This window comes from Phaethon aethereus, assembly GCF_964289735.1.
Source record: "Phaethon aethereus genome assembly, chromosome: 12".
In the NCBI taxonomy this organism is placed as follows: Eukaryota; Metazoa; Chordata; class Aves; order Phaethontiformes; family Phaethontidae; genus Phaethon; species Phaethon aethereus.
The window spans coordinates 3,794,882-3,866,226 of record NC_138588.1 but is presented as its reverse complement, the minus strand read 5'-3'; the positions used below and the strand labels follow the sequence as shown (position 1 = coordinate 3,866,226).

The window sequence follows — 71,345 nt, the reverse complement described above, 5'->3', positions numbered from 1 at the left end:
TTTGGCCTTCATGTTTGTCCCACAGCGTTTAAAAAAAAAAAAAGAAAAAAGGAATCTGGAAAAGCACACAAGGACAAAGAGGACAAAATCCGGAGATATTTGGCTTATTTAGATTTACTGAAGCGCTGCTGGGCTTGTCCCTGCTGCCAGTGCCAGGGTTTCTGTAACCCTCCCCTGGCTTTGCACATGCACCTACACACGTGTGCGACCAGTCACATCCATGACCTGTTCAGTGAAACTTCACGGCATCCAGTACTCCCGCAGCACAAGCTGGGCGCTTGCGGATTTCCATCATTCGCTCTGACCGCCGGCAGCCCCGCGCGCTCAGCATAGCTGACCAAGCCACTTCCCCCACCGGCCTCGGTAACCCGAGGCTGCGCTGGATCACATCTCTCCAGAGGAGAAATTCACTCTTTGCTTTGAAGACAGCAAGGGCTGAGGCATCCGCCGCATTCCTTCCTGGCGTGTTCCAGCGGTTGGCGGCCCTCGTTCAAAACCAGATGTCTCCTCTCCGATTTGAATGCTGCTGACTTCGAATTCCTGCCATTAGACTTTCTCCTGCCTGTTCCTGAGGAAGGTGAAGAGCCCCAGGTCACCAGATATCCAGGCTGCCACTGCCACCCAACAAAGCACACACCTCAGGTGTCCCAAACCAGCTTGCTTCCCCTCGGTGTTACTAAAGCAGAGCTATCGGGGTCAGAAAGATCAACGACATCGTAAAACACTTCAAGTGTATTCCTTTGTGTTGTGTCTTGGCTGTGATGGCCATTTAGTGGAGGCAAGGCTTTAATGTGCACAGCCCTGGTCTGGTTTTCCCATTGCTTCCTCTTCTTTGACCTACCTGCTTGGTAAAATTATGTGGTTTTGTCCTTGGTTCAATTTTCCTCCTCTTAGAAAGCGATAAATCCGTTAGAACACAAATTCTCTTCCCACCCACCCCCCGCTTTTTTTGTTTATTGCTTTATGGCTTGCCATAAATATTCCATAGCATCATCTTACAATGATGCTGGCTGAGGCTAACGGGTTGATCCCATTTCTGGTTGAGCACTGGACGTTACTTCCACAAGAAGTTCCCAACAAGGTGTGGGGAAGGCAATGGGCAGCCTGACCACCGGCGCAGGCCAAGTGAGCGTGCAAGTCCTCATCAACAAGAAACTAGGGATTGTCTTCTTATCGGTGGTTTAAAGGTCAAGCTTGTTTTTGTTTCTCAGCTGTACGTACCGAACAATTTAGCTTTTCTCTGTAGTGCTGTCCTTTCACCCTGTAGATTTTGCTCTTAATTTAATTTGTTTGCAGCCGTACCTTTGGTAGCCAAGGCAGAAACACTGGCAGAGACAGGGTATGAGACCAGAAAATTTCCCAGAAGGGATCTGATCCTGCAAAACACCGGGGCTTTTGCTTTTGGGATTGAATGTTGGGCTCTTCTAAATGGAGAGGGACCTCGTCTCAGCTCATTTTAAGCAAGATTGGCAGCTTCTGAAGAAATTTAGGAATATTAAAAGAAAATGAAGTTGTGTTCATGGAGCCAATGGAAGTATTTGTGCTCTCTCCCACCTCATAAGTACATCACGGTAATTAGAGGAGTAGCACGTGCTCTTTTACAGAATATGTGCTGCAGAAGAATTACCACTTGTCAGAGGAGATATGGGCTTAATGCAAAAAAAAAAAAGCCCAAGATTGCAAAGCCGCTCAGCGCAGCCCAAGGCTGAAGCATGTTGTGATACCCCTGCGTAAAGATCAAACTGGAAAGGACTTACCGACATCTGATTCTCCTCAATTTTAGTTGGATCCAAATCTAGCAAAAGGGCATTTTAATGTCTGGTCACAGTCCAAAAAGATATAGCAAAATCACCTGGAGTTACAAATGTGTTGCAGAACCTGTCCCTAATCACATTAAGAGCTCTAAACTGTAAGGCTCAATTGTTTGCCAAATGAAATATTCTCCTCCGGTATTTGCAGAAAGGAATTACAGTCTGTGAGTAATGTTTTTCATTTGGTATTGAAGTACAGTTTCTGTTTTATGGACCCAATCCTGAGCTTGGGGAAGGAGTTGTTAAAAAGGCTTTGTTTTTTGGGGAATATGGGCAAGGTTTACTCTGTCTTCACATCCACCTTGGGACTGGGATCCACGGACCCGGGGGATGACCCACCAGTTGTCACCGAAGCCGGTGCTACCAGCCTGGTGTGGAGCTGCAGTGTCGGTGACACCCAACGGCAGCGGGTCTCAGACAACGTCTTTTGGGCTCGTGGTTTCCAGCCAGGTTTTTGAGCCCTGGAGGTTCATGATGTCAAACCTTCTTCTGCAGTTCTGAGAGAAATGGTGGTTGTTGTGGGGTTTGAGGTTGTGCTTAAAAGGACGGGAAGGCTGTGTAATCCCAGGACTCCGGTCTCCAGGGCTTAACTGACAGCCCCTAAGGTGATGAGGCTCGCTGCAGAAACGTCTGGTGGCCGCCCAAGCTGTGCCGGTGTCCCTCCGGCTGCTTCGATGTGGCACGGTGACCAGTGGGCTTTTGCTCCAAGCTTCAAGTGCCGCTAGCCCTTTTCTTTTTTTTTTGGCCCACTCTGATATTAGCAGCCATTGGCCACCAGCTGCCAACTCTGGTGCGCTTGTTGCCCGTGATTTGCGCATGAGCTCCTGGACTCCATATCCCACAATAAACCAGTGAATCGGGCGACGCGGAGCTCTTGCGGCGGATAGGAGGAGGGGACAGTGAAATCCAAGAAAGCAAAATACGCAAAGCACCAAGTCAACTGCCGCGAAGAGAAGCGGGGCGAGATGTTTTAGAGAGCTCCGGTCTCCCAGGCATCGTGGATGCACCTCGCGCAGGCTTTGTAAGTACAAGCCTAGAGCTGAGTCAGCGCCGGGGAGACGCTGTTTGCTCCCACCCGCGCTGCCACTGAACAAACTGCCCATCACGCTGCACTTAATTACGTTTACACGGAAGGAAACGCTTGCCGAGAGCCACCCCGTGTCGCAGGGGAAGGAGAACCCAAACCGGCATTACACCACCCCAGGTTTTAAGCTTTCGGAAGCACCGTAATCCCTCGGGAAAAGCGGAGCACGCCCTCCCGGGCTGCGCGGCACGCCGCAGCCTGCCCCCGGCATGCCCCCTCCTCACCCGGGGGAGGAAGCACGGGGCCGGTTTAGCAGCCGTGCCCTGGGGGTTTTGGCCTGACTTCTCGCAGTGTCTTAATATTCCCCAGCTGGCAGCAATAATGGGCGAGTTATTAAATAACTGTCTGCAGTGACATACAGTCTGCAGAGCACTGTACCAATTATTTTTCATTTGCTTCCCTCTATCTCAATGTGTCTCTATCTACCCATCCTGCCCTGCCGCGATTCCCATGAGCAATTTACTGCAGTGATTGTAGGGTAGCGAGATCTTCTGCAACAAAGAAACTATTTTATTTTCTACCGTGGTTAATGCCCCAATTTAATGAGTCCCTCATATCATTCTCACCACCCTAAATTAAAGGGTAGCCCATGCAATTAAACTGTTTAGGTTTCAGAATGCCCCTCTCGCAGTTATCTGCAAAACGGGTTGAAATGCAGCTGCTACTAATATTGCTCGTATTAAAACTGGCAAAGGAAAAACCGCTTTCATCTCTTTATTTTTAGTGGTGTGACTTTATTTTCAATTAAACTAATTATTTGCACCATCTTGTTCCTGATCATTGTCCCATGAGATTTTCCTAGCCAGGAAATATTTTATGTAATACATAAGTGTAGATGCTTAGACCTTAATGTTTGTGTCTTTCAGGAGTGAGGAGAGAGCTGGGGTTTGCAGCCACATCTTAGCCTAATTTACACCAGTGTTAATCCAGAGTAAAGCTGTAGTTAGCAATGGATTTACTCTGGATTTAAGCTTTGTTTGACCAGAATTTGCTCTCTTCTTTGGGTTTTTTTTCCTTCCTTTTTTTTTTTCCCCACAAATATAAGTTTAATGAGGAAAAGAAGTTCCCCAAAACCCTTCTCCCCAAATCTCTTCTTTGCATCTGGAGCTTATTGCTGTATTACCAAGGGTCAGATAATAACCTGCATTAGTAGAGCATCCTCGAGGACCCCCGGATTCTTTCCAGCAGGAGTCACTTCACCCGCCCCTGACATCCAGCGCGTTCTGGGCGAACAGCAGCCGCTCTCCGAGGAGCGGACGGAGGTTTGGCACCGCTTGGGTCGGGAGCGGAGCCGGGGACACCAGCACGCAGCAGCGCTGAGCCAGCCGGGGGCTCACACCCACAAGTCCCTCCCGGACCCCACCCCGTGCTCTGGGATTTTATCAGGGTAGGGGAGGACCGGGCCCGTGGAGGGACAAAAGAAAAACACTGAAATAACAGCTGAGGGGCCGGAGGGAGTGACTCGGTGTTTATTTTTAGGCGAAATGTAATTGCTCTCTGGATTTCGCCGAGTCGGCAGAGCTGCAGATCCCAACCTGCAACCCTTGCAGGAGTCGGGGTTCTCTGCGCCCGAGGCGCAGCACCGAAAGCAGCGGGTCGGGCGCATCGCCTGGCAGGGTCCCTCTCACTTGCACCGGTGTCAGCCGAAGAATCCGGCCCGGCAGCCTCATCCGGTAAACGCTGCCGTGTTAGCAGGGTTGCCTCTTGCAGAAAGCGCCGGAGACTCCAGGTGTCAGAATTTTTTTCCTGCTGTCCCCAAAATGTCAAAACAGAAGCATGAAGACATGGCATAAGAGCGAGCTCTTTTCTGCCGTTCAGCTGAGGAAGGCTCTGCAGCAATCCAAGGTATTATATTTGGGATGCATCTGAGGTGAAGTTTCTTCCTGCCCCAAACCTGTCAAGTTCCAATATTCATTTTAATGATCTCATTTCATAAATAATGGGAAAAAAAACAATACATTCAATAGAAATGAGATTAGAAATGGGAGGGGAATGAATTACACATGCAGGAGTCTGTAGTTATTCCAAGGAAGATAAATCTGATTTTAAGTGGCCTCCAGTGAAACAGTGTCTCATTAAGGACAAAACAAAATAAACTTGCTTTTGTTGATAAATAAGAGTGTGAGGCGGAGGCAGGGAGGGTTTTTAACGCCAGTGGGTTGTCATAGTGTCTTGGGACTAACACCACCTGGATTTTATTCCTGGCCTTGCCGCCGTCGCTCTGCAGTAAATCATTTAACACCCTGTGCTGAAGTTGCAGCACAATCTGGAAAATCAAACTCCAGTGAACAAATGTACAAATGACATCAGTGTGTAACTCCTGGTAAAGTTGTCACTGCTGGGCTTCTACCTCAATAGGATCATGAAGTTTGGAGTGCATAATGAACTGGAAGGTGCAAATTAGTGTCATTTCGGCAGCCCACACACAATTTGCTTCAGACTATTGTAGGAAAGGCTGTCGCTGGGAGAGAGATTTTAATTTGGGACTGGATCTTGCATGGCAATGAACCTCTTGTATGTCTCCCAGCGTAGGCACGGTGCCAGTGATGGCTTGAAAAGTATCTTGGGTTTTCTTTCACGTGTGTCTGGTCAGATTTTCTGTCTGCATGAGTAGCGGGCGGCAGGAAAGGTGTTTGCTCTGCAGAACTCTCCCTCAGTCCCTCCTCCACCTGGTCCTTGAGCTGCGGCAAGGAAGGGACCGTATCAGGCCTTGAGAAGAGGGACAGAACTGCAAAGACCCGCCGGCTCAGCAGCGCGGCAAGGCCACCGCGTTTGTCCTCCCCTAAGGGAGAACAGGCCGGCCTTTTCCCCCCTGCACCTGGACGACTCGGAGGGGAGCGCCGGTACGAGCCGTAACGGGGTGGGTGAGGTACGCCTAGAAAGAATGTACGCCCAAGGGCTGGCACGCGCCGAGCCGCCTACGGAAAGCTGCTCAAAGCAACGCCACAGTCAGCGGCCACATGGGCTGGAGCTGGACGGTGGCCGACCCTCCGAGCTGGGGAGCTAATGATTCCCTTCAGGATTGCGTCATTAGATTCAAACTGAGTCATTATGAGGAGATTTGGGAAAACAAGTCAGAATTCATTACTGAGGAAACGTGCTGGAGCTGTTGCAAGAGCCTCCTGTCGGGTAGGTGCTCAGAGGCACGGCCAGCGCCTCGCTCCCACGGCCATGAGCGGCTCTTCTAGCGGCGGCAGGAGCCGAGATCCAGAGCCCGCGTGGGCTGGCAGGATTCCCCTCTTGCAGCACCCACAGCCTGCCTCTCACCGTCTGCTTTCCCCAAGACACCCGTTACGAGAATAAACAAACCCTAGGGCAGGCAGAGACACTGAAATCCCAAAATTTGCACCCGTGCAACCCTGGGACAAGGCCTTGACCTCCGCCAGCAGTTACGGCATCCTGTCTGCCGGTGGTCCAGCTGCTCACAGCCCCTTGGTGCTGGCTCGACGGTTAGATGTCCGCCTGCCCTGCTCGCTGCCTGCTGCTGCCCGTGCCTCTGGCGGGTGGGCTCATCTTTGCACGGCTCGTTGCGGGGCGGGTGTCTTCCGCCGTCAGGAAAAGCATTTTCACAGCAGGGGCTGGAAAGGGGTTACCTGCCAGCCGCCAGCCATTTTGTAGCAGGTTCAGCATTTATCTTGGGAACCCAACAAAACCACACAGCTGGTATCACCGGCACTTGGGCTACGCTTCGTTCTGTGAAGCCGCCGCTGAGCCACAGGAGGATTTCTACCCCAAGGCTGCAAAGCATTGGCTTCAGGATGCTGGATGGGGACAGCAACATCGTCGGTGAGGGCAGAGAACGTGGTGCAAAGGACGGCTGAAAGTTTGAGAGAGCAACAAGAGAAAAGGAGCTTGGGGAGAAATCCAAGGCTGGATTGTACGTTGGCATGAAGATCGACGCTGACATGCCTCTCTGATCATCAGTAGGTAGAGAGCAAGTCTATTCGGGAAGTCTAAGCACCTACCAAGAGCACATATTAACATCAGCTTGATCCCCAAGAAAACAAGGGCATGGATACAGACCAGGCCCGTTACTTGCCTCTGCAGAAAGGTTTCATGACAAAATAACTGCTGTGAGAGACCAAGCTGTCGCCACTGAACGTGAACCGGGGTCTTTGTTAATGCGTTTATAAAGATGTGAGGCCGAGGTGTTTACTGAAAAAGAAGATACTGATGTCTTTGCAAATCAAATAAGCAAATGTTTGCCTCGTGAGGGAGAAAAATTAATTCAGAAATATATTGAATCATGGGGAACCTCCTCAAGAACCAAATATGAAGACATGAAACCCCAGTGAGGCAAGCCAGCTGGTGGGTGGTGAAGACAATAGAGGACAGACCCGCTGAGCTTCTCCCGTGAGTCATTTTCTAGGGCACTCTACTCCATGGCTGCTTGAAGAGATGACGGATGGCTGGTCCCAGGTAAAACCTCCGTCATCTCAGCGTGACACACCAGGAATGAGGAGATTTAAAGGAATAGAGCAAGGTACATGGTGAAGAAGAGGATTTCAAGCACAGGGCTCGGGGCATGGCAGCCCTCTCATTACTCCTGCCCCCCCTGGTGCTTACCGTAGGACTGGTAACAGAAAAAAAAGGCTTTGCGTGTCCTCTCAGCTGCATCTGTCCATGATGCCAAAGCCACGCCGCACAGGTGACAGCCTGGGACATTGGGGAGGTGGTCCACTCCTCTGCCCAGTGGCTGCAGGCTCAGGACTGGCTGTACTGGGTCAACCCTTCGAAGCTAGTGCCACAGAATCAGGTCAACTTTGTGAGTTAGAGGTTGTACCTCAAAGAGTGGGGTTTTTTTCACAAAATCCTAGCAAAAAGCAGCAGCTCCCAGTAGGGTCAGTTGTTTGTGTGAGGGAAAAACTCAGTAAAAACTTGGTGAGTTCAGGTATAAAGGGTTTCCTTTGCTTCCTCAGCAAAACAATGTCTTACTACAAATAGCTGCGTACCCCTAGCCTTGTCCTGTCCTGGGTGATGCTTAAACTGTCAATAATCATAAGGCTGCTGTCACAGCGCTGCTCAATGGGGTTGACAGATTGTATCTCTAAAGTCCCTTTATTGGACCTTGTTCCCAGAAAAGCTTGCAAATTGCTCTGATCTTACCAGACAAAGGCATTGCTCACTCTCGGGGTCCTTGGATATCCTACACAATAAGGTAGGAATTGGTGAGAATTACCTGAGATAAAATATCCCTTACAACATCAAAGTTCCTGATCTCTCAGCTGTCAGCCGCAGGCATGTGAAAGTCCTGACAGGCTGAAGATAGAAGGAAGAGATAAAGCAAAAGAGAAGGGGGAGGAAAAATGGAGAAATTCTCTGAATGAAACGTTATATCATTGGATTTGGCACAAAGATTTCAGTGCAACGGGTCTATACGGCTAGCTGGGGTGTGAGCAAGGCACGAGGCTTTCGCCTGCTGAAACCAAGCAGCAGCAGCTGATACCAGGCGGCCAAGGACGGATCCTGATCTTTGTTACACCAATGGATAAAGGAAGCAGGAGTAACAGAGATCAGGATACGGCTAAATCGTGATCATACGACCCCCCCATCTTCCCCATCTCCGTACTCCCAGCTCTTGGTTGCTTTTTCCCAGAAAGATAGCTGAAGTGGGTCAGCTACCGAGGGGGAAATGCTGGTGTAACACAAGACACTGACTTTTTGTCGCCTTTGCTCTGTACATTTAATAATAAGGCTCCCTGGGGAGGGCTGACCTCCCCGGGTTGTTCGCAGTAGCTATGGCAGTAGAGCTGGGGTCGGATTTTTACCCAATGCAGCCCAACCTGGATTAGTAATCTGATTGCCAAAGCCCAGGTTTTTGGCAGTAAAGCCACACGTAAGTCTGAAACCGATTTTCACTGCAACAGAGTCAAAGAGGTTGAGATGAAACGAGATCTGGCTTATTCATTTAAAATCCTGCCTTTTCACGCTGCAAAGACTGGACAGAACTTCCCTCTGCCCACTACTCCCACACACCTAATCCTCTTCCCAGGACTATCTTTTTGAGCAGATCAAATACCTTTAGGTTCTTAGAAAAGACTGTTTTTTGGCAAATGCACAAAATACTTTTCTCAAATGACATAAATATTGTATGTTACTTGCTGCCTTGCCAAAATGCAAACACACACATGCACTCCTAACTAAGCAACATTCTTTAAAAGTTAAGATCATTGCTTAGAAAGAAATATGTAGCATTTTATAAATCCAAATTGATCACGCACTGCGTGTGTTGAAAATATGTACAAAAATGGGACCCCAAAACTCCATTAAACCACTTCTGAGACAATACATCACTGCACCTTTATATTGCACAGAGGGGTTTAACAACCCTTCTCCAGGAAAATATTTTACTAGGTAACAAAAAAAAAGTTATTGAAAACACATATATTTGATGCTTTTGGCAATTCATTTTACTACTTGCATTTCCAATTCATTGGTATAGTTCATGAAAAAAAATATTTTTGCAGTTGGGTCATGTTATTATTTCTCTAATTTTTTTTCTACTTGAAAGTCACGATACAATTTCTTTCTGCAAAACACCAAAGACAGACAAAAGCTGCTTGCCCGCTTTGGTGATCCTGTAGATATTTTAGGGAAACAGGGTCTGCTGTAAGTGTCGACTACACACAAACATGCCCTCAGGAAATTATGGCATCTTTGTGCATTTCTGCATTATAACCAACATTACCTCTGAACCAGATAAAAGAAGAACCACGGGAAGAACTATTATGTTGAATCTTCTAAGGAGCAAAAAGAAGGTATCATTTCCTAGGCAATAATAAAATATTTTTTTAAAAATAGATAATTTTGTATCAGATCACCCAAACTGCCCCTGTCACTCACTCACCTGTTGCGTGACTTGGATAAATTGCTTCATCTCCCCCTCTAGCACTCCTCTTCTCTTGCCTGGTGTGAACGCACCTCTCCAGGTGGAAGCCTGGCTTGAATTTGGCCTGCCCACAAACGATCCTAGAAAAGGACAAAGGAAGGGAGAGGAGGAGATAAGCTCTTCCTAAATCAGATTTGACAGCACATCCACAATACAAACCTAACTTAGGCTCAGATTGAAATCTTCTACGTCCTTTTCCTATCTAGAGAATGACTTTTCACTCAAAGCTGCTTGTGCTCTAAGCCCATTTTAGCTGGCCATCATGGAAGTGTGGACATGTGCTGGGCTTTTTCTTTTCCTTGGGCAGATAACACACCCATCTTGAAACAAACCTAAACCATAGGCATGACCCACCAGTGCTTGCCTGCAATCCGTCCTCCAATCTCCCTTCCTGCCTGCCTCCTTCCTTCACGCAGCTGCAAGAAGACTTTGATGGAGAGGCTCCATTTACTAATGTGCAAAGAACCAAGTAACACATGCCCTTGGAGGTACTGGTGCCGTGCAGACCTGGTGACAGCAGAAGCGTAGAGACACTTCACGGGCTGTGGCTCCCCAGGGTGGTCTCTGATTCCTGAACCCAAATACTGGTCATCTGTGAAGACCAACACAAGGATTTCTGCTTATTTAACCAAACTTGTCCTGGACCATGTGTGTGCTTACTTCTTACAACACTACAGGTAAGTCTAACCTCCGCTTGAGAGAGAAACTGTAGGTACCCAGGAGCATGATGTGTGCTTGTTTGTCTGGAGAACAGTGATTTTCCATTTTAATTGCTTCCTGTGTGACACATTTCGTTAGGTCTCAGCTTCCTGCCAGTTGATCTTCTCACTGCATTTGTTTCCTGCTGTGCATGTAATTATGACCATGAAAGTCCATCAGCAAAAGTGCAATCAATTTGAAAGATTAATGAATCTCACGCTTTCCCTTCCTCCTCCCGCCAAAATTATAAAGCCCACTCTGTGGTTTCCAGCACACATCTGTCATTACACACTCCTGGGTCTCAGGTAAATTAGCAACCTGATTCTTTTCCCTGCTGTCACTTAGAAGAAAAGGGCTTCTTATTTGCCATCCAAGGAAAAGTACAGTAAGCCTAGAGCTAGATAAAAGGGAAGTAATCAAATATATTTAACTGTACTCAGCCAAATCCCATTATTTGTATAGATGTTAGCTGGTGCATTTGAAGAATTAGGATAGCCTTGTCTCTAATAGGAAATAGTACTGCTTGATTGAAAAGCACAACTTCTGTGCAACACTTTCTGTGTTCTTCTACTTACTTAAAATGAGAAGTTACATATATGTGTATGAATTGCCATCATGAGCTTGGCAGATATAAAAAAAAACAAGTTACATGTCCTTGCTCTTCCACTAAGCACGTGCATTTGAGGTGAACACGGCATCCCTCTGTTTTTCTTTCATAGACGGGAAAGGCCTCGTCAGTGTGGGAAGTTGCCTTGGATTGTCCTTCTCACTTCTACCTGAAGGAAGTGGGGAAAATACTATTAAATACGTCACCTCCTATTATCAAAGGGCAGCACCTCCCCGCTGTTTTGGAGGAGTACAACTTATGGTGTACAGAGAAAATGTAGGGGTAGACTGAGCAGCCACGGTAAAGGAACATGCTGGGAGTATCTCATGGAGATAATAACCACGGTGAGGGTTGTAGGAGAACACAGAAAGCCTTCAGCTGGTGCTAGGACCACAGGTTTTGAATGTGTATGGACAACATCACAGCAGTGTTTATCCAAGGGGTGCTCCTTCCCTTGGCAGCTGGCGGTGTGGGAAAGGAAGAATACGCCACCTCTAGACGGCTGCGATCGTCCGTCGCATGCACAAGTACCTTCCTCTTCAGAAATCCCTCCTGTGCCAAAACACAGAGTACACGGATCAAGACTAATCTGATTGGGAAATAGAGCAAAACCACCTCCTTACCCTCATCCACAGGACCAAGTTATCTTTCAGCTTTCCCTGTGCAAGCAGTGCAGGTTTTGCTGTGAAACCATTTGATAAAGATGTTCCAACCCAAGCATTGAAATTCAGGTCCACAGATTGAAGGAAAGTCTCCTGGGCTCATGCCAGCACACAGCTTTTCTCATCTCAGTTTTGTGCTCAGAAGCCACTGGTTTGTGTGCGAACCAGCCAGGTAAGTGAGTGTGGCTCTGCAGGCAACCCTGTGTCTTCAGGGTGATGAACTAGCTCACCCTGATGTAAATGGGCATAACAAGATGAGACACATTCTGGTCCCAGACTCCAGTTTTACTTTTCTCAGATGAAACATTACAACTCAATGTTGTTTCAGTACTTTGGGGAGAAGAAGGAGGGAGACAAGAGTCCCCACAATGTTTTTTCACATGCCTGAGTCAAATTACCCTCCCTTCTGCAGGGCTTCTTCTGAAATAACAGATCTTACTGTAACCAAATCTTGCCATCCAGGAAAGCCATTTTGCAACCAGCAAGGAGGCTTCTTCCTTCTCAGCAGCCACTGAAAAGGCCCTTTGTTCTCGGGCTGAACACCTGGAGAGTGTTATCAGCAGCGGCCTCTCCGGGCCGGCACGCTGAGCAGCTGCGACAAGACCCAGTGGCATTGGCATCGGCAGCAGCACCTGGGAGCTGCTGGCACCCAAAAATCATCCCGTCTGGGCCACTGCCTGGGCAACTTTGGGTTGTGCCCCTCTTCCATGGGGACCAGGAAAGCTAGCCCAGCCTGTGTTTTCTTTCTTTTCCCATCCTAAAATGAACAGCCTCACTCGAAACGGTCTTTAGACAACCTCGAGGAGATGACATCTCTGCAGAGAACGGAGAACAAACCTTGGGCATTACTGTGCCTTTCTGGAGAAACTGGTAATGTGTGTGGCGAAGGGCTGACACACAGCACTGGCATCCTGGGCATGTGGTTTGAAACTGCACCTCCAAGAGGTGGAACTGTTGACTGGCATGAGGGGTAGGGCATCCCAGACAGGGAAATGCCTGGTGTGACCCTGCACAAGACTGCACGCCAGGCTGGCCCCAGGCACAGCTTTCTGCTCTGGCTGTACAGTCAGCACCACTTCTGTTTGTGTCTGTGAAAAGTCAGTCAGACCCACTTCTGCTCGGAAACTCAAGGAAACCTGTCTCATTCAACCCAGCAGGTAATTCCCTGAGGGCAGAGGGTCCTTTTCCATATACTTGATGGTAGAACTGCACTCTATAAACCATCACTGCCAGGCACATCAGCTTCAAAAACCAAAAGGTTTTCATTCTTTTACTGCATTTTACATGATTAAAAGAAAAATCTGCACAGGTGGAGGAAAGCTGGAGAGCTGGAAAGCAGGGGCTGTCAGGCGTAGATCTGCCATGGGGTAACCTGGAGACTTGCCTACACCAGCTGAGTCTGTGCTGGGTCTGTGAGGATTTTACTAGTGGCCTCAGTGGAAATTGTATCTGCAATCTATGTGTTATCTAGCAGTTCCTTTCTCTGCTTATTGATTTTCCACTAAAGTCACAGGCCAGACAGCCCATGTCACAAAAAAAAAACCCCACCAACCAAAAAAAAACCCAACCAAAAAACCCCAACTCATGTCATTCTTCCTTTCCTGATAATCCAGATAAAATACTGACTCCTACAAGGGACTCATACGTTGGGGGATTTCAGCAATGCCTCACCGCAGGATGCGCAGCTCTGCAAAGTATTTGTTTTGGAGTAGTTCTGCCAAATACCGAGAGCAAACAGCATAATGTGAGAGGGGACAGAGCGCAGCTGAAGCTTCATCATCTGCAGTGGCAGGTCAGCGTTAACGTCACGAGCTCTTCCATACACGACAGCATCGCTTCCATTTTCTTCGGACTGTAGCAGTGAAAGAACAAACATTTCAAAAGGTTCAAATGAGACCTTTAAGTGCCAGTGCTGAGTCCCCGTGAGGTTCAGATAAACTGACAAAATAACATCCTGCAAGAGCTTTTATCTGGGACAAACTGAAATTTCTGTGTTCATGTTCAGGCAGTTTGTAGCATGTGAGCCACCCTAAACCTTGGTCTCTCTCCAGACACCAGTACCAGCTCTCCCATGACTTTATGTTTGCATGCCTTTCTAATATTCCTCCCTTTCTTCCTCACGAAGGGAAAATTTCCAGGTTTGTTCCTTTTAACTTTGTTCATGGTAGCACTCTTGACAGAAGTACTTAGTGTCTATTTAGTGTCTTTACAAGGAAAAGGGAGAAACTTCTCGGTTACATGAACGTTTGTATCAAAATTCAAGAATCCGGATTAATTATAGAAGACTTGCCTTGTATCATTCAATTTGTTTGAATAGCTTTAAAGATTAAGCAGATCCAAGGTCTAACAGAACCAGAGCCAGTAAGACAATAGCTGAGATTTTCCTTTGAAACAAAATATACAGGTGGTTTCTGTGAGTTTCTGTGTCTATCTGACCGGCTTTTTTATTTTTATGTCGTATCCAATATCACAGAACCTGGCAGTAGAAATCATATAGCAATTTGTGAAAGCTTGTTGCTGTTCTAGATATCATATAGTCTGTTCCACACCAGCAAAGACAAAACCAATGCCTTTACTCCTCGAGTTTTCATTCAAAGGATAATGATCGCTGGTAACAAAATATTTGGCAGTAGCATTATTTAAAATGCACAGAGGAAATGTTTGTCCCTAATTCAAGGGACTGTGGCCACACAGTCTCTATTCACTTGGTATTTGCCAAAGAAAGCCAAAGGCTAATCTGCAAAAAGACCAGAAACAGAGTTAAGTTTATCACACTCCATCCTTAACCCATCCCATTGTAATGGAGGAAAAAAAAAGAAGAATTTCGTTGTGGCCAGAGAATTTATAAACTCTCTGTTATACCCAGCAGGCTGTAATGGTTCCTTCGGTAAATATCTAATTAAGCAGTTGGAGTGGTTGCTTTTTTTTTCTTTCACCGCATACTTTTGTGTTTTAAAATCCCTTTGCATTAAACGACTTCTCGAGTTTTCCAAATTTCTCACATGCACAGAGGAGCGAAGTAAGGAAAAGGAAAAAAAAAAAAAGCAGAGGGGAAATTTCGGTCGTGAGAGAACAGGAGTCAGAGACGGGGATTTGCAAAGACTAAAGGCAAATCCTCCCCGAAATCTCCATCTAAAACACTGAAAACCGCAGCCACGACCTGCCCGACGGAGAACTCAAACCAGCCCCAGGGGGTGTCCGCGGGGGGGTTTGAGGGGTCGCTCCCCGAAAACCAAAAGCCGTTACACCAGCGCGAAAGACTCGGCCTGGCAGCGGCCCGCTGGGAAAGCGTCGGGTTTGGGTTTTAATCCTGCAAATCCAGACTTCGGCCAGTTTCACTGGCCCCGGCTCGGCATCCCCCCGCCCGCGGGTCCCCGCCGGCCGGCACCGCCAATCCCCGTTTTTACCCGGAGCACCCAAAAGCGCTGAGCCGTGTCAGCCCGACCACACGATCGCGGCTGGCCCTGCTCGGTCGCATGTCGCGACTATGCCCAGCGCCCCCGGGGTGGCGGGGGGGAGCGTGGGAGAGGAGCCGAGCATCCACCCCAGGTCGCTTCGCGCCTTTGGGAGAGATGCTCGGCTCCAGCGAGGGCCGCGGGGAGGTGAGAAAGCTGCGGCTCTCCGGTCCCAGCGCCGCGGAGCCGCGCCGCGGGGACCCCCACCCTCCCGGCGGGGTTTTTTGCTTTTTTAATCGAGGTGCCGGGGCTGGAAGGGGCTGAGCCCCCGGGGTGGCTTCTCCCCTGCGCCCCCGGTCTCTCCTGCCCCTTCTGCCTCGTTAGAAAAGTGTTAGAAAATTGCTGAAGTGCGAAATGAGCCTGCGAAATCTCGTTGTCCTCATTAAACTCTGACAAGGAGGGTGACAAGAAGCAGCGGAGGGGAAACAATGCGGGCAGTGTTGGGGAGAGCCCCGCGCCGGGGGCAGCCTTTGTGCCCGCCAACAAAAGCTCTTGTTTGCATGTGTTAAAGTCCATTAAACCGCGGCAGCCCCAGGTGCAAACGCCAGCCCGCAGCGGCCGCGCCACCTTCCGCGCCCGCGGAGCGCGGCGGAGGCAGAGCCGCGGATCTGCCCTCCAGCGCCAGTACCGACGGGCGGGGCGGGCACCTCTCCAGGCTCTTCGTTAACGGCGTGCAGCCCAAGCGTGCAAACCTGGGTGGGTTTCGCCCCCTGGTTTTATTATTTTTTTCTTTTTTTTTTGGCGTGTCCCCACATTTATTTGTCCCCTGAGGACGGGAGAAAATGTCGCCTGCTGTGCTGCCCACCCCCTCCGCGGAAGGGATGTGGACGGGACCTCCGCAGCCCCGGGGTTGTGGGTGCGGACCCGGAGCGCAAGAGACCGGTGGCGATGTGCCGTGGTTTGTTTTGTTCCACTGCGGCTCGTTGGGACGTTGTGAAGTCAACAAATCCTTATAGAAAGTACTCCCAAGGTTAGGAGGGCAGCAGTTTTCCAACTCCTCGTTCAAACAGCAGAATTCAACCCAAAAGGTGCAAAAGAGAGGAAGTGCACAAAGACTAACCAAAAAAAAAAAAGCCTTGCGCAGGTCAAAGCCTATAAAAACAACCTCACCGCAGTGTTGGCATTTCATATGACTGGCACAGCGCTTTGTCCAAGAAAAAGTATTTCCAGGTTCTGTTGCAACAAGTCCACATCACTTTATCCCCAGTGGGTCTGCCTGGGATCTGCCCCACAGCTATTTTAAAATGTGCTGTTAATAACAATTCATTACAGTTGATAGAACTGGGAGACTTGCCTTTTATTTTGCAATTAGACGTAAAGGCTCTGATCTGGCAAATATGCCGTAAGCATGTGAGTAGCTCTGCTGAAGTCGTCTGGGACTGCTCATGTGCTTAACATTAAGCCCGGGCAAGTTTGCAGGATCAAGGCTTGGGACAGTATCTTCTTTAAGGTCATTTACCTGCTCTGTTCTGTATTTCCCAGATTCGTGACTGTGCCCTGCAAAACCGTTCCTCTGGGAAGACCTGAAGTGGCCTCTGGGCACAGCTCACAAGCAGCATTACGAAGCCAAATGATTCCTCCCGCAAACAAAAACTGTTTGCAGGAGCTTGGTGCAGAAAGACATTATGGCACTGGGTACGTTGCATTGCAAACTGTTCAGCTGCGCAAGCCTGTATGTACTGAGGCGTTAATGGAGAATTGTTGGGCATTGGGCCCAGAACAGATGTGTCGATGAGTGAGCGCAAAGATACAGAGAGGAAGGAGTGGAAGAAGAAAGCACATTTTAGACTCCTCAATTCCTGACTAGGCAACCACCCCTTCCAAAACCTGGGCACTGGCCCCAAATGCCTCTTATCAAGAGAAGCAACAGGATCTTGTGGAGAAAATAAGCACATTTGTTTTTTCATTTGCCGATTCTGCCAACAATAGCTGTTTGTAGGCAAATACTCCTCAGGTCTGCATGGCTAGATCAATGCAGGGAGTGGTTCCCATCGGCTCTGCGGTGCCAGACACGTTGAATGGTTTGTAATGAAACAGGTCCTTGAACTTCTTCACAGCACAGACACTATCTTAGTAGGTTATCGTGCACTTGCTTCTGTTCCTGCTCCCACTCTTCTCGTCTTCTAGTGCTAGGCCTGCCAGGGGGAAGTGGAGGCAAGAGGAAATAGAAGTTGTTTGAACATAAAAGGCTTCAAAATGCTCAGCTGCTTGTTATTTCCTTGCCACTAACTTTTTCAATTTACTTTTGGAGCCAGACAAACTGAAGGGAAGGACAGTCCTTGTGCACACTCACAGTTTACTACCTATGATATGCATGAAGAAAATTAATTTGATTGAGGATTTTGCTTCATGAAGTAATTACAGTGCGAAGTATAAAATGGCTGTGTTTTGTCTTGAGACACCGAAGTCCTGGTTTGCCTCATGAGGTCACATTTAGGATTACAAATGCTTACGCAAATAACATCTCACATTATCTCGCATCGCTTCTCTTCACCTTTACTCACAGATTTTGTGGAGGTGGAGAGGAATGGGAAAAGAAGCTCTTCTTCAGCTCCAGACGTGTTAAAATGGAAGCTTTAACCTGTGGGGCATGAGAAGGGCAATACAAAAACTGGGAGAGTGCTGAGTTCATGGGGTAAGGCTGCGTCAAACTCCAAGATATATCCAATGCCTACAACCCTTCGCCACTAACACCATTCAGTGCAGCCCAAGTAAGATTGGATTAACTTAAAAAAAGCCCACGTAATACAGATGATTTCCAAAGGATCTTCAGGACAGCCTGATTTTTTTTTTTTTTAAAGGCATGTCTCTGGATTCCAATCCTTTTGAAGTTGCCTGTGAATACTTTGATAAACTAAGTAAAACTTGTCTTGGTATAAAGTGGCAGACTTTTTCATTAATTTAGTGTCATTTGCAATGTCTTTCACTTGTCCTACTTGCTTTATATGGCAGCTGATCAGGTTTGGATTCAATGAACTCAGCAAAAACCTGTGTAAAAGCCAAACTTTTAAGAAGCAGTGATTACCATTAGATAGCTACGTAATTGTTTAGACAGGTAAATAAGCAAATAGGTGCCTTTGTTACTAAATAACTTCTTCCAGTGGGTAATGTAAGGGACTGTTTCTCCATCTTTGTGTTGTCTGTGTGTGGAATAAAGAAGCCAGCGTGGTAAGAGGGGACCAGGTCGAGGGAGCTCACTACTATTTGTTTCTGGGGCCTGGAATGGATCTTGGGATTTTGCAGGCAGAAAACATTTGGAAAAACAAAGAAACCAAAACCCGCTGGCAAAGCGTATGTCTCGCCCCCTTCAGATTGCCAGCCCATATCAATTAGAGAGTCCACTACTGCTACCAGGGAGCCTGTAAAACACCAATCATACCATAGTTCAAAACAGTCCGTCCTGCTGCTAACCCATATCGTGGTGAATTTGATCAAGAGTGATGAAATTTATGATTTTTAAGTTTGCTTAGAAAAATGGACTCAAGCCCTAGAAAAGTACCCACAGAAAACAAAGTTACAGGAATAGCAAGTTTCCAAAATATGGCACAGAAAAAAAAGAAAATTCCCAGATTAAAGTCACGGGGGAGCAATGGCCCGTCGGCTGCATGTTCTGCCTGATCTGGCTGTTTAGGTGGGAGGTCTTCAGGTCCAGCTTGTGGCATGACTGCTGCTGTAGCTGAGCTCCGAATGCCTGTCATCTAAAGTACTCAGACTGTAGGTGACTCACATCGGGAACCCCAAATTACGAAGACCCTTTTTTTAATTCATCACCACCTGCCTTTTCCTCACTGATAATACAGGGTCAGCACCCTCCTAAAATTAGTGGAAAAGGAAATGTTGCATGTGAAACACTCAGACACTGCTGTCATGAGCACCATGGAAAAACCATGTGGAAATGAATAATTTTGTGCCCAAAGCACAGTTTGAATAACAGGCAGTAAAAAGCCCCGTTGCTGCACGTTAAACAAGAGGAGAATAAATCACGAGGGAAGCTTCTCTCTCAGGAGCCGCAACCATTACCAATGCGGAGTGAGGGGGATGCCTGTAGGAAAAAGGCATGGATAACTCAATTACAGGTCATCAGGATGCGCACAAACAGGCAAATCCTGATGACTCCTAGCTGTTGAATGCTGGAGCGTACAGTCTCGGTAGCCTTTTAGAGTACGCTGTTTCACACACACGTTTATGTTTGTGTGTGCATCTGCTTCCAGGTATGTGTAAAATAAGCAGAACAAGCTTTGGCTCTGTGCCGTGTTAACTACACATCTGCGGGACTTCTGGTCGGCTTGAAGCATAGGCTGAGGTCAAAATATCATTGAAATATCAACTGATCAACTTCTATAGCAGATCTCAATGGCTACAACACTGCTGACCGAGCTAGGTGCAAACCATGGTCTTGTAGGTGAATATCTGCCCCACTGCCAAATCTGTCTTCATTCATGGGGCAGGATGCCAAAGTTGTCTAGAACCATCATGCTATCAGACGATCTGGAGATGTCTTCACTGATCCTCTGGGTAGTGGGCAGTGCACCCCCATGCACTCCTGGCACAGAGCCAAGGCATAAGACATGTATACAGGAGCAGTATCTGGAGGAGGAGTTACCACCAGCAATATCCCCTTCGTTATGGTTAAATAATGTGGAGAAGTCTGAGAGATTAATTCCCACAGAGATCCTGGGCATCCATAGCAGATAGGGAGACAGCTACGTCGTAGCATGAACACATCCTGTGACTGCTCTTGGCACAGACAGACAGACTGGCACAGAAAAGTGTGGTCAGGTCTAATTCATGGTGGCAGAGTAAGAGTGCACGTCTGACCTGACAGAGGAAAGGCAATCTTTGTGCTGGCTGGCAGAGAAGAGCTGGTGTACTCACACTCTAGAAACCTTCTGCGAGATAGGGCTCTGCAGAGAAGCACAGCACCAGGGAATTCACAGCTATCGCAGTCAGTGCAGCAGGTTAAGGTTATATATTGCAGACATCTCTGCAAACACTGCTGCAACAGTAGAACATAACAGGGTGACTCAATAGTAATGTGACTTTTCATTAACAGACACTTTTCCTCTTGCGTCTGTTTCTGACACATTTATAAACTGTTACAAACTTAGGTAAACCCCATTTTTTCAGTGCTTCTCTCTGAATGGTGGCATGGCCCTCCTGGAGCATGGGAATGAATATAAAACGTTTCTCACTTGTTCTCATTGGGGCTCTGCTGTTGCTTTTAGGGCATCTCCCACTGAGCTCACTCCTCAGCAGTCTGGAGGAGAGAGTGTTTCCACCTCTGAGGATCTGATATAAGCATCGTCGAGAGAGGACACATCTCCTGAGGCCGGAGGAGTTCTTCGGGTTTGTGGTAGGGCTGAGTTTGCCCAACAAGGGACCAGTCAGTGTCCGCAAAACACTTTGACGGCAGAACATTTTGTTACTCTTCTTGTGATGTTACTAAGGGAAATATTGCATACAGCTATGCATATTGGTTAAAGTTTATTATTTCAGCTCGTTCATATGTCACTGACTCACAATTCATTCACTTCGTACAGCCTTTTAAAAGTCTTACACATCCCCAAACCCGGCATGTGGAACTTTTGCCTTAGATACGTCTCACACTGCACCAACATTAACTCAAAGAAGCAATAATGTCTAAAATAATTTTCCCAGCAATCTTTTGTAAAAAATCCTTCTCATGAGAGATAAGAGACAAGATCATTCCACATGAGACAACCCACTGGAATGACTCTTTAGACACTGCTTGTCCTGGAACTTCTTATTCATCTTTCTCCTCATCCAGATATTTTGTCCTCTAATTACAAGAGTACTTTCCACTTCAGATGAGCGTTCTGTGGGCAAAATACAGACAGAAATGGATACAATCTCTTGGTATTGTGCCACCTCCATGACGATTTCTTCCTTGCTCCCTGATATTTGAACTACCAAATTACTCCTATAGCATTGGGATACATTATGGTAAAACCAGAAATGGCAAATTATCAGGAGCCATTGGAGTTCTGTTGCCAGACCATGCCACGAGTCCTCAAATGGGTCAGTGGCCAAGTCTTTTCCAGAGAGAATAGACAGAAATATCTTCCATCTCCGGCTTTGACTTGCTGAATCCTATCATTCACTTCGTAGTTTCATTGATGACATCTGAGGATAGCTTGGATCCAAATTCCTCTTTATTGGGACTAGGAATATGTTGGGATTTGGTTAAGATTTCTTCTAGCTTTGCTGGTTTTGTGGGAAATAGCAACTGGACAGTTAAAAATGGACAGCTAAGAAATAAACGTTTCTGCTTTTGGAATGTATCCCTTCACTTCCTGAGAATGCTCACTGGATTCTGCCACCGCATACAAAGTTTTTCACACAAATTGTTTATAACTGAAGCACCTTCCCATATGAAGAGAAAATTTCATATTGCTACTGCTAGGCAGGATGAGTCCTTCAGTATTGACAGCTCAACAGAAATTGGTTCAGTCATTTGTCTGGCAGGAGGAAAAAATCTTCCTTTGTGTTATTGGCAGCTCTCGGTACCCAAGCACCATCAGGTAGGTTTTCACCTGGGCAGAGGACCTCCAGGAATATCCTGTAAGCTGCAGGAAGTGGGGCTTGATTCATCAGTGGTACTTTCCCTTCTGAATCAGCACTAACTCTTATGCTGCTATGATATCACAGGCTATCTGCCTTTGGAAGCGCTGAGTATTTTTAAGCATTCTAACAGCAAAGTGCTGACTATTGCTGGGGATTACAGATTCCGTGAAACATTTTGTAAGATAACTTCTGGCATCTTGCCACTTGTTATATGGAAAATATGTTGTATTATCTTCCATGTGTGTGTGGGTGTAAGGGTGCTCCCAGTGTCCTGGCCCCCAGCCTGCAAAGACTTACACATATTTTATTCAGAATGAAGTTAAGCAATACATAATGAACTTGTTCAGGCACAGAGCCTAGATCTGTCACTTTAGACATGTTCCATATCCTTTAGGACTTCTTGAAAGACAGCATCTTTCTCGACGCTGGGAGTACGCTACTATGAACGCCATGCTGCAGGTGACTGTGTGGGACACAAGTACCTTGGCTGCTCATCACTGCAGGAAGTTTCAGCTGAAGGGCCTGGTCCTGCCCCCGTAGGTTGAAGTCCTTTGACTGCGATAGTCAAACTGGGGTGTTCAAACTGGTCCCGGACCCAAGCCCGCACACAGGATGATGTGGAGGAGCTGCTGTCGGCCACACAACAGGTGTTTGATGTAACCCTTCTTCCCTCTCTTCCTGAACAGCCCTGGGAGGCTCTGCAGAGGCACTGAGTGAAGGATAGGGTGTAATGGGGTGGGTAAGGATGTCGGGGCACCAAGAACAGCACAGAAAGGCACGTGTAGCCATAGGCAGATGGTGTAACATGACAAGTGAGGGGAGAGCCTTCCAGACAATCCACTCCCCCGCATCATGCCTGGGGAGAGTGGGGGTATTCCTGTGAGGGCCTGTGCAGGCGTCCTCTTGGGACTGACTCCTGGGTGGGTTTCGGTGGGATGCAGAGGCAGGAGACAGTGGAGAGCACATCCTCCCACATCCATCCTGGAAGAAGCCAGGGTGACTGCTCTGCTCCCTGAGGCCCGGCTGGTGGGGACGGGGACCCCTCCTTCACTGCGCTCACCGGGGGTGAGGCCCTGGCTGATGGCCACCTCTGAGCAGTGAGGCCCATGGCCCCGCGGGCCTCCACCCACCATGGCCCTGAGAGGACCCCCGAGGGGAACCATGAGAAGACCCAGAAGGGGGAGCCATAAGAGGACCCCCGAGGGGAGCCATGAGAAGACCCAGAAGCGGACCCCGAGGGGACCCCGAGGGGACCCCGAGGCGCCGGCGCGGCCCGCTGGCGCCCCCCGACCAGCTGGCGGCCGCGGTGCCTCGGCGGGGCGGCGCCGCCCGTTACTTGAGGGCCGCGGCCGCGCGACGGGGCGGGACGCGGGCGAGGGCGGGGCGCGAGGCGAGGCGGGGCGGTGGCCAATGGGGGTGGGCGGTGGCGCCCGGCGCGCGCCGCTCTTAAGGCGGCGCCGCGGGCTGTCAGCGGCAGAGGGCGGCGCGGGTTCGACGGCGCGGCCATGGCCGCCCTCAACGGCGCCGTGGAGAACGGGCAGCCTGACAGGAAGGTGCCGCCGCTGCCGCGGCCCCTGCGGAGCCTGGAGGTGAAGTACACCAAGGTGAGCTGGCGACGGGAGGTGGGCAGCAGGCTTCGCCGTGGTGTCACTGATGCTTGGTGGAGTCAGGCTGGTGGTGAAGTAATAGTTTTTTTAATATAAGATTTTCTCCCTCACTGTCATTTATTTTATTTTTTTTAATTCCTCCTGCTGCTCTAGACAGTAAGCTTATGGGGTAAATAAGGGTGGTTGAGTGAGTGGAGCAAGCAGATGACCATGGCATTTCCAGGGGAGCTGCAGTTGTCCCAAACCCTAAAGCCCAAGAAACCAACTTTTTTCTAGAGAAAAAAAATGCAGAAAAATTAAAATACTTGTGGTGCTGCCACCCCAGGTGCCCACAGGCACCTCTCCCTGGCTGTGTGGCAGGCCCCGGTGCTGATCGGCAGCAGGCCTGCTGTGTGAGGGCTGTGGTGCCACACTGGCCTGTCCCCTCCCGGTCACCCTGGCAGCCATCTTCCCAAGCACCCAGTGCAGCACTCAAACCTGCATGGTAAATGCTTTTAGCATCATGTTAGTGCTCAGCAAAATCGGATTTGGAGGGTGTGAGCCCAGGCAGAGGCTAGAAAGGCTTTATCTGTGAGGAAGCTGCTTGCCTGTGTTTTGTTCAGCTGTCCTCGACCTGGTATGAAGCTTCCCTGCGGTGGGATGGGGCCCTGCTGGGAAGGGGTTCAGTGCCAGGAAGTGTTTTTGGGCCCTGGTGAATGCAGGGAGCATGGAGAAGGGCCAGCGTCCTGCAGGACTGGGCCTTGTGAAAGGGCTCTGTGATGGGACTGGGGCCACCTCACAGTTCCCAAAGAGGAGTGGCGTTCACGCACATCTTGTTGGTGGCTCGCTGTCCTGACAGAGCTCCTCCATGCCTCCCCGCAGGACGAGTCGTCAAGCAGCAAGCGCACACAAAGATGCATCTCTCCACTCTCCATCGATCTTCCTTTTAAAAGACCTTTAAACAGTCACTCCTGACCTTTTGGATTTAACCAAAGGCTTCTGAGCTTGATAACCCTGTCCCTCAGAGGTGAGGCTGGTGTTGGTGTGGAGCTGAGCACCGCTGTGGAAACCCCTGCTCCCTAACACAGCCGTAGCTCTGCAATAGCCGAGTCTCTTTTCGTTCCACAACAGCCTGACCCGCGGTCTTGCGCAGTGGGGAAAATATCCTGGCTGGTTACGCTGCTAGGCAGCCTTGACTGCCATAATTTGAACTATGTGGCTGGACTAAAAGAGCTGGAGGGGCTGCATGAGCGTATGAACTACTGTTATGTTTCTGTATCAAGTATTTAAAAAAAAAAAAAGCAGAACTTGAAGTTCATTCCCTTGCAGTGAGAAGGAGTAAACAGCGATAGCTTATCCACTGAGGTGTTGATTTGAATTATGCATCTGAAGTACTGAAATGGATTAACAATTAGTGATAATCACTGAACTAGATTAATTTTTAACATCCCAAATTTATCAACTTTTTTCTTTGTAAGATAAACTTGTCATTTGGCAGCAAATTGGATCTGCAGCTGCTGATTGCAGAATGGCGTAATGCTGCACAAACAGCTCTTTCCTGTGTCCAAAATGGACCTAGCCATTAAGGTTCTTCTTAAACATTCAAATGTTCTGTTTTTTGTTATTTTTATTGTTGTGAACACTTTTAAATACTCCTCTGGGATCTGATCCTGTAGCCGTGTATGTTTTAAAACACGGGTTTTTTTATTCTCCAGAGTTTTACCAGAGACTCTGTTCACTGAAGGTATCAAGGTAGTCTCTTAAAAGTGGAAACCAATGTCAATTAAAAGTGTGAATCTGACATTTGATCTGATGCTCCTGATGCATCTGAGAAAATAATGAGCCACAGTCAGTTTTATGAAAACTGCAAGGGGTTTTCTACAAGCTCTGAGTTTCACCAGATGTTTACAGCTGACGGCGCACTTTGCTTAGCGGAGATTTTTATTTTCAGTTCTACTAGTTATGGGGCTGGGGGAGAGGAAAAATTTTCAACAAAGATCTTACTTATGGAGCAGCTTAATGCTTGTCATGGATGTGTGATGGAAGTGATCTGTCCACAATCCCGTGTCCCAGATCCTGGGCATGAAGCATGAATGGCTGTTATGCTGTTCTGTTTGATTTCAAGTCCTGGCACCAAAGAATCGGGCTATGTGGTGTGATTCCCAGAATGATGCCACTGTACTTCTTACATTTAAAACAGCCTGATCCTGTCACTCTTGTGTTGTACTAGTTCTTATAGGAACATTGCTTTCCCATCCCAACCCTTTCACATAGAATTAATGGTGAATGCGGAGAAGAAATGGGATCCTTCCCCAATCCTTAGCTTGTAAGCGTATACCCGATGCTGTAATTTTACAGTTCCTGTCATATCTCCCACACTTATAATATGACTTTTTTCATTAGTGAAACAAAGGAAAACTGAAGTTAAAATGTGTAAATGTTAAAATGCAGCACTTGGATAATAGAGGTAATTTAGGAGCATTTGTGTCAAGTTAGTTAATATTTCTAATATTGTATCTTTTCTGTGACTTTACTTGACAATTTTTTTTCCCGAAATTTTCTTTTCCTCTGCCTGTCTGAAACAAGTGGGTCCGAAAGTGCAGCTTCTATGCCAGTTACATCTCTGATGCTTTTTGCAGAAATAGTCAGGAGAAACTCCTTTCAGGAAAAAAGATGCCCAAGGAAAGAAATCTATGACCCAAAGCAGAGGGAATTCCAAATGTAAGGGATGCAACATTAATCTCCTGGTGGTGTGTAGAGACTCATAAACAAGATTGCAAATGTGGATGACTTCCAAGTAAAAGTACTAGCTTACAGCCGCTAACAGGCTACTAATAAAGATTACTTCATCTAATCTTACTTAAAGTATATTTATAAAATATAACACTGCCAAGTTAGATCACAGTGTGGATAAGATGCATGTTGAATCAATTAATTGTATATAGGTATTCATGTTCTGTTTACAGTGAGTAACAACACTCTAGTATTTAATGCATTTTTAGTTACGCAACACTGGGACTGTTTGTTCTTGCTCTGGAAATGCAATATTTTGAAACACTTAAATCTTGAATCTTGTCACAAACAACTCCAAGTGACGTGGGAGGCTTGATCTAGCCTGTAACAAGGGTTGGTGGGGTAGAACTAAGCCAGTACTTACCCTCCTCTGGACAGTGCTGGGGGGGGGGGGCAAGTTATGGAAGTAGCCCAGGGCAGGATACAAACAACCAAATAATATTGTATGCTGACATTTCATTTGTAGTGTGTAACAAGGGGCTCCTTTTGCCTGAACCACACAAGTTTCTCTTGGTGTCTGCTTGCTGTTCCCATGGAGATGTATTTCAAAAACTGTCTGTTTCTCATTGCCAAATTATGGTGTTATGTGTGGGCCCCATCCTCTGTCGTCCTCTTGCTCAAAACTAACTGGGTGCATGAGGGCTTTTTCATCTGTTCTCTGGCTCAGGTTCTAGTTTGGATAAATGCTGTCTGTATCGCAAATAGTCTCCCTGGGAGAGAGACTGAATACGCTTGACTCTGCCATCAATGGAAACTGAAGAGCCTCGGGACCTTTGAGGAGTACTTGTGGTTTTTTGCATTGTCTACATCAGTGGGGTTTTTTTCTCCTCTCCATCCCACTCCCCTTGCTCTCTCTTCAGATATTTATTAACAATGAATGGCATGAGTCTACAAGTGGAAAGAAGTTCCCCACCTACAACCCTTCAACGCTGGAGAAAATTTGTGACATTGAGGAAGGAGACAAGGTAAGTGTTGTTGGAAAGGCAGTGCAAAAGACAGTTTCCAAGGGACTCCCTTTTGCAGGGAAGCATACAGAGGAAAAGCTGGCTTTTAAGACAACGTACATCTGGCCAGACTATGAGCTGGAGGTCTGGGACACTAGATGTGCTGCTCAAGAATTGCACTGGGTGGCTGGGATAAATCCTGTCCAACTCAGCAGAGTCACTTTCCCTGGTAGGAGCTGCCTGCCGAACACTGTCAGAGGAATGAGATTCAGCATTGTTCTTGTGTTATAGACTGGAAGGAAGCACCCAGTCTGAGGAAATAGCAATGATGGCATATGCACATCCCTGACAGAACTTGGGCCTCATGTTGGGAGTGCTTTATAAGCAAGCCGCATGGCAGCCTGTTGGAGACACTGAACTGGAACTTGCCCTTTTTTAAACACAATCAAAGAATAACCTGAGTGCTTTGGGGAATTTAAGCTCAGTCATGCAAACACTGCCCACTTTCTGCTAGAGATGTGGTGCTGGTTTTCCAATTGGTGTCATGGGTTCTGGCCTCCTGCACAAATGTGGCAACTCCCAGTTAAAACCAAACCAGTATCTCTCAAGAACTTTAGTAGTCCCTGGCCCTGGTGCACTGTAGAGTAGCCTGGGGCATAACTGCTTGGGTTTGGTAACAGTCTGAGGTCAGGAACATTCAGATGTGATACTTTCTGTCCAAAACAGCTCATCTCATATGGGATAACTGGCCTGATCTATTTGAGAGAGCTGGCCCAAGAGCTGGCTTTTTGCAGTTGTCATGGGAAGGTGATTCACAGCTTCTCCACTCTACCAGTGCTTTGGCTGCTCATTGCTGGTGGCAGTAAGTGATGGGCAGTGTGAGCATTTCTGCCCGTACTCTGGTATCTTTTTCTTGGTATCTAAGCTTGTCCAACACTTTTGAGGCCCAGTGCCTGGTTTCCAGCCAGGTGATTACCTTGGGGATCCTTTCCTAGTAGGAGTGGTACTAGTTGAGCAGGGGCAATGTGTTTTCTGGTATTATACTGTGTAGAGTATAAAGCCTGACACCTCTGGAGATGGGAGCAAACTTGTTTGGCAATATGTATCTCCACCCTGCATGCAAATAGTGTGTAAGGTAGGTGTTCTTTTTGGATGGCACTAAAGCAACCTCTGAGACCTATTGCCATGGGGGATCTCTGCATCCAGGGGTCAATTACAGATTGAGGCAGAAACAAACATTATCTGTAATTTCTTTATACAAACTGGGTAGGACACAACTGTGTTTAATTGCAATGACATGTAAACAGTGTAGTTGAAGCTAACTTTGATGCAACTGTATTTTGCTAGGCAGAAACCATGACGTTGTTATTGTTTCAAGAGATCGGTGTCCCCTCAAGCAGTTACAGACCATTACATGAGCATTTAAAGCCTGCTTCTTTATGACTTGGTTAAAGAAAATTGTTATGCAGAACTAAAAGTTTTGCATCTTGCCTCCCTGAGACTTGTCCCTGCCTGAATTCAAGGATAACTTTCAGCTTCTGGCTGGTAGGAGAGTCACTGTAAACCTTTCCTTGGGGCCAGTCAGTGGAGACCTCTGCCAGTGGATGCTCAGCATAGGTGGCTGACTCCTTGGCGCATAGAATAATTGCAGGAAAGAATGTAAGTTAGCTGTACCTTGGGTGCTGAAAGCCTCTTCTTCCACCCCTTTACATCACACATTTTTTTACAAAATTGGGATTTTTTGCTCTAAGTAGGTTTTTGTGAGGAACTGAGTGGGATTAGATTGGGATTTGGATTAGTTAGAAAGCAATCACGGGTGAGAAGCATCCCAAACTAGCTATTTGGCTACTGTTTTGATCATGTTCCACTGTCCTCTAGCAAACTGAGTCCCTTGAGACTTCCTTTGCCCTGGCTGAACATCCCCTCCTAGGTGTGTAACTCCAGTCTGTTGGAGTTACCACAGAAAGTGGTAAGTTGTGTTTGGTGGTGCTTTCCAGTGTCTTATCCCCATGTGCCACCATACTTGGTTGTGCTGGTCAGTACCATGGCAGGGGTGGCAGTTCCTGGAACTGGCTCTGGCTTCAGCTGGGCTGTGCCAGGGTTGGCTCTGGCTTCACAGCAGGCTGGGAGCAGGACTCCACTTCCCCAGCACTGAAGAGCAACCTGCCCCTCCCTGGCCACGCAGTGTATTTTGCTTAGGCTGCACGTGAGGGGTGGGAATTTGGCAGCCTATATCTCAGCAATGACAGTTTAGTCTGGTGCTGAAACTTGGCCAATGCTTTATGAGGCTAGGAGCAAAGGTTTTGTTGTTTGTTCTTTAGATGCAGGATTTAAGACAAAATTGCCCTTGATTGGGATAGTTGGGATAAAGGAAAATCTTGTGTGGAAAAAGAAGCGCTGAAAATAAAACAGCAAATGATTCCACTGGATGCTTGGAGGCTTTTTGCCTCCTAAATAACGGCTTAGTGTACAAGTGTTTGCCAGGTTGATAATGGAGAAGGAATATCTTTCTTCATTAGACTTTTGCCCCCGGTGAATAGAGCAGCACCAGAACTTCCACCCTGTCTTGGTGTTACCATGGGAAGGCAAAAATACTTGCACCACTGTCATTTCTCTGGTGCTGTTGATAACACTTGAAGACAGGCTTTTTTCTTCTATGAGCTTGCTAACATCCACCAAGGGCAGGGGGAAAAGGTGCTCCTTCCTCAAAGGAGTGGCCAGCTCAGCTGGCTGCCACAGAGTGTGGGCAGCAGGTCCACAGCTGTAACTGTTGAGCAGACTTGATGCTGTGGAGCATCTGTCATGATTGTTTCTAAGTAGTTTGTTCTCCCATGTGGATCTTTGAAGGGTGGTAAGAGGGGTTTGTTCACAGTCATTCTGCCCCGCTCAGATTGCAGTGGCGGGCTGAGGTAAGAGGCTGCAGGAATATTACTCCCTACAGCAGACTTTCAGTGCCTTCAATAATGGTTTTGTATGCTTCGGGCTGTAAACTTGGGTTCAAAAGTTAGAACAATGCAATGTGTAGACTGTTCGCAGAGGGTTTGCAGGGGAGAAAGTCAAGGAACCTCTTCTAACTGAGAGACTGTAGAATGCCCATGTCAGAAAAGTGCCTTTCCAAAGATGTGCACAATAGAGGCTTTCTGAAGAAGTTAGTAATTGAATTGAAGAAAGACAGTCTCCACTGGGTGTGCTTCATCCCTGGCATGTATCCTTACTGGCCAAACTGAAGCAGTGTTGTGCACACTGAGCCTGAAGCACAGCAGTGCTGTTTTGCAGGTGTTTTTCCCTACTTGCAGAGCCAGTGGGGTGATGGTCTCAGCTGTGCTTGGCAGCCTGCTGCTGAGGCAGGAGAGAGGAAAAAAGGGCAGGATAGAAATGGAGCAGCAATAAGCAGGACTTGAGGTGGAGGAGGTAGCTTAGAACAAAGAGCGGTATGAGTTTGTTCAGGGGAAAATGGTATGCAGTTGTGTAACTGGGGGTTGTATCATAATGCAAACATCCAGGGTGGGTATGAAGGTTTGCAGGCATTTCCCAACGCTGCAATGCTTGACTTTGCAATCTTAATATTCTCTTAGTGGAGCTTTTTATGTAATACTCAGTAAATCTGTATAGATCAGAACTGAGCACCAGTATGCAGGGACCTCCTCCTCCTTGTGGTTTTGTATACCATAGTGTGTCTCTGGCACCTTGACAGTTATGAGTCTCTTTGTCACGCATTGTGCCTACCTATTGCAACATGCCTGCAATGAACATGCCATTCAGACTCCCCTAATGCCTAGTCATAACAGGATGGATTAAGAATGGCATTTCAGCCTTCCTGAAGAATTTCCTTGTTTTTGCTGGTCTCTCACGCCTATTGAGGCTGTGCAGGCGCACAAGATCTCACTTGGTGGTGCTGTCCCTGAGGGTGTTTTGGGAAAGCCTTTTTGCTTGTGTGGTAGTAACTGCAGTCTCCAAGCTGCTATGTGTACCCAGCATGTCCAAGAAAAGAGACAAGAATGAAGACAACTAGTATTTGCAGGAGCTGCAGCAGGGCTCAGGTGCTCCCATGTTTATGGGATGGGGAAGACCTGGGCATGCACTGAAGTCTTCTGCCCACACAGCCATCTCATCCCTGTTCCTGTGAGTGTCAGGGTGGTGGGAAGTCCATCGGTACCCAGGGCATGCTGTGCTGTGGCCTGTGCCTCTGCAGACCCAATGGTCTGCACATCTGTGCTTCCAGCCTGGTCACAGAAGCTAATTAATTGCTGCTAAGGGAAGACTTGTTTAAACTTGACATGCTTCTTGTGTTTCTTTGTCTGCTTTGTCACATAAAATATTACCTCCTTTCAGCTTGAGTCTTCATTCCAGCAGGCAGGATGGGGAGTACATAAGCATGTAGTGGCTGGTGGTGCCTTCTGGCTTTTGTGATGGGCCAGTTTGAATCCAGATCAACTCAACTGGAGCAAAAGCCCATTCTGCCTGTAGGTGATGGGCCCCAGACAGGACATGCCTGCCAGTGCACAGCAGCTGCTTGCTACCTCGGCCTTGCCAGCACCCTTCCTTGACCAGAGTCATTCTTAACCCCTTATAGCAGCACAAGTTTCCTCTAATAGTTTCCCCATCAGTGCCTTTCCAAAAGGGTGGGGTTCTTTTCCTGGCAGTATAGGTCAGACTGTTTTAAAGCTGTGTAATCTCCTTGTAAAGAAAAGGAGCCAAACTTAGTGTAAGGTGGCATTTCAGTGGGTGGTGACTTGCTGTTTTCTCCATGAACTTTTGCTGTAAGAAAGCAACGTGTCTCACCATAACATTTTTCTTGGTTGAGCACCACACATTTCCCCATGAGGGGGGAATGGCCAGACCTTGTTGGATCAGTACAGAGGATTACTTCTTAATTGTTCCCAGAGACTTGAGATAAGACATAAATGAGAGCAACTGGTGAAGTGCTACGAGGAACGATCAAGGCCTGAAACTCTCCCTCCTTTCCCACCCCTTGAGCCACATATTGTGGTGAGGTGCAAGTTCTCTGTCAGCTGAAGTGAGGCATGGGCTGTGCCAGACATTACGTAGAGCAAGATTCTGTCCAAGGCCAGGGCAAAATATGCTTTATGTATGCTTGGGGTACAGCCTTGGCCTCGCCAATGTTGATGGCAGTGTTCCCATTGACTTCATTGGGTCAGGAGGTTGCCCTTAGCTTCACTTTTTTAGCCAACATATGTGGGAAGAAGGGAGGAGTCCAGGGCATACTGTGGCCAGAGCAAATGCATGAAGCTTCTCTGGGGGGAGGGGGTATGGGGAGACAGGGGATTCACTGTCCACCTGAGTAGTAACTTGGGTAAAGAAGGTTAGATTTGGTCCAGAGCATGGTAAAGCAGTTGGGAGATGAAGGGACGAGTGGCACTAAATCTGTGTAGGTGAAATGCTTTTGTCATAGCACTGAACAATAAAACCCTTTCCACCTGGTAGAAGTGTTCTGGAGCTGTGATCTAGAATCTAAGGGAGGTTTTTTTAGTGTGTTAACTGTTACTAGCATGGGTTCCAGTAGGACTGAATGGTGGGATCTGAGCTTTGATTGTTCCCCTGGATAAAACCGTGATCTCTCTCATGAGGGACTTTCCTTCCTACACTTGTTCAGAGGAGGATGATTCATGTAGGCCAAGGGCCTGTCATGCTTAGGGAAGCTGTAATGGGAACAGAATTGGGATCTTGTTTCTTCATCCTCCCCCAGTGTCACTTGCATCCTGTATCAGTAGGAACATGATTCTGGATTATTGTATAAACAAACCAGTTGCATAAAATTACCTGTGAAAGACTCTATTGGTACTCTGACCCCAAGGTTGTTTATTGAGCCCAGGCCAACCCCAAAACTTATTGCAGGCTTGGGTCCAAATCCAGGAGTAAAATGGAAGTGGCTTTGTCAGACAACTTGGTTTTAGCCATCACATCATCTAGGAAGCAGCTTGATGAGATTTCTGTGCAATTGTCCAGCTCCTTCCTTGTAACCTAAGGTTTTCTTGCGTATGTGGCTACTCTAGCCTGATGTGGATAATGCGGTGGAAGCAGCAAAGGCAGCATTCCAGAGGGGGTCTCCATGGAGACAGATGGATGCCCTAAGCAGAGGACAACTCCTGCACAAGCTGGCTGATCTTCTTGAGCGAGACAGAGTCATCCTGGCAGTAAGTACCGTGATTGGTGAGCAGTGATAAACCAGCGACCGTTGGCTGATAACGCGGCTCCATCCATCTGATTTTGCTGCATCCATAAGATCTACCTAATGTTTTTCTTTTCTCTCACTTTATGAAGGGCAGAAGAGTACATGCAGGAGTCATGGCTTACCTTCCTCTTTCTGCAGGATGATTTTAGAGGCCTTAGAAGAAGGCCCTTAGTTTTTCTAGATAGCTGACTTCTCCAAAACTTCAGCTAGTTATTGAAGTGATTACAAATATTAATACTTAAATTTTCAAAGCAATAAACATTCTTTCTTAGTTTAACAGTCATTAATGTTCATAGCTGTCTCCCAACTCTTATCTTAAAGGCAAACAAAAACCACAAAACGAACAACAACAAACAACAAGAAAAAACCCAAAACCCAAACCACCATGACTCGGTCCTTTATTACAAAAATGCAAGGCCAATTTGACTTCTTTGCAAATTGCTTCCCCTAAAATGGGGGCTGGAAAGAAAATCTTTCTCTTGCTGGATGTCATCCAAAGTTTAAAATGTGTGTAAGTGGGAACCGTTTCTTTCCCTACTGAATGTACTGGCTCGGGAAAATCTCTTTATAGCTGTCAAGCTGTGTTTACTTGGACTTCTGCACTGAAGAACTATTGCTAATGATTCCCCATCCTGTCCTGAAGGAGTCCTTCTGGTGCAGAACAAGGGGAGTAGGACCCGAGCTAAATGTGCTGCAGTTAGTAGAAGCCTTTAGATTCTATGGGCCTTGGGCATCTCTCCACATCACGCCCACAGATCCTAGCATCTCTCAGCTTAGAGCTGCTGTCAGTCCACACCGAAGATCTTGGACCTGAGCCCTCAACAGTTCAATGCTGCACTTTGGCTCTGCTTCTCTTCAGTGGAATGGCGTTTATCACATTTAGTGCTATTAGATGTGTGAGTTCCTGAGCTGATGTCCCACTGAGGTCAGCAGGACTTAACATACATGGGATGTGCTTAGGAGCTGGTACTTGCCATGACTGTTTTGAGCTGGGTCTCTTTCCCCAACACAGTGTCTTTTAACCACATGACAGCTTCCAGTTTCAGCAGGACAAAACCAAAACATCCAGGTTTGAAGGCAGTTCTGGCCAGCAACTAAAAGGTGAAAAGAAACGTGTGTCTGTGTGGAATATACCCTGTTCATTTTCTACTCGCTTTTTGATGTGACTTCAGAGGACCCTCCTTTTTGCATAACCAGGACACTCATTTCAAGCTTTCTGCTGTCCTTCTGATCTGGGAGGGCTTGTTTGGCATTGTTGTTTTCACTGCAGAAAACCAGCCATAGCTGCCTTGGCTTCATGCTAAGTAATGACTTATAAAAATCAGTCATTTTAGCAGACATTCGGAGTAGATAACAATCCTAGTCATTCCAAGCGGAATGTCTGTTCGAGTGCTGTTTGGACCCTAATGTCTGTGGAAGATGACAGGATATGACTTCATATGTAAACAAAGATGTTTCAATCTACCAGGGGATAGTACTTCCTTTATGGATGTGCTGGCCATTTGCACCAATATCCCATTTAATGACCTGAGCAGAGAACAAAGCATTCACTGAGCAAATGTCCAGAACAGTGAGAAGGACATAGGCCACGACTGGACGTCATTTAGAGCTGCTCAGCATCAGTGCAGCTTTAGTAAAGCAACTTCTCCCTTGCCTTGGTCTCAGCACAGATCTGAGCCCAAAGGTGACTTTACTAGAACTCTGTAAAAAATGTGTTTTCTGTCCTGTGGACAAAAGAGGCTTTTCAGAGGTTGGTTTTAGGGCTATGGAGCAGAAAAAATAGATTTCCAACTAAAAGGAAAGTGGGTCTGACTGTGACACCATCTGGAATCCAGAACATCTGCGTTGGAGGGTCAGTTACGGTGAAGTCATGACACTCACATAATTTCTGACCAGTGCCCCAGACCGCAGCCCTGTATCCCACCCACAGCCACCTTCTGGGGGCTTCTGGAAGATGGACTTTCATTGCAATCGCTGAACAAAGCAACTTGTGTATGCATCAGGGTTATTTGGTCTTCTACTTTATTTGTATTAACAAGCTCATTCCTTACATATAAGGTGAGGGAAGGAAACCCCATGTCTGCAGCACAAGACAAAATAAAATTGAGAACAAGTTTCTCTAAAAGCTTTTGTTAACTAAAAAACATTGACTCGTATGACAGTGCATGGAATTTGTTTTTTCAGACTCTGGAGACAATGGACACAGGAAAACCTTTTCTGCAGGCTTATTTCATTGACCTGGAAGGTTGTATAAAAACACTCCGATATTACGCTGGATGGGCTGATAAAATTCAGGGCAGAACTATCCCAGTGGGTAAGTTCCCTCAGACACAGTTTCAGAGCTGGGCTGGGATTGGGGTGGGAGGGCTCTTTTGTTGCTTTTTTAACAGATAAAACTTTTTGGTTTTAAATTCAGACTAATTCTTAAAGAAGAAAAACCCCACAAATTATAGGGGAGTTTATTCATTAGGTATCACTGAAATGAATTAAGATTGCAAAGGTTTCTAGGGAGAATTGTATGAAGGCAGCAGAGCTTGTGCTGTCCTCAGTGCCACAGGGATATGGCAGAGGGTTGGTGTGGAATCCACCAGTGCCTCCCACTCCACTGCCGTTCCTGCATCCCTGACAGTTCTGGCTCACAGATGTTTAGAGAGATCATGTAGTGCTTTTTCTTAACTTTTGTTAAAGAGAAGGTCTGAGATGTTGACTTCTCTCAGGAGCCAAAGGATTGAGCTCTTGGAAGGACCCTGTCAAGTTTTCTGACACTTGAAAGAGGTTTTTCAAAATGTTTCCCAGGCTGCAGAGCCAGAGCAGTCACACTGCACTGTTGTGGCAGGGACAGAGAGAACACTTTGGCTCAGCTATATAAGTTCAAATATGGTTTTGGGGAGAACAAGTTAAGACAATGGATGTCCATGTGGCACGATGAGTAATATGGTATATTTTCAAAATTAGCCTGTTTTGTCCCTGCATGCGGGTGATCACTGATGCTGTATGAAGGACAGGCACTGCAGACAAAAGTTAGTCAGCAGAGGAATGGCTCTGAAGGGCTGAACTAGTTCAGTCTGTGCAGGCAGCAACGGGAGCGATGTCAGTCACACACACTGAGATCTGTCACCCTCATTCGGAGTAACATGAAGCTTTGCTTGCCGGGACACTGCTTGTTGGTCCTGATGTGAGATCACTTCCAAAAACTAATTAGAAATGTTTGTGTTTTCTGTCAGATCTTCCCAATGAAACTAGGTTTTTGGCAAGAATGAATTTGTAAGGAAGGTGTCCTTCCTGCTTTCTCTTTGAAACAGTAATAGCAGTATTTTAAGGTGAATGTTATTACTTTACTCCCAAAGTTTCATCTTTTTGTCATTTCTTAGCAGAAGTGCAATTCCTGTTACACTGAATATGATTCCTGTACAAAATGGGTTTAAAAACTCTCCCCTTCAGGGAAACAAGTGATTTCCTTCTTTCAGTGAGAGACAGTCTGAATGAAATTTGTGCTTGCTTTTCAGTGTGGTAGGGACTTATCCGCCCCCTTAGCCTCAACACAGGGAGATTGCAGAAGGAATTGAGCCCCTGGTTTTAAAAGGCTCGACGTGAGCAGTGTTTGGCTTTTGAGCTAATACAAGACCTAATCTCAAACAGATCTTCATCTGCCTAGGGTGTCCCAGTGGCATGAGTTAAGATGAACAGATACAGGGTTCTTTGTCTAATATGGGTTTAGTTCTGTCCCCAACCTGTTAGTGTGCAGTCATCTTACATTCTTTCTGTAGAAGCAAGGGTTTTGACTATTTTGTCTTCCTTGATTCTTTTGTCTTGCAGATGAAAATTGTGTCTGTTTCACCAGGCATGAACCGATGGGTGTCTGTGGAGCTATAACTCCAGTAAGTAGCAGTGATGGTGCCCTATATCTCCCTTAGAACTGGAAGAAGTACATGTGCACTCCCCATCTTACACTGCAGCCATTTGCTTCCTAGTTAAGTACAGCTGTTCTGTAGGGAACTCCCATCTCAGTTGCCTGATGTAGTTTCTTGTTTTACCCCCATGCCAATAGCTCTTGGCAACACAAAGTCCTCTGCAATGGAAGGGCGGGTCTCCTAATCAGATGCTCTGTTCCTCTCTAAGGCTGACACCAGTCACCAGAGACCAGTCAGAGCTCTCTGACTCTTGCACTGCTGGGACAACCATCTTGTCATTACGTGTGCTAGCTTTTTGCTGCCTAGTGCTGATGCATAGTTTTGAGTTTTAAATTATATCCATTATTAATAACCACCGGCTGTTCTCTGCGCTTTCTGTGATTAAATCTCACTGAATAGAGTTTTCTTTTCCTTGAGGTCTCATTCTCTGTGGAGGGGACAGTGTGGATAGTTGTTGGAATACCTCCAGTTTTAGTGTGTGTTGCTTGCTCTGTTTAAACAGACAGCCAGGAAGACTTTACAGCTACATGGGAGACATAGTTTGTTCCTGCCTGGTTGTAAAATGCTTTGAACGTGGTATCCATGAGGCAAATGGTGATGTGCTGGGATTCTCTGTTTGGATACTTGGATCCGTAAGAGTCCATGGAGTATTTTGGCCTTTGAGATAAGGTTATAGGAGAAACTGAAAGAAATGCACGTGGAGTATTGGATTTGATAGACCCTGGGAATACCAGGTCTGGACCAGTTCCCAAAGATATCGGGGGAAATTTTGCTTTTTCTTTCAGCAGGACTGAGCTTATATCCCAGGTGATAAGATACTACAGTCTATTTAGCAATGTCAGGGTGAGGCAAAGTGGGAGATGGTTGGTACTAATTATCAGACGTTTGGCTTGATGACTTCTGCACAGCTTTTCTGGCTGAACAAGCAATATGACTGCTTGGGAGCAACTAGAATTTGTGACTTAAGATCAAAACATCAGGTTTCTCACATTGATCGCCAATTAAAAGATATCTCCTGGTCACACTTCAGCCACCTTTAGCACTCAGCAAAGCTTTTGGAAACTGCTCCTTTAAAAGCCTACAGGTAGGATGCTTTGGAGGGCCACTATAAGGGGACATAGTGGGACTTCAATTTTTTTTTTAGGTCAATTTTACGTTGACCCTACATCAGCAATAAATACAATAGAAAGTACAGAACCAAATCTGACTCAAGTTCAGTGCTGTGTTTGTGAAAAGGATGACTGGGGTCAACAATCTGTCTTCAGTTTACGTAGAACAAATTGCCTTCTGTTTTTTTCCAGTTTGATCTCTTAACACCTGTGAGTTTGTATAGTCCTACTTGATTTGAAGAGATTCTGTCACTATTCTGCATATGTCTTCCTAGACCAATTAACAATCCTTCCTTTTTCCTGTGGCTTGACTATATTTAAACCAACATTCTTAGTGAGGGAAGTTCTTAGAAAGTGCAGCATATGACAGCTTTAACCCAAGGTGATGTCATGAGGCAGCCCTGGAGTCCTTTACTGTTACTTTCACCAGCCATTCTGCAACGGAAAACTCTTAATGGAGTTATGTCATGCTCTGAAAGTGTAGAAAAGTAACTTAAGTGTGGATGGCTCAAGCTGCAAAATCAGGCCTTCAAGAAGGCTTAGGAGAAAAAGACAAATGGGCAAATGATGGGATGTGGCCATTGGAGAAGATCACTGAAACGAAACAGGTCTGGGAAGGGAGGGAGAAGCAAGTTGAAGAATAGCACATTAGACTAAATTCTGCTTTGTCTCAGGGCTGCTGAGTTAGAAAGAACTCATCTCTTAAAAGCTACACTGCTAATTTATTTGTAAGTGTGAATTTATGGATTCCTAACATATTTGGCTTCTTTGTTGATAGCTGAAGGCCCTTGGCTTGAGTCTTGACAAGAAGTCCCCTTACTGTTGGCCTGTTTCCATCATCCCTAAAGCGGCATTAATTATTTTTAATGAAGAAATCCCTTCTGCTGCCAAATGACCTTTCTGAGATTCAGTGTGAGCTAGATTTTCCACTTCTTGCTTAGGTTCCAAGATCTACAAATACACATGACCATGAAAGAGATTAGCACAGAGGAAACTGATGTGGACTGGTTCCTAATTCCAAATAAGAAAACTAATTGGAAAGGAGCAATTCACAATTTGAAGGGAGTATAAGACCTCCCCTGGATTTCCATGACTGAATGACTGAACAACCCACTGCAGTTTCCTAGTTATAAACTTGGAATCAAATTATATTGTATAATTCCTAATTACTCAGCCAATACCTAACACAGAAAATGAGGTTTTTCCAATGAGCAGTTGCACCCTGTAATTCCCCCATGTAAGAACGCTGTACAAAAGCATGCATCAGGACACTGCTTCCAACACAATTTCTGTGAACAGCCAAAATCTATACAAAGTGTGATCAAACTCCTGTAAAGAATGAGGTCACATCATGCAGAGGTTTGTTCAACTTACAGGATTAGCTTGAGGACTGCCAGCAATATTTAGGGATCTCAGGGAGAAATCAAGGAAGTTATACTCCGTGGTCTAAGCAAATGCAGTATTGTAAGCAGCTGCTTCTCTTTGTGGCTGTCCTCCCGGTTGCTTCTTTCTCCCTGAGCTGTGTGAAGGTGGGGAAAATGCTGCGTGGAAGTGAGTAGTGACTGTGCTGAGCTGATTCTGACCAGCCTTGTGTTCTTCCAGTGGAACTTCCCATTGCTAATGCTGGTTTGGAAGATGGCACCAGCACTGTGCTGTGGAAACACTTTGGTTATTAAGCCAGCTGAACAAACTCCTCTCACGTCGCTGTACATTGGCTCGCTGATTAAGGAGGTAAGGAAATCTGACTATCCCCTCTAGGTACTGTTCTTTTAAGGTCTTAAGCAAGAATGTGTTTTGAATTGGCTGTGTGGGATTTTAGGTTTTAAAGATGTTAAAGAGGAAAGTGAGAACAACCTCTGTCTTCAGTCTTTTCATACAAAGGCCTTTATGACTGGCAGTGGCAAAGGTGACTTTGCACTGCCATGACTGGGAGATAGAAAAGATCACGCAACCTGTAGGTTTTTCTTCTTTCTCAGGAAGCTGCAGAGAGAAAAAAATGGTGCTTTTGTTCTTCTGCCTTGTCTTCCCCTCTCCGAAATGAGGGAAAGACTACAGCTCAGTTTTATTAGACAATGGGACAAAACAGAGTGTGATTAGACAGCAGGATTGAGTTTGTACTATTTTTAAGGGGGATAATTCAACCAAGATAGAGTGCCATGGGAAACAATTCTTCATAACTTCTGCAGTTCGTAGAACAATTTAGCTACGTCTGGCCTTTAAAGTCAACTTGATACTGATATAAAGGGAAGATCATAGGTTGGGATTTCAAAATGTTGGTTTAGGGCTTGTCAGGTAGGATCTCAGGTGCCCTCAGATCTATTAATGATACAGAGGTGATGGGAGGTGCACAGTACCGTCTAGGAGTGTTTAGTATGTCAGCTTCCTATATCTATATATGTGACTAACTGTGAGGAAAACTAGAAGGGTTATAGATATGCTATTGCCTCTCAGCTGGAAAAGTCTGTTAGGCTCAGTCTAATGATAATTTTGTCCGTTCTTGGCTTAGCCTGGGAGAAAATAGAAGAATACCTTAATAATTGACACTTAGGGCTCCTCCATCAGGAAAGGCAGTGCAAAAATACTCCAAGTTAAGAATCTTCTGCAGTTAATTGACTTAATAAGATTACACAAGGCGAGTGAGCACAGGGTGCAGTTTTCATGACTTCTAGTTAGCCCTGCCACATCACTGCTTTTTTCACTCTGACATATAGCTCCCCAAACACAGGTGTAGCATTTCCCCAAAAAAGCCATTCTATTCTGATGGAATTAATTTTTTAGCTGAAATTCTAAGCTGCCTGTTTTTAGTTGCCCTTCAAGTCAGAAGTCTAATTAAAGCAGAATAATTTTATTTGAAGATTCTCCTTTCTCCACCCAAAATGATCTAAATTCTTTGCAGGTTTTCAGAAGAATAAGTGAAAAAAATTTTTTTTTTCATCTTTAAAATCATGCAGAAGATGTTAGCACACAGGCAAAGAAAGCTATGTGTTAGGTTCAATGAAATAATTTTGGGCCAACCAAAATATTTTGGCTTCCATTTTTGCTGAAAAACAGAAAAAACTTTTTGGCTTAGGGTGGCCTGAACCAATTTTTTGTTTCATTGTGGCTTTGCTGCTGACTCCAAACACCATTACTTGCACAGTTTGACATGCAGTATTTTCTTGAAAACTCATTAGCCAAGACGCAAACTCTATTAAACTCACTTTTATCATTGTCACATCCATAGAAGAATCAGACTGCCCTCCTGATTTATGGAAAAAAGAAAAAAAAAGAAAAAAATTCTGAAGATAATTTTTTGCAAGATAGTACATGAGCAATTACTACCGTTTTTTCTGTATCAGGAAGGAGCAACTGCATTTATTGAGATTTCATATTAAAAAGCACAAGAAATGAAGTGAACACTTAATATCCTGCAATTCCATTGTTACAAAATGCAGGGAAAACAACCTTGTGCAACCAATAGTGTGGGGGGACTAGCCTGGAAGAGTATAATCCTTGAAACTCCTCTTTCAGGAAGTAAAAACAGACCAGTAAGTCCCGCACTTCTCCTCACACTAGAATTTAACCTAAAGTTTTGCCATTTGTCTCTTTTGGCAAAATTACTAGTTGGCTAATCTAGGTTGTAAATGTGGTGGAAACTGGCATAAGTCTGTTACCATCTGCTCTTGTATTCCTGTTTTATTAGCCCCATCATCTAGTGAGGTTTTACTGACTTCTTAATCCCTCTGGCCCCTGAAGAACCACAAATGTCAACCTTTGTTCAAAACAAACTTTCATTCAGTTACCCCTTGGCTCCAGCTGCACAGCAGTAGCTGTGGGCCAAGTTTGGCCAAAAGACTCACTCTCTGACTTGAAACTGGGACTCCTCCAAGAATTCTTACTGAAACTTGGCATTTCCTAAGCATGGCTGTTACTTTCACCCACGTCTACTCCAGCTGGTAGCATGCAGCCATGTTACTGTAAAGTCTGGAAAACAGTGATGTATCTGATATGAGCTCCTTGTCTGCAACTGAGTGCAGACCAGCTCCAGAGTGCTCAACATCTCTCTCTACAGAGCTGTATTTAACCTCTGTTTTAGGTGGGTTTCCCTCCAGGTGTGGTGAACATTGTGCCAGGCTATGGCCCCACAGCTGGAGCTGCTATTTCTACCCATCACAGCATTGATAAAATTGCTTTTACTGGATCAACGAAGGTAGGTGATGGATTTCTCATAAAATACCTGCTGTTCCTCTTTGCATTCTTTTCTAAAACTGTCATCCACATAAGACTGGACCAATGAAATGTCGGTGATTTCTGTATAGCCAACACCATTTTCCATCCCATTCCATGTGACAGGATTTCTCACAAGTGTTTGGGATTTGTCTAATTCAGGTCCTTGTGCTTGTGATAATCCCACATGTCTGTAAGATGGGTTTTGCCGTACCACTACATTTCTGTGAGAACTGTAAGTAATAGATGATCTGACATAAGGTAGGACAGTCTACAGGGGAGGCTGGCAGTGACTTAACATCAAGTCATTGACCTGATGGAGCTTCTGGGCAAGTTTGCCTGCCAGTCCTGCCCTGCAAGCGCGTGCAACTGGAAAACATGTCAGTCAGAGCCCTGAACAATTCTTCCTCGGCTTTAGTTACCTCTGAGGAACTAGGACTTAAATAAAAACATGGCCCTGTGCCCAAGGCTTCCTCTGCTGACGTGGATGAGATTAACATTTGAGCTTCTTTTGAGACCTGCACAGTAAGGCACCTTCTATTCATTTTTTTCCTGTAAATAGCTATGGCTGCCTTGCTTAGGAGAGGGGTGGAAGTGGGACTTCTGCGCTGTCAGACACCTACAGCCATCCTCTTCTGAACCTACGTGGGGAAGAGGTGCTCATGGCTAGGCCTAGTCCACAGAATTGAGCACAGTTGTGGCACACAAACAAATTCATCTTCCGTAACCACTGCTGCAAAGCTTGCTTAGAAATGTGAATGTTTTTCCACTCGTTGCTCTAGATTTTTCTTGTGATATATATGCACCCCCTGTAAAGGGGCAGCATCCAAAGAATGGAAATGCTGACACCAGCGGGTGCAGCTGAGGCAAATATAGTCTCTTCATTTTTATTTCGTTGAGTAACATTATTCTTGCTGAGCATTTGCCAAATTCATCCATTCCTATACCTATCCTCATAATTGCAGAATGTAATCTAATTGCATAATGATGACAAATTACCTTGAATGGTATTCTTGATCTGTAAAGGTAACTAAAGCTGCTGAATTTAACAACAGTACCATCTAGTGGCTTTGTGTACATGCTAACTGCGTCGCTTCTCCCATAGGAGAAGGTGTGTTAAGCCTCTGTTTCTCTATAGGGATCATGGCAACAAACACAAACGCAATAAAGCAAAAGTTCACAGTAAGCTTTTACTCTCTTGATAGTTGGTCTAATCTGGGAGTTTACCCAGATATATGCTTCCCTCCAAATCCTAGATCAGAAACTTTTAGCCTAGATTAGATGCTGGCTGTGTGAAAACAATCAAGTTTATAGACTCATCCAGCCCACATGGGTCTGTTTGGGTTTTTAATGAAAAAGGACTATCCAGTGGATTAGGGGCAGAAGGATAATCTCAGTTGCTGGAGCCTGTAGGCAAAAAACTCCTGTGGACGCTGTGCTTGTCTTCCTAATCCATGGGTGTGCAGGAAACACCGAGGGAGACAGATTCTTTGCTAATGCATGTGTAATTTAGAACTGTTTTCTTCCCCCTCCACCCATCTGTGAGTTCAGCTGCATCCCTGCAGTATTTGCAGCATAATGCTACTGTTTCTGAGCCAGGAAGTGAACCTAATTCAAAATACATTTTGACTTAGTTTTTAAGCCCCAGCTTGGGCTCAGTGCCAGCCTGGAAATACTAATCTTAAACTCCACAAGAATTTTCCCATCTAGATTTCTTGCTTTCCCTGAGTTTATTAACTTCTCTTTGGCCAGCTAGCCTGTAGTAATGCCTTTTGCGAAGCTGTGTGTGTCTGCAGCAGGATGCATTGCTTATTTCTGCTGTCCCTAGCACTAGGTTGCTGAGTGACTAGAGATGATCTGTACTGCTAGCTTTATGAGTCTTGCTCAAGTTACAAAGGCAAACTGTGAGAAATACAGACCTATAACTGCCAGTTAGCTGCCACATGCTTTCCTTGCTCACAGCTCCACTCCAGAGCAACAGTATTTTTAGGCCAAAATGAAGTTAAGGTTGCTGTGTGCAAAAGTAAAATACAAGAAAACCGTTTAGAAAATGAGGAAATTCAAATATAAGGTCACACTTAAAAAAAATAGCCTGCCTAAACCATTGAAGCTCCTAAATAGTTTTAACTCATACTTTTTCTAACAAAATTAGGTTACTAAATGATCCTGACATTTGATTAATGCTCCTCTTGTGAGGAATTCTTTTTCTTTTAAATGAGAAGAGAAATTGCTGGTTTGGTGTTACCAGTATAAAAAAGAAATAGCACAGTCAGTCAGAATTTGGGGAAAACTTTTGGTATGAAACAATTTTTCTGTAGCAGAAAAAACCCTTAGTTTGACATTACTTTGATTAAATTCTGGAAGCAGAACAAATCCTTCCCTTCAGAAAAGAGTGGCCAGATAAATTCCACCAGATCGCCAGAGCAGGTTCCTGGGCAGAAAGTGCCACAGCAGAGCTAAACAGAGTTTGTCTGTTGACAGCCTCAGGTACTGCCTTGGAAGGAACAAGTCTCAGCTACTCTTGTCTGTGGAGCAGCTCAGCCTAAACTGTCAGAAAGAAGTAGTTTTATCCTAAATGTAAAAATATCTACGTGGCTTTCTGGTATGGGAGTGGTAACTGGTAGGAACACTGCCTTGTCAAGATCTACTCTAAGAAGTTGAATTCCCAATTTTTAAAAGTAAAACTCATAAACCTTGGACCCCCATTGATTGCTATTGTTGCTCACTAGCCTGCACTGGGTGGGAAATGCCTTGTTCTGCAGTTCTGGGTAGCAGGTAACTTCAGGATACAATTCCTGTAGCTCTCCCCTGTAGCCCATCCTTTCAGATCTGCCTAAAACAGACATTAATTCTGGGGCTGGTTTTGACCTAACACATCGCATCAGTAGGAAACTCAGACCATTTAAGAATGCTATCCCTGACTTCTACCTGCTTCAGGCACTCACCAGGCTGTTCTACCCTTGTTAGCATCACACTTTACACACTGAGTTAAGACATTCAGGGGACACAGCTCATGACCTCTTTGTGTCTCAATGCTACAGGTTGGAAAACTGATCAAAGAAGCTGCTTCTAAAAGCAACCTCAAAAGGGTGACATTAGAGCTTGGAGGGAAAAACCCCTGCATTGTGTGTGCAGATGCAGACTGTAAGTATTGGCTGCTGTGTTTATTTGCCCTAAGAGACTATGAGCGTGGTGCTTTTTGTGTGCCTCTGCTGTCCTTTGGCAGCTAGAAGGACTGGTTGTTTACCACTGCATCCACCCCAAAGGCTGGAGGAAGCCCCTGGCCAAGAGCAGGATGCTGTTCTGCTTTGCTGGAGCTCTTGCCTAGCACAGGGACCATTTCCGTGGCAAACAAGCAGACCATATACTGTTGCTTTCCCTGAGGAAGGCTGCAGTTGCAGTTAAATCTTGTATTTGTGTGTGTCTGCTGTTGTGGTGCTTTCTTTTTGGTTGGCAGTACTGCAGAGCCTGAGCCAAGCAGTGGGGAAAGCAGTTTTCTAAAGTGCAGCCCCTCTGCAGGCATTCCTGTGACAGGAGAGTTTTGTAAGACCTGATCTAATCCAGCCTTCACCTCTACCCTGGGGGTCTGCAGGACTCACTTCGCACGTTCCGTTGTGACTTCGTTGCGTTAGTGAGTAGCACTAGGAGATATGTGTAACCTGTGACCACCACAGTGGTTGGAAAATCCTATTTGGCTTGGGGAAAATACTCTCCTCTCAACCTGCACAGCACAGTGCAGATTGAAACCCAGAGGTATTTGTGGCATCTGCTAATAGTAAGCGTTGCAAGGACTTGGTTTGAGCTGGGTGTACAACAGCAGGGCACACTGCCTTCTAAACAATCACTACCGAAACTAGTCTTTGGGAACCAATGCATGGTGTCTAGGAATCCACATCTGAATCCCCACAGCAAGAAAAACTGGTTACTACCCTCAGTGAGTCCTTGTGGAAGAAAGTATCAGGAGCTATGGCAAATTAGATCTTGAGACAAAAGGCAGGAAGGGGGGTGGAAATAACAAGAGATCTGGTTTGGGGGCAGTATGAGGCCTTGTGAGTGCCTTCAATGGGTGTGGACCCTTGTCAGCATTTTTTAAAGAGGCTTTCAAAAGAGAAAGGAAAAAACAAGTCTGGAAACACTGGAAGGCTGAAACTGTGCATGTGGTAACGCTTTTCCCTCCTGGGCCATGTTGCAGTGGACTTGGCAGTGGAATGTGCCCATCAAGGCGTGTTCTTCAATCAAGGGCAGTGCTGCACAGCTGCCTCGCGAGTGTTTGTGGAGGAGCAGATATATCCGGAGTTTGTCAAGCGCAGTGTGGAGTATGCCAAGAAGCGACTCGTTGGAGACCCCTTTGATGCCAGAACTGAACAAGGGCCTCAGGTAACTGTGTGCCTGAAAACAGTTGTTTGGTTTTTGGTTGTGTTTTTGTTTAGTTTTCCTTGAGTAAATATTATCCTTGCAAATATGGTCCCAGCAGAAGCGCTGAGGGGTGAGTAATGTATCACGGCTTTATTTTTCTCTCTATTTTAAATACCAATTAATCACAACTGTTGAAATGTTATGTTGTAATTTTTTTAAACACAAATGTATTTAATTCACTTCTTATCCAGCTTTATGGAAGGGTCTGTCTCCCTGGTACAGTAATACAAAGCATGTTGCAGTGAGCAATAGCAATGCACAGAAGAGTGCAGCTGCAGAAACGGCCATTCAGATACTTGGCTGTGTTGGTGATGACAAGTAGTTAGAGCCCAGGGACTCCTGAGTCCCCACTTTCCCTCTCCTCCTCTGCCCCCTTTCTGATCCTTTGGAGAGGTTTCAGCTGAATTAGGAGGAAGAGCCACGCCAAGCTGCTGTCACAACCAGCCTTGTCAATGCTTCCAGAGCCTTCCTCTTAATTTTTCCTTTCAAAGCAATATGAGCTGTGGTGGAGAGCTCTGGAGGAAGATGATCCTTGGGTCAGATCTTCTAACAGGACCACTGTTTGCTACCAAAAATAAAGGGGGAATCCCTTTACGTATAGCCTAGGCTTCGTCTTCTCAGTACTGCACTGTGAGTTTTTCTTCCTTGATGCTATATAGGATCCCTCCAAGAAAGGATGACCGTGCAGATATCTGCCTCCCCTTATCTGGATCTAGGCCAATTTACACATGATCCATGCAAGGGGAATAAGATGGTGTACATCCCCTGTTCATGCTGGGACTGCACCTATCCCTGTAACTTACCTAGACAGATGTTTCAAACTGTTCAGCAGTCATAGGAAAATCCCATGTTGGAACTGGCTTCAGCAGAGATGAGCTGACCCTCAAACTGTTTCAAGGTCTGCTCTTACCTTCTGTTAAGGGCTGTCAGCTTTTCAGGTTGGTTGTTTGCTTGGTTTGTTGTTTTTTTTTTTTAATATAACATCATCCTAAACCTTATCCAGCAGTAGCAGCAGGTGAGCTGCAAGGTAGTCCCGTGAGGACAATGTTCACCTGGCTGCTCTGACAGAGACCATTGATTTAATGAGAACAGCCCCTGAAATCATAGAGAGTAGTTGTGATGTTTTAAAGGATGAAACACTCTGCAGTGAGCAGAACATGTAGAATTGGGCTGCTTATTTCAGTTCATCCATGCTCCCAACTCTTGCCAGGCTGTCAGAGCACTTCCCAGTGAGCACTATGGCAGAGCGCCATGTTCTGGTATCACTGCTGTGGTTTAGGGGAGACTCTTTGCATACAGAGCTATAATTAAGGGTAACAGTAAGTCAGAACAGCAGCGTCTGGTCAGATTTTAAATATGTCCCATCTGTCCTCTCTCCCTGTTCTGGCTTACCTGTTACACTTGCAGCTAGGAGAGATGGCACCCCCCACACACACACCTGAACTTGTGTGTGTGCAACTGTCAAGACCAACATGAGAAGGTGTTGAGAGAGTGGGAGGAAACTGTTAATCCCAAAGCTTTCATGTGGCTGCCAGTGCAAAGGAACAACCACTTCCTCTGCAGATACGGTTGCTTGCTGTCTGGAGCCTACTCTGTAAGATGCAACACACTGAAATGCAAGCAGAAGAGAGAAATGATGCAGTGTCACAAGGGCTTAAAATACCTCCAAAAGTAGCAAAGATTCACACCTGCCCACAAGTTACTGTTCAAATGTGAAGCTTCCAGATGAAATTTTTCCTCTGTTCCTGAAGTAACCTGCTCTGCTGTGGGTTTTTTTTGTCTTGAACTGATGGATAAGGGAAGAATCACCAGGTAAAATAGTCTTTCTTTCTCCTCTTCATCTCTCCCTGTCAGGCTGCAGTTGCTTCAGATCCAGGTCATTGTTTTATTCTCCTGTGGGTCAGATTGAACATACACAACAGCATTACAAAATTGGTCCACATGCTGCTGCGTAGACCCCATTCTGGGATGATCACTGGCTTAGAAGCCAACAGTGGGAAGGAGCTGTAGCTAGCCCTTAGGCTGACAGTGGTCATGGCCCATGAGGTTTTTGGTCCTACATCAGTGCCAAATGCTTGTAGCCAGACAACAGGACTAGCAACTTATACAGAGTTCAGAAAGCCTAAAATAGGAGAGCCTGTGCAGTCCAGACTTTGAACTAGTGCTCTGTGAAATCAAGCCGCACCATGACTGAGCGTAGTGCTCTAAGTAGCTGCTGGGACATCCTGGAGCAGGACAGCATGGGGTGACAAACTGGCTGATTCAGGTCTAATCCAACCTTTTTGGAAGTGAGGAAGAAAGGTTTTACTCAGGTCAGTTCCCTGATGTGGATTACTGTGCACTGGCATGGATGCTGGTGGCATGGGTGTGAGGAAAAGACCGTGTCAGCTGCAGTATTGCGTTATGCTGATATAAACTGTACTGCTCTGATCAAAACTAGGTCAAATTTAAACAGTGTTAAATTTAAACAGAAACGAGGCATGCCTCCGATGAGACTTCCCCAAAACTCACATGTGTCTGACTGTGTTGGCTGGCTGGAATTCAAAGGACACCACAAGAAACCTGAGGGGTGATCAGGACTGTTTGAGTGCCAACCTCAAATGCAGACCAAGGTCATTTTTAAACTTTGGATTCCTGTGTGCTGTATCATAGGAAGTAATAAAGTAAATGTGCACAGATGGCAAACTGGTTAACCAGTGCATTATACAATTGTGAACAGCAGACTGCATTAGATGAGATGCTGGTGGACTAGAACAGGGATTAGATTAGAACAAGACTAGACTGGTTTTGTTATTGTAGAACCCCAAATACTGGGATCTGAGTTCTATAAGACCTGGCCTACAGGAAGGAAATAAGTACTAAGGCTGCCTTGTGGCACTTGCTAGCCAGAAGTTTCTCAGCCCAAAACCTGTTCTTTGATTTCTAAGACGGTGAATGTTTTCCTTAGACTGTAGACATTTGGGTACTTTAGGATTAAAGTGTGAAAGTAAAATATGTAAGTAGAAAGAGTATGTGTCCAACAGTTAGTTGGACACAGTTGTGGGGTTATTCTGTAGGATTATAAATGCTAGGTTTGGAAAAGGAAAAACTGTTCCTTGTGGTTGTGACTTAAATGAAGCAAGATACGAAGATTTGGGGGCTCAGATTTTCAGCATTGCAGTGATCCTTAGAAGCCTTCCTCTCTGTTGAATTAGGTGAAAAATAGTAGAATTTGCTCTACCAGATCATGTGTTTTTAATAGAAGTTAATGCTCGAACCATAAATAACAGTGGAGTAGGGGACAGATTTTAAACAAGCCTTGCAAGCTCTAGTTACAATGACAAACAGTCCCACCCTTGCATGTCATTTTTACAAATGTTTTTTTTCTCCAGTGTCTTTTCATCTAACTATAGTTTGCTTTGAAACAAGTTACAGCTGTATAAATATCCTTGTTTTGTTTTCTGTGATGTGAAGTGGATGAACTGGATTGGTCTGGATCACAGACATGCCAGGATGGAAAGCACTTGCAGATATTTTCAAATTATTTACATTTGGCAACTAAGCAACCAGACAAATAGACAATATGTATGACACCTGCCAAACTTACTATGTGACACTCTGTATCCTACATGAGGGCACACATTACCTCATGCAGTAGCATGTATAAAGTGTTTTCTTGGGTAGCATCTTAACATATGAGAGAACATGAACACTTAGTACAAGCTGTCCACAGCGCATGTGATATGCACATCTGTGTGGCAGGAGATGTGCTGTTCTCTGTTTTCACTGTGTACCAGAAGTACCCCAAGGACACCCTCCTGAAGCTTTGATATTTGTCTAAAAGCATGAAAACTTGGATTGCGTGTGGCCAGGATTAACTAAGGACAGGATATAGTCTGTAATCTGGAGGAGTAAAGTGTGGAACACTCCATGTAAACAGTCCCAACTGGCAACTGGCCCTGCTGAAAGAAAAACAGATGCCTAGAGAGAGGTATTGAACCAGCAGAAGCATCTGGAGATACCTGGCATTCAGAATAACCTCCCAGGCTGCCAGGGCAGCTTGAACTAGTGGGTGGACTCTTTAATCACCTCAATGAAATTGTGGAGGTTTTTGTTAGTTTTATTTTTTTAAAACATCTTTATAAGTCTTTTACCATCTGCAGCGTGCTGTGCTAAGGTGTTTCATTGCTTGTTATGCATCATGCGAATAGCTACATCTGTTTGTTTGAAACCTGACAGTACCTGCAGTACGCTGCTGCATGTGGAGCACAAACAAAGGATCAGTACTGATCAGAAGTGCTGTGGATGTCTGCACCTCTTCCCAGCATGTGAACCACTGTGCTTGTGGAGTACGTGGTGTCTCCTCCAAGTCCTGGTGCAGGGCTGCACAAGCACAGGGATTTCAGTGTCCTGTATCCGGACTGGCCTTTACCCACCTCTACTGAAACCCCTAGTAATACAACAGTATTCACTATTTGAGATTACTGCATATTTAGGTGTGGGTGGGGAGGTGTTAGACAAGGTAGGTAGTTACAAGTGAGGATATGGCTGTGAGTCCAGAGAACCAAAAAATGCTGGGATGGTGCTGGTCTCTAAGATCCACCAAAGGTAATTCTGATTTTACAAGTATGGCTTCAGCACAGTAGTTGTTCTGAAGTCACCCCACTAACAGGGCTTATCTTTGAGGCTGTTTGTATAGTGAGCATGTGTGGAAAGAGATGGAGGCAGAGCTCGCTGTGTTCGTTCAGCTGGGGACAGACAGCTGAGGCTGAAGCTGCACATTACAGCGAAGTCAGCTTAATAGTTTATACACCCTGATTCTCCCTCCCTTGCACTGATTCTGTTGCTGGTCAGATCCCTTGCTGAACTGACTGAGGTTGCTAGCCCAGCAAAACTCATCTCAAGCTGTTCTCGTGGTGCTACTGAGCTGAATCAGTGCATGGAGGAGGTCAGCAAGTCCCAGAGCTGGAGTGAGGTGAGCCATGGGAGTGCATACCCAGGATGCGGAGGAAGGGAAAGTGGGTGTCCCCCTCCACGTGGCAGCAAACTATTAGATCAGATTAAACTCTTACATGTAACTTCACCTTCTGTTTTCTGTGGCTCAGGGCTATGCCCACGTCCTGTCTGTTAGCCTGCTTATTGCCTGACTGCCATATCGTAGAATGAGATGTGAGCTTACCCTGTCTGACAGTGCCCTGCAAATGTGTCCCTGGGCCGCATACCGTGACTCCGGTCTCTGGAACAGTGATAATAAAGGCGCTGCTGTCTTTTTCTTTTCCTTTTGTGTGTGACAGATTGACCAAAACCAGTTTGATAAAATCTTGGAGCTGATAGAAAGTGGAAAGAAAGAAGGGGCTAAGTTGGAGTGTGGGGGTCTTGCCATTGAAGACAGAGGCCTGTTTATAAAACCCACTGTGTTTTCGGAGGTCACTGACAACATGCGTATCGCCAAAGAAGAGGTACAGTACAAGTCACCTGAACGTTTATACTCATTTACTGCTGTAAATGGGAAAGAAAAGAGAGATGGTCGTGGTTTGAAGTGAAAACCTTAGAGCAGAATAGAAATGTCACTTATTTCACTTATTTCGGTGTCCTAACAACTGCCTAATGCTGAAATCCATTCTACTAATGAAGTATATGCAAGGTGAGCTTCAGTTTGGAGTTCATGTGCGGGGGGCAGAGGGGGAATTATGAGAGGAGAAGGAGGAGAGCAGAACAGGCAAGAAAACTGTCAGAACGTTTTAGCAGCAATTTTTGTGCAATTAATAGGTGTCTGTTTGCCAGCCCTGTCTAATGCCTTTCTGCTTTCCCCCATTTTGTTTGGTTTTCCAAAAGGGGGAAGTAGCTCTGTGAGTGTACTCACTGGACAAAAACAAACAAAACAATAAAAGATAAAAACATAGTAGATAATACTACCTTAAAGCTTTTGGGTCTCACTTCAGAAGATCTTCATATAATGCAAAATACAAGCACATGCCTTACCTAGATACAGCTGCTATAAATGCTGCTTCTAAGTAAGAAATAGTGGTGATGGAGGGGTTTCTGTCTGAATTCTTGATTTGAAATATAAATAACTGAATAAAAATAAATGAAACTGTGGCAGGCTGGAGCAATTCTAGGTATTCTTTGCCCTGAAGTTTGAAGGTTTTCTGATGACAGAGTTAAGCTCTTCCACTCTACATATGTGGATGGTGTGCATGCAGTGTGCCCTTATGCACCTCCTACTGAATGGACTTGAAATTGCTCAGCTGTGGTACATGCTGATTCAAAGTGACAGAGGACAATATAATGTGTGTTCTTTGTATGTTCTGCTCCACTATGTAAAAAAGGAGTCGCTTTATTGCAGAAAGGTGGGACAAAGACTATGGGACCTGAAGCTGGTGAGGAGGGAAGGAATGGCCCTGCTATACGGTCGCTGAAGAACTTTTCCCAAGTAGCCTTAGTGTCTGAAATAATCCCAAATTCCATTCCCATGGTGAAATCCCCTGAGGCTGACCATTTTTTTCCTTTATGAAAATATGGTCAAAGGCAGCAAACTGCAGATCTAATACTCTTGCTTTCATTATTCATATGCAGAAAAATTGAACAAGCTGCATGTGATTAGATCCTGTAATATTCCTTTGAAATATAAGTTAATCTACTTTTCATCATGTTCCCCAATGGAAAATAAGTAGTTGCCAAAGTCTAACTGGCACTTCTATTTTATAGTTTAGCATAGTGCTTTTTATGGGGCTGCTTACTGTTCACTCCTGGCAAAATGTTTAGAGTTCTTAGATCTGCCACAGAATCTCTAAGGAACCTGGGAAAGATATCAGTCAGTCTGGGCATGAGTTACATTCTAAAAATAGAGGGAATAAGAGCTGAAAATCCCATGACAGGCCTTTTTTTTTTTTAATGAATTGACTCCAAATCCCAAGCCATGATTCATTAAGCTTATCCAGTTTCATTCATTTGCAGTTTTGTTGCAAATGCACGTTCATCTGTTGCCTGGGACCAAGGCTCCAGTTAAGTACCTGGATCTTCCAAAATGAAGAAATTTAGAAACACTTGTATGAGCCTAAAGGCCAGGCAAATTGCTTAGCCTGGCCGTCAAGGTGGCACAAGTGAGCCTGTATCTGACCTTCAGTGGGGGTTTATTGTACTGCAAGACCATTCACGCCAGAAAAGGGTCCCCCGCTTCGATACTGTACTCGATGAGAGAGACTCCATCCCAGAAATTAGGACATATTGTGTATGCCTGCTGCCTTTATACTGGCAACCTGGGAAGCCAAGTTTGTGGTCAAACACATACGTGGTAAATGCACTGCATGCAAATAAACTGCATAGCATGACAAAATCAAAGTTAAAACTCAAGGAAGAAAACTTGCAATGCTTTAAATATGTTAATTACTTCTTGAGTATACTCACTGAGTCCAAAAGGAGGGTCGTAAATGGAGTAAGTATGAATCATCTGAAACTTGTCCAGATCTAACTCTGCTTATTTTGATTGTTATAGATGATCCATTAGTTCTTGGATCTTAGTATATATTAACTACTATAGCACATTGCTGTACTTCCTTTGAAGTCAATTTAATTAGTAGTTTTTAAGAGACTATCAGTGCCCCTAGAAGGCTAGGATGTAACATTTTAAATATAGTATCCAAACAAAGTCATCTGATTCTGATTACTTCAAAATTACCATGATTAGCAAGGGCTTTCCCTGTACTAATGTTTAATTGACATGTGCAGATTTTTGGGCCAGTTCAGCCAATTATGAAGTTCAAGAGTATAGAAGAGGTCATAAGAAGAGCCAACAGTACCGAGTATGGACTTACAGCTGCAGTGTTCACAAAGAATCTGGACAGAGCATTAACACTAGCTTCTGCACTGCAATCGGGAACGGTCTGGTAAGCAGTGCGGGACCCGAGTGTGGGCTAGGATTTTGTTTCCTGGGAAGGGAGAGGGATGTATGATTTGGAATCATGTGTAAGTGCTGGAGGTAAGATGTATTAATAGTCTGTTTAATTCTTGATATTCTCCTCAGAAGCAACATCCATTCATCATAATAAGGTGGTGAAGACCAGACAGTCTGGCGAGAAATGGACAGTTTGTTCCTTCAATCGTTGTAGTTCTTTGTCTGGAAAACTCTAAAAATGTAGGGGTTGTAGGAAGTTCCACCAGTCATGATACCTTTCAAAATCCTGTACATAGAAAAAAAGCAATTCTTAGGATCTTTAGGTAGCATTAAATGGGGTCTTAGATGCACAAAACAGTATGGACAGTAGATGGCATCACACCACTGTCAGAAAGATAGGTAGCTATTTTCGCTTACAAAGTTTCTGATTTTGTATTAGAATAATTTTAAAGATGGGATCCTGGCTTTTTTCCCATTAAAGATAGGAATTTGATCTGGTGTCTGATTTTGATGCATACAGAGGATAGATTTCAAGAGTTAGCACCAGAAGAATCTGCCTCTCAGTAATATTTACTAAATGGGATACTAATTATTTACTAATGAGTAAAATGGGATGTTGGGCTTTGAAGATACATGTGCTGTACATACATGAAGGCACAGACCTACAGCACCAAACCATACTCTCTTCAGTCATTTGATTGTACTGAGATGCTGAGGAAGTATCTGCATTAGCTTTTTCTACTTAGTGTCTACAGAAATGGGGCTAGTGCTTTTTTTTACAGCAACACAATTACCTAATGCAGTCCAACTTTTTTCTATACCTGGAAGTGGATGGTGGGCCTGCTTGTGAGTGTTTAGACAGCTTTCTGAGTAAACATGATCATTTCAGAATGTGCTTCATTAAACTAGGGAATAGGTTGGACTATTTATTTTAAGCACGGCTCTGAACACAGCGTAAATTCCAGCTCAGACATGAATGTCTTAGCCATTAGAGACTATGAAGTGAGGTGTGGGTCAGACTGAGTACCACTCAAATGTTTTCTGTTTCTGTAGCAAAATAAGATTTTATTGCAAAAATATGATTTCTCAAATGAATGAAACATATAAAGAGAAAACTGACAGATTTCAGCCTTTTTTATATTGTTGTTGTCATCATCTTGCTTCTCCTTAGTATTGAACTGTCTTTTTAAAATTGATGTTTTTATTGTAGGATCAACTGTTACAATGCGCTCTATGCACAGGCTCCTTTTGGTGGCTTTAAAATGTCAGGCAACGGCAGAGAACTGTAAGTTTTGCTCCATATTTTGTTTATATGTGGATGGCGAATGCAATAGCAATTGTGACTCAGTGAAAATATTGTTGAATTTGCTTTAAACTATCAGGCTTGCAGTATGCTGCACAGGGAGGTGCTAAGCCAGTACAGCGTGGATGTAAAGCACAGATGTGAGAATGTGAGTGGTGCCTTGGTGCCTTCAGGAGTACTTTATCTGCTTTATAAGCTCTTTATAACTCTAGTTCAGGCAATCCCATTTGCAAGCATTTTTCCTTACTAGTTAGATTTTTATATCAAGGGAGAAGTATGGCACCTCAGCTGGGGACACTGGTATCCACCCCAAACCTCCTCCATCTTTATATGGTGGTATTTGGGCCTCCCTTGACTGCTCCCAGTTGGACCTCTTCCCACCTCTGACTTTCTAATGTTGGAGCTAGAACAACAAGGAATGATCTCCAAGATCATTCTACCTCCCATCTTCCAAGCTTGCTACTAAATTACAGAAAGGTCCTCTGTCCCTTTTCCCCAGCCTGACCTGTTGCAGCATGGCTACCAGGCATTCCAGCTCTAATTAGTTGCTAACACAGAAATTGTTAAACCCCGGTCACCCTGTAAGTTTAGAGAGAGAGATGAGAAATTGACTTAAACCTGAATTTTCTTCTTGTATAAGAGAGAGGCAGGGTTTATTACACTGTTCAGAAGACTCTTTAGAGGAATCTAATGCACCTTTTCTTTCATGAGCCAGATTTATTTCCAGGAACCCTTTCCAGTAGCTCTTCTGGTGCATCTGCTGCTCTGAAACATTCAGATGCCTCACTGGCTAAGAACAGCAAATGAATGAATCCTCAAGTGGGACATATATATTGAGACCTTATGGTTTATTTTGCCTGACTGCCTGGCTAATTAAAGGATGTCAGGGGCTGATCCCTTGGGCAAGGCATGGGAATAGAGCCAGTTTCCACCAACCAAGACATAATGCAGTGGTGGGGTCTGTCATCAGTATGCATTTCTGGAGCATCTGTGCCCTCGTGATTATATGGTATCTTGTAGATAGAAGCTTACTTTCAGGGAAAAAGTAACTTTAATTGCTGTCTAAGCACTGATAACTATGTTTACGTGGATGTTTCTTCTACGGGTTCTCACAATAGTACTCTGTTTACTGTGACCAGAAGCATTCTATGTTTCTTTTACAAGAGGGTGCAGTTGTGTGTACTTATGCGCATGAGCTTAGCAATTATTAGAAGTGGTGGGACAAATTGATAGCTGGTGTAAGTTAGTTCAAACGTGGGTTTAATGGCCTGATGTCATCTACAGCAGCTGTTGATCTGTGGCTAAAATGCACCTGTGTAGAAATCTCTTATCTTGGGGAAGTACACATTAACACACTACAGTTATTTGTCCCTTTGCCTCCTCTCTCTTCTTTTCTAGCGGTGAATATGCTTTGGCAGAATATACCGAAGTGAAAACAGTCACCATTAAGCTCTCCCAGAAGAGTCCATGAAAACAGAAGGCCTAAAATGCTGACACTCTGAATGTGACACATGGGGGACGTGTTCAGAGCAAGGGGGAGGGGAGGGGTAGGAAGGAAAATGGAAACACCTAACTTTATTCCTCTAGAAACACTGAATCTACTGGACTCCATTTTGTCAACTGGCTCTTCAAAAACTGATCTAACTGACCCTACTGGCAGCATAGCACACACTTGTACCGTACAAGTCCCTGGCTGTACATCTGTCTGCTACCTGTGACTAAAATGCTGGTCAGTCACAGTGTTTGCAGGACATCTGCTTTCAAACTGTACCCCTGAAGGACATGGATATCAATGGCATGTTAGAGAGACTTCTGGTACCATTAGCATGGACTGTTAAACACCTTCAGAGGCATATGGGTTTCACTTGGCATAAAGGGCCTTGAGTGGTAGGGCTAATACAACTTGACTGAAGTTGGCGGAGTTTGTGTGAAGACGGCAGCTGGAGTTTGGGATGGGAGTGCAAGCTTTCATGGAAGGATCTGTAAAGAAATTCTCTTTGAAAGAGCTATCTTGGTCTCTCCTTAATGATACATGCATTCTCCGTATTGGTGATATTCTAGCCCTGAATGAGATTTATGGGAATTTCCTAGAGGACTCCTTTGGGGCCAGTATTTCACCCAACAGAGCTAGGCCTTGAAGCATCCTTTGAACCTGATGTTTTGGTGTGCACATACTACACATGCTGCAAATGCAAGTTACTGACTTGCTAATCCTTCTGGCTCTGAATGAGTCACAATTGTATCTCAAACCTTCACTATAGCACTTTTTGCAAGAGGATTTTGCACTGTACTTACCGTGATGACAGAGAGTTGAATGCTAAGCATGTAGCATGGTAGATACGCCACAGAAAACATCCCACGCCAGTCCTTCTGATCTGGGGGAGGGAGCAGAAGAGCTGCAAGAAGCTGTCCTGCTCTCTTTTTCTCTGTAACTTTCAGGCTGTGTGAACATCTCTTCATTTTTTGAGCCAGAGCTATTATTATGAGAGTAAAACTTAAAAGCTCTTCTCACTGCTTCTTTACCTCATATGAATGTAGCTTAAAATAAATTTCTGGAAGTACAGTATGAAAAGGCAGGTGCTCCCAAGCACACACTGAGTGCTAAAGATGTGGGTGTACAAACCAGTTACCATGGAATAAGCTATGGCTGGACTTAAATGTGTCAGCAGCTTTGCAGTAATTGTCCTCATGAGTGCTGTCATCTTGTGGCAAGCACAGAGTAGCTGATCCTTCACTGAGGAATGAATTGCCTTGAATTGTCTCTGCTTACAGCTGTATAAGCATGCACGTAGACGAATAGCATCCATGGAGTGGCTGTCACACCAAGTTCATGCCTTAGAGTCTCCTGCAGTAACTTCTTTGCATGCCCAGACATTGCTATGAGATTAATGACAAGCCGCATGCTGTCTTCAGTTCCTGGGTTGACTACTTTCCCTCCTCCTCCTCCCAGTTCTGTACTGGAGATCCACTAGCAAACGTATGGGAAGTTCCATGTCCGCAGGAGCTGTAAGTATGCAGGAGTTAGTGGTGTCAGCTTGTTAGGAAGTTTAGCTGATCTCACTGGGATTGTCATAGAATCATTAAGGTTGGAAAAGACCTCTAAGATCATCAAGTCCAACTGTTAACCCAGCACCACCATGCCCACTAAACCGTGTCCCAAAGTGCCAGGTGACAGAGGTTCCTTATGGCATATCAACAGATCTTCATGGAGCACCGGTAAAGATTGCTGCCTGGAGTTTTCCAGATGTCAGGGCTCGAAGCAGAAATGCAGGTCTACCTTTTTTGTCTGACGCAAGCAAGGATTTAACTGGTACCTTCCTTTGCTCAGAGATATACCCAGTCAGTAACAAGTTCTATTGCATGACTCGACCTTTTTTTGGAGGCGGAAAGAAGGTGGGTGGCGATAAGTGAGGAAAAAGTTTGCATGAGCCTAAACTTCCTTCTTAGTTAGTGAATGCTGAAATTGCACTTCAACACTGCTTAACTTCTTAAATGACATACCTCCAACAGTTGCGTATAACTGTCCTCCCATGGGTATGTGAGACAGGTAAATCTCCCCATCTGGTGAAGAAAATGTCCTCCTTTCCCCATGAAAGGCCAAATGGGAACATTGTAAATAAGTTTCTATTTTTGTAAAACACTTAGAGTGCAAACATCTTCTCAAACATTTTACTTTTGCCTGCTTGATGGTTTTCTAGGGCTACAGTCAGACAGTAAGGAAATAAGGCAAACAGTAAAAAGCTTGTTATCTTGATGTATCTCTGTATTAATTTTTGATAAACAGTGGTTGAAACTGAAATAATCTGAAATTCTTAAAATCCTAGTATTCTGGCTTCATATGTATGATATACACACGTCTTTTTTTTTTTTCCTTATCAAGTTTTTAAAAAGTCAATGTATCTCTTATTGTATAAATCAGGGTTTGACTCTACACACTGAATTTTCTAAGTTATATAACACTAGACACTAACTTTAAAATAACCTCTTAGAGGGTATATATTCTTTCATTGCACAGTAAGGCTTTCATATTAAATACTACTTTTTTTAAAAAAAAAAGAACTATATTTATAAATTAGGATACAGTTAATCTAATGTATTTTTATAGCTAAAGGTACATGAAAATGCTATGTTTAAACCTCATGTATATATTTAGACTATGGGTATCTTTTTGTAATAGTTCTTGTTCCTAATAAATGTTTAACTTTGTGAAATGGTTTCTAAATGCTATGTATTTATATTGCTCAGAAAGAAAGGTGGGGGAGCAGGAAACTTCTGTTGACTTTACTCATTTTAACAGAGGAGTAACTTGAATGCTTTTTTATTTACACTGATTAGTGCCTTAAGATAATTCCAGCCCCTCTAATGCACGTGTTAAGACCCCTTCCATCAGCAAGCAACTTCCACTCAACTCAATCCTTCTGCCACTGTTTTTTATTTCACTCTGAATTTGGCCCATTGTGTCAATAAAAGTAAACACTGGAAAGGATTATGGTTTCATGCTTCTAAAACAAAATGTCCCTGTATTGCTCTAGTTACAGGGGCCTCTTCCTTGAACAGCATTCTGTCTGTTCCCCTTGGTTCAGTGACCCAGTGCTAGTCCTCAAGTGGAAGCGTGCACTGGGCTCACAAGAGACAACGGCATTTCGAGGTACCTTTTACACGTGGCAGAACTGAATGCAGAGTGCGTGTTTGCGTGTCTGTATCTGGGGAATTGGTATCTCACTGGGGGGCTGTGAAGGCATCCGAACTTGGATTCGTTTCTGCAATTTGTGAAGAATTTAAAAAATGTGCTTAAGTATGATCAGTGCTCTACACGTAAAAGGTGGAGCGTGTGTCTGTTAGCTTACTCTTTAAGCAGTCACGTTTACAAGCTGTGCCATTTACAGTAAGTGGAGGGGGAAGCAGAGCGGAGGGCAGGGGCAAGCACAGCTTCTTCCATTTCAAAGTAGGATGGATCCTTTTTGCCTTCTGAGGTGAGCCTCAAAATGGAGAATTTGAAGGGACCGTGGACCACACGGACAAGGCTTCCTGCCTTGCTCTGGCTGCTTTCTAAATCCCTTTGAGACACACCCATCACTAGTTTGACTCTGCTAAATGCGTTCCCACTCCTGTCTTATTTCCCTCCTCTGCAATGTAGATAGAGAGCAAGAACATACCAATACCATTGTCTTTTAACTCTCTTCCCATCCCATACACATTTGAGAAATACCTGTCATCTCACACAGGCCCAGCCAAGCTCCTTGCATTTTCCACTTGCTAACAGCATCACTCAGAAGCGTTGAGACTTCAGAAGGGGGAAGGCTGGAGATACAAAGGAATTGCTGTGAGTGACATCATCAATGGAGACATAAGCCAGCAAGCGTGGGATGAGATTTAGGGGGAAAAAAGAAGGAAAAAAAAATTCATCTTGAATGTGTGGAGAAATTCTTGCTAGGGGAAGCCTTTATCAAAATAAAGGGAAAAAAAGTTATTTTAATGTTTTTTCAAACAATTGTGCTATAAAAAACTGCAAGAAAGCTCTGGTTAAGAGCCAGGCTGTGAGGCATAGAAGACAGCAGGCTGGGTAGGAGGTGGAAAGGGTCGAAAACCAGGTAACACTACTGTGGCTGCAGCTAAAAGCAGATTAATGGGGACCTGAGCAGAGGTAAAAGCACCGATGAAGACCCATCCTCTCTATGTCTTTATAATCACATCAAAGAAACACCCTAGGCAAAACTCAGGCTGCAGCAGCCGTTCAGTGAATGGGTATGGCTTTTTTCCATCCTCAAACAATCATCAGGGACTCATTTCTTTGTACAGGCCAGGGAAGAAAAAAAAACGCTGTGTATGTAGTTTACGGAATCATCATGAATAACAAAACAAAAGGCATGTAGAAATGATCTTCTCTTAGTAGGTCCAGTGGGTGGGGAAAATAAAGCAACACCTGGCTTGTGAGAGGTTCCCGGTACCTGGAGAACGGGTTTGTGATGAGGAAAAGCCAGCGGGAGCGCAGCATGTCCAACGCCTTCAGAAGAAAGGGGGCAATCTCGCTTCGCTTTTGCGGAGAGGAGCAAACTCACGCTGCGCTCTGGGGAAGGAGCAACTTTCAAAGAAAGGCATCTCGGATCAAGTCTGTTACCGGTAAGGCCAGGCCTCTGTCGAGAAGCCCCGCAGAGGCGAGACGGGCGGTGCTGCGCACGTCAGTGCGGCTACCCGGCAGCTGGTCGTGAGGGGGAAGCCATCCGGACAACCTGCTGTGGCTGAGAGGGTCCTGCTTCAGCCCCCGCAACTCCCACTGCCTGTTTTTTCCTTAAAAAAAACACCCCAAAACAACAAAAACCAAAGCCAAAGAGCTTAAAGCCCCGGAAGGGACTGCCCGGGGAGAGGGGGGACACGAGCCACTGATGGGTGCGTCGCTCCCGGCTGCGCTCCCAGGAGCGGGGCTTGCTCCCTGCCCTTCCCCACGCTCGCTCTCCCTCCCCGTCCCCCGCGGCGGGACGGGCTCCGCGCCCAGGGCACGGCGGCGGCAGAGGTCTGCCCTCGGGAGGAAGGCGAGGGGCCGTGCGAGGCCCGCGGCCCGTCACCCTCAGCGTGGCCGGGGCCCTGAGCCGGGCGGGCCCTCGGCGGGCCGGCGGCCCCGGCAGCGGAGGAGGCGCCGCGCCGCTGCCCCGCGCCTTTTCCTTCCTCCCTCCCTCCGCCTCCCGCGCCGCAGAGCGAGGCGGGCGGGCGGCCGGCGCCGGCGGAGGAGGAGGAGGCGGAGGCGCGGCCGCAGGGACCCCGGCAGCCCCGGGACGCAGGAGGTACCGTCGCTTCGCTGCCGCTTTGGCCTGGCCGCCTCGCGGGCACCTGCCCCGCCGTGAGGGGGGGGACTGCTGGGGCACGCTGGGGCTTTTCATGTGGAGAAAGGGGCGGGGGGGGGGGTAAGGCTTTTTAAGAAAAAAAAAATAATAAAAGTTCGGAGGAAACTTTGTGGGGCAGCGGGTGGAGGGCGGCGGGCGCTGCTCTCCCCGGCCCGGGCAGCCGGGAGCGCGGCTGCCCCGGCCCGGCTGCCCCGGCCCGGCGGGTAGAGGAAACGCTCGAGACTCGCCCTGAAGAAAAACTCGGTTTTATGTAAGCGGGGCCGCGGGCTGGGCTGCAGCGGTTCCCTCCGGGCTCCCCCCGCCCCGAGCTCTCGCGGCCCTCAGCCCCTGGGCTGAGCTGACAGACCGGCGGCAACCGAAAAGTGACTAGAAAGGGCTTAGGAGACACCCCGAATCGGGGTGTAGTGCCTTATTTCCCCGCAGCCGGCGGCTGTGGTCTGGGGAGAAGGGGGCTGGTTTGCCGCTTTCTGCGCAGAGCTCACCAAGGGACGAAGGATGCGCGTCCCGCCGGGCAGGGCTGTCGGCAGGCGGGCATCGGGCAGGCCGTTTCGGTTCCAGGTCTGGCTTCACCCGGCCTTGTGCGATGGCAGGCGGATAAGCCCCCAGCACATTTCCACCCCGATGGTGTCATGGGCCTCTGTAGACCCGTGGCGATACCCATCAGAGTGCTCGGCCCCAGACGGGCTTCTCAGAAACAGCAGGCAGTCTGAGCAAGTTTTGGCACGTTTCTTGTGAATTGGAAAGTGATCTCGGGCAAACCGTGATGTTTTTGGGCTCCTTGCTGCATTTAGAGACGATGCATGCGGTGAGACTGGATAGGCTGGCAAAGAGGAGAGGAAATGCTCGGAATGGTACGGGCACGGTCGGATGTGCTGGGACACTCTCTGAACGTTCCCAGGGGAGAAACTAGGAACGTGTGAAACATGATGTAAATCAGCATTCAGGTGTCTTCTGCATGGTCCTTGTCCTGAATGAGATTCTGCAGAGCCTGTAGGATTCCTCTCCCTAAATCAAATGAAAACATGGTTTTTGTACGTGTTACAGTTGAGTGTATCTTGCTTAAGGTAAAAGCACTGTAGGGGTTTTTTTATTATATGCATAAAGGTCCCGAAATATGGAAATACTGCTTAGATGTGCGCTGTGGGGCAGTCATACACATGGCTACAGCATTTAGTGTCCTAATTTGCAGGTAAAGGGAACTGATTATCAAAACCACACTATTATTTTTCCTGAAAGTGTTTTCCTTTCTCTATATGTGAGGAAAGTTTCAGCATGGGGAATAAGCTAAGTAGAAACCTAAAAATCAGGAGTGGGATGCTTTTCAAGCCTCTGTGGTCCATAGTGACCCCCATTCGGTGTTTCTCATACGGTTGCTGTGACTACACATGGTGTGCCCCCGTCGTACAGCAAGGAAATGCCTCAGAAACCAGCATCTGCTAAAAAGAGCTAGTCTGTTGGTCTCTGCATGGGGAAGTATTTATTCTTACTGTAGCTGCTCAGTTCATTTATAGCGAGGGTGCAGGGGCGGCAGCTGCTGGAAGCATCCCATCCCATTTTCAGAGTTAACAATCTGGACAGCTTTTGGGGGGCGTGAGAGCCTCCCTGACACCTCTGCCTGGGGTATCGCACCCGCAACATGGCAGAGATGTGGGCTGCCAGCACAGCAGCCGTGCCTGCCAGTGTGGCCGAGGGAAAGTCGACCCAGGAGCCAGGCTGACTCTGGTGGGAACTCGGCATGTTCCAGGGCAGAACCCGGTCCTCCACCAACACGGCCCAGTTCACTGGTTTGTGGGATGGATCTGAGCTTAGGGACCACCTCCATCTCAGCCTCCTGCAGCAGCCCACGGCTTCCCCTCCTTGTGTGGGTGAAAGCTGCCGAATTCAGCCTCTCACATGTGCCCGACTGCTGCTGCGTTGGCGTGCGAGAGCTGCCAGGGCCTGGCCTGGGAGACGAGCTGCTGCTGCAGTCTGTGATGGGGGGGAATTGATGCTCGGCAACTCAGGCATCTGCATCCCTCTGGAGCTGTAGCCACCCCGCTGCAAAGGAGATAAAAGCTGCGGGGTGGGTGTGAAAGTGCTTGCACGTAGCCTGGCCCAGGTCTCTTGGTCCATATCATTATTTGCTATGCGGCGCCCCAATTATTTTTCCCATCTCTGAAAAACACCAAAGAACCAAACCACCATCTGTGGCAGCAGCCAGCACCCAGATTGCGGGATGCAGGGGGGTGAGCAGCGCTTGGGGTGTGAGTTTTGGTTCCTGCTGCCAGGCACCACAAGGTAGGGGTCATCAGAAGCTGAGTTTTGCTGTAAGTGCACCTAAAACTCAAATTTTTGCCTAGAAACAACTGATGTAGCATGCAGTGATTTTTAACATTGTAGGCTGGTGGTTAAAACCCTGTGTAATGAGGGAGGAGCAGAAAGCTTCCTGGAGAGTGGTGATGGATCAGTGTATTTTTATACTTTCTGTGGCCTTTGATCCCAAATCAGGAAACTAACTCTGCCCAGGGAGAGTTAGGGATATTCTTGGCTCTTGCTGGCTGACGTGGGAGGTGGGTTACATACTTTGCCGAATTAGAACCTCCAATCAAAACTTCAGCATCACGCACCAGACATGAGAAAAACTAGTAAGAGTCAAAGGTGAGGGGCATCATGTTACGTCGGACAGGCATTTACTGACTGAAAGCAGAAAATGGAGGAGCACTGATGCTGGTTGGGCACATGCTGCAAATTCACCCGTAGTTTTAACCTCTGTGGAAGATGCATTAAAAGAGAGAAAATTACAGGTGTGCAGCTTTAAAGAGGTAAGGAGCTGGAAATGCCCTGGGAGACTGAGCTGTGCAGTCTTCTGCTGGCTGTTGTGCAAGACAGTGCAGAAGAAGCCAACCTTCAAGAGCTCCTACGGGCCTGATTTGCCTCCCTGAACATGTTTGAAGAAGCCTGATGCTTCTAGGCTAGCACAGTTCTCTAAAAGGACCGGGGAAAGGGGAAAGGAGCTGGTGTGTTTCTCTTAGCCCTCTTTTCTACAGAGGATTGTCTCAGTAACCACATCGGTATTTTTCAGTTTCTCACAGTGGAGTCTTACAAGAGCCACAGTCTTCTCTGTGGATGGGAAAGATTTTGAGGTTGCATTTAGGATTTTTCCAGCTGCACTGCATGGTTTCAATGCTCTGCCTTTACACGAGGTTGTGGAGAATCTGCAACTGCAGCTGTGACCCCTGCCCACGCCCCACACCCTCTCAAAGACTGAGCGGCTTTGGTGGAGAAAAATTGGGAACATTATCTTTCCTATAGTGGAGACATTGTTAGTCTCCTCTATTAATTCACATTATGCACTTAACAAAGCTATTATGAAAATAATTGTATTTATATTTGCATAGGATGGTGAGTGCCTTATGCAAAGTAATATTTAGACAGTGTTAGAGTGCAGAGGAATAAGCATCTTGCAATTTCTATACTAGAACGATTAATTTGGTTAACTATTTTTAAACAGGGTAAATGATGTTTCTTCGGGATGGCACTTACTAGCGGTCGCTCTGCTCCTGCGTTTACTTGATGGACATCATTCAGCTCTGACAACAGTACTCAATTTTAAGTGCTGCAGAAAGTTTGTCTGTTGGATCTTCACAACTGCGACCCAGAATGTACTGGTGTGTGGGAACTGAGGAATCCGCTATTTGCAGAGAGCGCAACATGGATCCACAAAATGGTAAATAGGACGATTTCTTTTCTTTCCTGTTCAGATTGGGAGCGAAATGTTTTAAGGAACTCAGTGTCCAGCTGCCACTGAGTTTTGATGAAATTTCAATATATGCAAGATCATTCAGTGATTTGAGCCCTAATCTTTGAAAATCTACAGTATGGAATAAGGAATTTTACTTCCAAGGAGAATGATGTTTAACTACTCAAGTGATAAGAATAGCATTCCTCTGAAGACCAATTTTCTCCAAAGGCCTACAGAATTACTCAATATATGTATCACGTCTCACCAGTTCCTAAATATGTTTTACAAGATCTGTGCTTTTTCAGCATGTGAATGCAAATATGTTCCCAGCCACTGCTGCACTGTGTATTCGGGGTATGAAAGCTGCTAAAATCAGAGCATCATTTCTCAGGCTGAACAGATACTAACCTGCTCCAGTTTTACTGTCAGCTTTGATTCAGCAGCTTGCAGTGATTTATTGTTGGGCTAGATTAGGAGGTCTGCATTTATGTAATGTAATAAACCCACAGGTGGAAATTTCTCTTTCAGAAGGCACATTTCTTCAGGCGGCTTCCTGTTAAATTTTTTTCTCAACAGCCAAATTATTTTTGGATGATTTTTATCACCGAAACCCTCAGCTCCTAGGCACTGCTGCATTTCTCTGAGTCAAAACCCAGTTATGTTTCTGCATCAAGAAATAGCCTTCTGGATATTGTATAACGGTATTCCCCCCTTGCAACAAGCAGTTCATTAGGAGGCAGCATCTGCGTTTCAAGTGTGGGATGGAGGTGTGTTTGACGCTTTGTAGTGAGTAAGCAAGCTTCAGTAGAAGCTAATGTGTTTGCAGCCTTATTTTGGATTTTATCAGCAACTATGAAGCAAAACCTGATACTTTATTCAGAGGTCGCCTTATCTTCTTTGAAGTCGTTTCTCACCAGCGTCACAGGGAGCTCTGGGAACTCTTTCCTTTCTCTGTATGTATTCTGCTTATTCTGTGATACTCATTTTCCTGGGGTTTTTTTTGCTTTTGTTAATTAGCATTGTATCTTTCTATAGTGATCAGGAACATATGGTTATTGAATATTCTTAAAATTCTTAAGTTCTACCTTCTAAGTTTCTCTCTGGAAGAAATTATCTGCATTTGAATACTAAGCTATAAACAATGAGAAAAATTTTAATCTGCACCAATGATTTGCAAGTGTTAAGACTTGCTAAATTTTTGTTCTGCAACAGTGATTTGACAAGTTTTTCTCACTGTTTAAAGGTACGGTTTATGAGTGAAAAATGAAGTGAAAAGTGAAAAAGGTGTATTTGCTACATTGTGAGTTCATTTTTTCTTCTGAGAACTTTATTACATGTTTCTGTTATGTAAATATATTCGGTTAAACTGGTTAACTGGAAGCATACAAATCTTACTGGTTTAACTCTTCTATACTTACATGTCTGGGTTATTTTATTTGATAAACAGCGTTGGAAGACTGGCAAAGGGATCCTAGGAAACCTTAAGATCCAGTACTGCCCTGGTGGATTTGCTCTTTATAAGCATATTGTACATGTTGAAACTCATTTTTATTTTGGGATCGTTTGAGTCCTGCCAAGAATAATTGTCATTAGCTAGCTGGTCCACTCCCTAAGTTAGCTGGTCCTTGTTCTGCATTTGGATCCTATTACACAGCTTGAACACAGGAACGCAGTGACTCATTCAGCCCCCACATTTGAACATATTGTTTACGCGCATTTATTAACAAACTAGATGCAGCCTCCTGCTTCCATTCAATGGGAACCACTGGGAAGTGGAGTGAGATCACTGATAAATTCTTTAACGCCGACTACCTCGTTAGTGCTCGCAAAGCTTGGAGTCTTTTTGGGGCGGAGGCAGGAAGGACAGGAGTGTGTATGTGAGGGGTTTAACAAACAGCACAGTGGTGCTTGTGGCTCCGTGACGGGTCAGCTGGATCAGCGCGGCGTTACAGCAGGCACGGTGCTGGAGGCACCTTCCAGCGGGTACCATGTGCACCTGGTGCCTCAATCATTTGAAAGCTTTAAGCTTTTTAGGGCCTTTTTTTCCTGACAGCTATACATTTGGCCAGGTATTCATGTGGGGAATAGGGTCACGCCATCATTGACTCTAGTTAGCAAACATAACATAGGATGCAAGGGCTCACCTTACTGCTTGTGTCCCCTCTCCTATCCCTCTTGGCTGCGGCAGTGATCTTGCCTGTATCCCAGCAGGATGCCTACTTACCCTGAAAGCCGGCGAGCTGTGTTTCAGGACTGGACCCTGTATTCCCTCCGGGGATGGTGCTGGGCTTGACTTGACTCGGCTGAGCACTCACTGGTCCACAGAGAGGATTTGTCACTGGAGTACGGAATGATGCTCTGTTTCGGGTGCAGTCAGCATCTCCCTTGCCTCCTCTAACACTGCTTCCCCTCTCCTAGGTTTGTTCATCTTGTCCTAATTAAAAGAAAGCAAGCCAGCAGAGATACAGGGGTGGCTGCAGTCTCTTACGAGGTTTGGGGTTTTTTTTACACTTGGTGAAAGAGCTCTATGTAATATAATGGAGGCGACGTAGTATGAATCTTGTAGGAAATACAATGGAAGCCCAAAGTTATCACTGTATGAATGCCTAGAACAGAATAGAGACTCATCTCCTTCCTACAGGCTGGTTGGTTTCTTTGAATCTTACAAAATTTTACAGCTAGGATTTAATTCTCATACGAGTTTCTAGGAGGCAGTTCAGCAAAGATGTAGAAAAGCAATCATTGTCTTCTGAAACGTAAGGGTACTTCTGTTAAACAGCTTATCTCCCTCTTACTGAGAATGTTATTCAAGGTCGCCGAGCGTTCATATGCCACTTGTGTGTGTCTCGGAGGTGGAGTTGGATATCCTTCAAACACACCAGAGGGTGTCTCTTCTCTCCTGCTAAATCTAGAAATTAGCATTGAAAAGGGGTGTTATGTTTGTAATGTCGATAATCTTACATAATTAGGGACAATGATGCCAATAATAGTAATTTGAAATTTTATAGTAGCTTTACGGATATTAATTAAATGAACCTTCACATCTTCTTTTGAGGCAAATCCATTGTAAGCTGGTGAGTTTGAACTGTCCGGTATGCCTGAAAGAGACCTATATATTAAAACGAGGGAGCAAACAAGTAACCCGAATATGACCTGAGCTGGCATTTGGAGTGGACCAGGGGCTTTTAAGGCTGTACTTCAGAAGTGCCGTGGTGACCCTGCCGCTCAGAGAACTTTATATTTTATCAGAAAGAAGCTACCCACGATGGCAGTGACCTTTGCAAAGCTGCCCGGGCCATGGCTCAGCTCAGTACTGACTCAGAGGGAAAGCTGCTGCCTGCACCGCCGCTTCCTGAACCGTAGAAGAGCCTCCAGTGCAAGTAAGAACAGCTTGACTGGAAGAGTTAAAGAGTCATTTTAACAAGAGCGGCTGCCCGGCAGCTAGTGCAATTTTATATGGAAAGTTTCACAGCGGATTGAACGGTGACAGCTTGAGGTTAGCCAGCAGCAAACGGAACGGTTATTCCCCTGGGACGTGGCTGTGCGCAGTCCAGCGTCGCTCCCGTTTGCGTGAGGGCAGGACATTGGCAAGTGTGGCCGAGGCCTGCGTTGGTGGAGGGATGGGGACTTTCACAGACTCGGCCCTTGCTCTCTGTTTTGGACTTACTGGGTAACTCGAGCCTTCCAGGCTGTCAGCCTGGCAGCGTGAAACCCACTTAAAAAAGTAAAAGTCTACAGGAAAAACCTGACTCCTTTATGGCAATAGGAGGAGGCAGAGCTCACCCGCTCCTGGGTGTGCATGCGCATGGCCTCCAGATGAGATCTTTGCCGTCGTTTCCTCATAGTTCTGCACGGTTGATTTTGTTACCTTAAACATGAAGGGCAGGAACTTGCACTTGGTAGCGTGAATAACTTTGCTTATGAATCTTTCCTACTGAATAGAGGAGGAAGGGAAAATCAGTGTTGGCAGCACCACTGATATCACTTTTTTCCTCACAAAATCACCATGTAAACCTTGAAATCTTTACATCAGCTGTGTGCCTGGGGCTAGGGCTAGCAGCTAGGTTTTGGGGCACGTTGACTTAGCCCCATCTGTGACACGTTGTGTTGTGTAACAGGGAAAAAGTACTTGCACCCGCTGTCCTGCTTTTTCCATCCGTACCTTACCCTGTAGTAACATTACCCTGAGACCGCCGTGGCAGCGTGCGGTGAGGAGGGCCGGGAGAGCATCTGGGGGGTGGTCTGAGCGCACAGAGCACTGGGGGTTGCTTGAACCTCTGTATAATCAGACTAAATGAGCCTTAAAGGTTTTCTGGTTTTCTTCCTGCTTGTTAAGCTGCGAGTTAATTTGGGCCCGAACAGCAAATTGAAAGTATTCCTACAAGAAAAAAAAAGGGCAAAAAATAAACCAGGTATCTATCTGATGTGAGTTAGTTTCCCTGCCTAATGCCTTGCAGAAGGAGAAGTAGGAAATGCTAGGCAGGAATAGGAAGTACACTAGTAAAGCAGCAATAGGCTTGTATTTTTAAACATATTTAAATACACACTTCATACAGAAGTGGTGCAATCTCACATGGGACCAAAACCCAATGCGGAAGGCTGGTCTGCAGCAGAAAATGTGTGTGGCTGAGCCTGCTCTCCTGGGCAGACTGTAGCACA

At 45.7% G+C, this 71,345-nt stretch overlaps 2 protein-coding genes across 3 annotated transcripts in view; both read left to right on the top strand.

Annotated features, from left to right (window-relative positions):
- Positions 1-22,971: 22,971 nt before the first annotated feature.
- Positions 22,972-57,597, top strand: ALDH1A3 (aldehyde dehydrogenase 1 family member A3; the record flags this gene model as incomplete). 2 transcript variants are annotated; one of them, XM_082004953.1, is made up of 13 exons in its annotated part: positions 22,972-23,396; positions 27,032-27,136; positions 33,130-33,270; positions 35,493-35,622; positions 37,125-37,186; positions 39,931-40,059; positions 42,404-42,517; positions 45,576-45,678; positions 46,727-46,911; positions 52,224-52,388; positions 54,658-54,815; positions 56,034-56,108; positions 57,525-57,597. In XM_082004953.1, the coding sequence occupies exons 1-13, from the start codon at positions 23,298-23,300 to the stop codon at positions 57,595-57,597; spliced, it is 1,539 nt and encodes a 512-aa protein (XP_081861079.1). In that variant the 5' UTR covers positions 22,972-23,297. The 2 variants fall into 2 exon arrangements, with proteins under 2 accessions (XP_081861079.1, XP_081861080.1); XM_082004954.1 differs by lacking the exons at positions 35,493-35,622; positions 37,125-37,186; positions 39,931-40,059.
- Positions 57,598-66,604: 9,007 nt separating this feature from the next.
- The window catches only part of LRRK1 (leucine rich repeat kinase 1), a gene marked incomplete at its 5' end in the record, with an annotated part of 77,396 nt that continues 72,655 nt past the window's right edge, over positions 66,605-71,345 (top strand). Inside the window, one exon of the mRNA XM_082005150.1 lies at positions 66,605-66,671. Coding sequence (XP_081861276.1) covers positions 66,605-66,671 — 67 coding nt within the window. The remainder of the gene's footprint in view (positions 66,672-71,345) is intronic.